This window comes from Miniopterus natalensis, chromosome 4, assembly GCF_054644295.1.
Source record: "Miniopterus natalensis isolate mMinNat1 chromosome 4, mMinNat1.hap1, whole genome shotgun sequence".
In the NCBI taxonomy this organism is placed as follows: Eukaryota; Metazoa; Chordata; class Mammalia; order Chiroptera; family Miniopteridae; genus Miniopterus; species Miniopterus natalensis.
Window position 1 is genome coordinate 58,075,169 of NC_142084.1, and position 62,148 is coordinate 58,137,316.

At 39.7% G+C, this 62,148-nt stretch overlaps 2 protein-coding genes across 2 annotated transcripts; both read right to left on the minus strand.

The window, feature by feature from the left end:
* Positions 1–12,998: 12,998 nt before the first annotated feature.
* LOC107535020 (L-threonine 3-dehydrogenase, mitochondrial-like) lies at positions 12,999–20,393 on the minus strand. Its single transcript, XM_016210313.2, is given in 9 exon segments — positions 12,999–13,138; positions 13,745–14,014; positions 15,555–15,623; positions 15,626–15,644; positions 16,596–16,768; positions 16,867–17,016; positions 18,456–18,526; positions 19,205–19,247; positions 20,210–20,393. Coding segments are annotated over 9 exon segments (1,119 nt in total).
* Positions 20,394–29,350: 8,957 nt separating this feature from the next.
* Positions 29,351–60,012, minus strand: MTMR9 (myotubularin related protein 9). Its single transcript, XM_016210304.2, has 10 exons — positions 59,717–60,012; positions 52,797–52,905; positions 48,742–48,867; positions 45,002–45,175; positions 42,839–43,056; positions 41,847–42,008; positions 38,795–38,936; positions 36,580–36,800; positions 34,876–35,027; positions 29,351–33,546 (listed from the first exon to the last, which is right to left on the minus strand). The coding sequence occupies exons 1-10, from the start codon at positions 59,896–59,898 to the stop codon at positions 33,383–33,385; spliced, it is 1,650 nt and encodes a 549-aa protein (XP_016065790.1). The 5' UTR covers positions 59,899–60,012; the 3' UTR covers positions 29,351–33,382.
* Between the last annotated feature and the right edge of the window lie 2,136 nt (positions 60,013–62,148).

Genomic DNA, 62,148 nt, shown 5'->3' on the forward strand with positions numbered 1-62,148 from the left:
CATGTCTGTCTAACTGCCTACCACAAGACCAAATGTCTGCGGGGACAAGATTTGAAAAATGATGGATCTTACTTGACAACAGATCCCAGAGAACCCTAGACAGGGAAGAGATGCTGCCCTTGGATCTACTGTCCCAAATTACCACTGTAAGGCCTTGGAGAAGGATGGCGAGGAGCAGAGTCAAGGGGCCTATGGAGATGAAGGCCCCAAACACCTGCTGAGCGCCTGTGGCACTCAACCCTCTCTCTAGGAGCTGCCGCCAACTTCACAGCCCCTGGCAGTGTTGACTCTGGCAAGAGGGGAGAATTCTATCAGCTCACAAGGTCTGAGCTTCAAGGCAAGGACAGAGCAGCTGATAAGCTAAGTGGAGCCTGGGAACTGCTCCAGGCGCAGCACACCACCTGCCTGTTTTCCTGGCTGATCGCAGCTGGGGCTGTGGAGTACTGCCCTGCTCAGGCCTAGTATCCTGGGCAGAGGGTGAAGAAGCCAGCCCATGCCCCCAAACATGAGCTGTCTGCATTTTCCTCCAAATGTTTGGTGAGGGTCTCCTAACACTATGGTTTGTTTTTTGGGGTAGAGGGGGACCCTTTGAGAATCTGATAAAAGCCAGAACCTTCTGCCCTGAAAAATGTAGCATCTAGTGTACAGCTTAGGCTTTGGTTTTATATCCATCTCAGACCTGTTTGATGCAGAGACAGGATCAGAGGATAGAAAAGCTACTTGGAGGATTGAATGAGAAGCTGGCCAAAAATCTTCTGGGACCCTAGAAGAAGGGAAATGGGACAGGGAGAAGTGTTAAGTAATGTTACACCCTGAGATGAAAGGGAAGATGGGAAACTCTCTCTCTCTCAGAGATGGCTGATGAAACAAAGGAAGAATGCCAGACTCCAGAATGGTGGAGTCAGGTGGTAGTGGAGCATTTCCAGGTATCCCTGACCTGGTCAGCTGGCTAAGGAAGAATCCAGCTGGGGATTCAGAATGTAATTCGTGAAAGGCTTTGGGAGTAAGACGGAAAGTGCCCCCTTTTCTGTTGGGGTCTTAGTAAATGATTTTAACACATCATGATGAGTTCTGTGCAAGGTCTTTAGAGTGCTGGACAATTGTCAGACTTGGACATTGTGACAGACAGACTCTAGTGTGGTCCCACTATCCCTGCCTCCTGATCTTAATTTCTTTGGGGAACACCCTCCCCTTGAGTGTAAGCAAGACCTTACTTCAAACCAATAGAATATGGCAAAGGTGATGGAATGTCACTTTCTTGATTAGGTGATGTTGTGTAAGATTCTATCTTGCCATGAGACTCACTGGCTGGATGGAATAAGTGACCATGTTAGGAAAACCTATGTGGCAAGAAACTTCTAGAAGCCTCAAGGAGCTGGGAGTAGCTTCTAGGAGCTGAGGGCAAATGCCAGCCAACAGCCCACAGAAAGCTAGGGCCCTTGGTGATATGAATTCTGCAAACAACCTGAGACAGAGCTTAGAAGCAGATTGTTCCCCAGTCAAGCTTCCAGATGAGACCCCAGCCCTGATGACACCTTGATTGCTGTCTGTGAGACCCTAAGCAGAGGACTGCTTAGAATCTCTTAGGACCTCTATCTAGATTCCTGATCCACAGAAACTATGAGACAATTAATGTGCATTGTTTTAAGTAGCTAAGCTTGTTATACATCAGTAGATAACTAATATAGCCATGGACCAAGAAAGTAGCTAAAGCAAGTACCTGTATTGCCATATAGTTAAGGGTGTTCGTATTGGTCAACAAAAGTAAAGAAACCAGGACATGGATAAATGCTCTCTCCATTGTGTCTCAAGAGTCACTGTATTTCCTCTGAGTTGGGCATTTAGAAAGTCCTGGACATTATGCTGGAAGAGGAATTCCTTTTATCCTGTGACTTCTTTCTCTATGTAAACCTTATGCCTGGGAACAGTTCCTGTGAGCCACCATCTAGATTTCAGAGGACTCAGCTTTGCTTCATCCTCAAAAGAACCCAATGTAGAGACATGAGACTTGCAGTTATTGCTGATGGTTGCAGAAGCCAGCCTGGCAAAACCTGTCCAGGTACTTCAGTGATGTCTGAGTTGTTCATGCCTAGTAACTACTCATTTGGAGAGCTTTTACATGATTTTGGATTACTTGTGTCAACTGATTTCTGATTACCAAATCTTTCTCTGATTTTGCAGGTTTCCCCTTACTTTTGATGCAAGTCTTATTAGTTGTTTCATAATGCTAACATTTGTATAATTCTCATGATACATTTCTACTCTTACATTCAACTACCATTCATTAGGCGGCAACTGTGGTAATGATGATGAAAAGCAGCTCAGGTTGCTTATGTGACTTGGTTGGTTATGTAGGTCACAAGTAACAGGGCTGAGGCTGCAACCCAGTCTTCTGGCTGCAGAAAGCTGTGGGCCACAACCTCATGCAGCCCAGGCTGTGTGCCATGCTAGATGCTATGGGAGTGGGGAGAGGGCTCCTCCACTTTTCTTAAGGGATCCTGGTATCTTGACTCCTTCAGCATTAAGTGCAAGTCAGCTGTTCGCAAGCAGTGCAGGCGGATAGAGTATCAGCTCAGGGCCAAGGACAAAAGCTCTCAGTGAACTGGTAACTGGATCGACTTGTTTCCAGGGAGCTGCACAGATAAGAGCCCAGCAGAGGCAACCTGTCACAGAGGTCAGGCAGAAACAAATGCCTCCAGTCTCTGCTGCCACTGGCCCCCTGGGCTCTGAGTTTGTTCTTTTCATCCTGGCCATATCAGGTTCCTTGAGAGACAAAAGTGAAATGCCACTTTTGGATCCTGGGAGGCTGGTGAGAGTCCAGACTTCAAAACAATAAACACGTGCCTCTGTTCTGCTCTGGGCACTGGGCTTTTTCATAACACTATTTCATTTCTTTCTTGCAGAAATTCTCAAACAAATACCATCCCACTCAATTTTCATTTACACACTTGTTTTTCTGGCACTTAGTTCAGTAGTGCATGCCTGTGTCTGGGATGGACTGAGCACGCTCAGCCAACAGAGAGCTCCTGGTCCAGCGATGAGGTGGGTGTCAGGACAGTAACCGTCCTTAGGAAGAAGGGCCCGTGGGGGTCTGGCCCATTCATTGCCAAGAGGGGATTAGATAAGTACCTGGGGAAATGCCTGTGGGGAAATGGGGGTTCCTGCTTTGTGGCCTGCAGAGCTCCCCAAAAGCCTGAGAATCACTGCTGTAGGGGAAAAATGGTTTTTCCTTGAAAAAACAAAAGCCCAAGCATGGTTGTATTTCTCTGTAATCTGTTCTCCTTGTATAGCTCCAAGCATAATATTTATTTTATGACTTTAACCCAAGTGTTTCTCTCTGTTTCACAGAGAAAACTGGGGTAGTGGGTAAGGGAGAGTGGTCTGTCTTACCCAGGCACTAGAGCAGAAGAGCAAAACTCGCGACCATGCATAACACAGCATTCTGCAACCACAGCCTCCTTTTCCACCTTAAAGTGGCAAAAATGAAGGCAGTCATTAATATGACCCCAAGATATTGCCTCTCTGTAGCATACAAATAAGAAGCAATAGTGTATAAACCTAAAATTATATTAATAATCAATGTTTTGGTATTTTACAGTGTTTAGACATCATCCAGGTATCCAAGGATTATCTACTAACACAGCAATATCAGCCCCAGGCTTAGATTACCTTAAAATCTTGAAACCTATCTTCCAGCTACAAAAACATAACTACCATTGAAAGAAAAAGTTCATCAAAATAATGACTGAACACAAATTTAGGTATTTAATACTACTAAATGTTATGTAACATTAAGTGTTAACTAATTTGATTACTAAACCTGTCTACCTTTGGGAAAGATAAAGTAAGTAAAATAAAATGTATGCTTATGTTATACACCAATAAATAAGGGAAGTGATGCTTATTAAAGTCGAAATGGTTAAACTAGTCTCATTTGCCTAAGATTAATTTTATTTATTCAAACTTAGATTGTAAAATGCTTCTGAATTGCTATTAAATATTAAATTTCCTTATTTTCTGGGATGGTAGGAATATTCAATTTATATAAGCACTTATTTATCTCTAAAGCCAATGAGAAGAGAGCTCCATTAAGTTAAGGAGCATTATAATCTAATGTGTTAATACCCTCTAGAGACAGACAAATATTTCACACTCATGCAGCAACAGACACAGAGAGAGTTTATAGTTTTTGTTTTCACAATTTCATCTATAGGTACAGAACAAATTGCAGAAACACAAGAGTCAAGAGTTAACCTTATACAGGATATTAAAGAGCTGTTTTTTCCGGTGGTCACAGAATTCTTATGGGATTTGAGCTAAAAAGACACAAATGGAAAAACAAAAAAGATAAACAAGCCAGATGCTCTGTTGTCTTTTCCTCAACAGAGACTAGATTTAAACAACCCATAACACCAAAGTCCCTCATTGCTGCTACCCTGGGGAAATTGCCCTGTGGGAACCAGAAATAAAACGAAACACAGAGCCCTGGCTGGTGTGGCTCAGTTGTTTGGAGCTTCGTCCCTTGCACAGGAAGGTCACGGGTTCGATTCCCAGTCAGGGCACATATCTAGGTTTTGGGTTCAATCCTTGGTCGGGGCACCTGTGGGAGGCAACTGTTTGGTGTGTCTCTCTCACTTTGATGTTCGTCTCTCTCTCACTCTCTCTTTCTCCCACTTCCTCCCTCTCTAGGGTCAATGAAAAAAAAATTTAATTAAAACACACACACAAAAACACCACACACAATCATTAGAGAGAGGAAAACAAAACTAGAGAAACAGAAATTCAGTAAAGTTAAAGTTTTATTGCTGCTTGGATTTCTTCTGGAAATTTAGAAGAGATGCAACTGGGCTTATGTCAGAAGCAAAGCGCCCTTCCCTGGCAACACAGTTTTCCTTGTTCTGTCGCATGGGCCCACTGGCCTTCTCAGAGGATGCCCTCCAACACTTAAAAGATTTTCTTTGAAATAGGTTAAATCATGACTCTATACAAATATAAAATAAACAAAGGTTGTGTTTAACTCATTAATGAGTGAGGGAATAAGTGAGATTTTACAGTTGACTCAAAGAATTCAAAGCACATCTTTCTCTCTCTGTCTCTCTCTCTTTGAAGAATGCCAAAATAAGTTTAATAGATGTAAAACTTGCTTCTTGAAAAGGGATCAATTGTACCTCCACCAAATAAAATACATTTGCATTTCTATGGACAAGAATTATTTGAATTACTTTCGGTTAACTTACAGAATTGTGAAATAACTCAATAATAAAGGCACAGATAACCCAGAAGAGCGTGCTAATAATCTTTTGTCCATTTCAAATTCTTTCACAAATTTTCCTCTAAGTAACAAGAGAGCTATTGTGGACAAGTCAAGTATGAGATGCCATCTGTATGTCCAACTGGAGATGTTAAAAATTCAGGTGGATATACAAAATCTGGAGAACAGAGGTAAGTGCTTAGGTTTCACCTCCTTAGGGAAATACTTCTGACCAACCCCCCCCCACACACACCACCTCACAAGACTATGAGCTCCTCCCCACAAATCATATGCTAACTTTTTAAAATTTAGCATCTATTAGTGTATTGCATTTGCCTTGTTACATTTTTCTACTTCTCCCTACTAGGCTCTTAGCCACTTAGAAGAGGGACTATTTCTTATTTAGTATAGGATCCCCAGCACCCAACAGAGGCCTTTGCCAAGGGAACAGTTAAGATAGATAGGGTTGCAAATACACTGTTCTACCATTCTGTGATCTACCTGAGTGTTTGATAAAGAACTTGATAATCTCATATTGGCATCATGGTCCTGAGCATGATATGGTGGAAGCCAGAGAAGCGGGTTGGAATGATTCAAGGCGGTAATGAACTGCTTGTACTTCCAGTCATGAATAAATTAGTTAATAAATAAATTCATTAATTTCTTGAAAAATCAATGAAGCATTGACCTAGAAGACTAAGCTGAAACTCATGGACGAAGTAGGAATGGCAATGTAGGAAAAGATGCTTCAAGGGGGAAAAAAAGTCAATATAAAGATTCTGAGGGGAAAAAAAACAGGAAATGTTTGGGAACCACAAATTGGTCAACATTACTCAAGCTGAGTGCAAGGGAGAGACTGGGAAGCAATGAGGCTGGATAGTAGACAGGAGCTGAAACATGGAGGCTCTCATAAGCAAACGATATTAGATTTTATGCTGCAGGCAACGAGAGGTTAACTGAAGATTTCTGATCAGAGGTGTGGCACAGACTTAGTATGTTTATCAGGACAACGCATTTATAAGAGGAAGATGAAACTAGGAGCTGAGTTCACATTGATGTTCTCACTCTCCTTCTCTTCCTCTCTCTCTAAAATCAATAAAAATATTTTAAAAAATAAATAAAGTTAATGGACAACCAGAGGAAACATTTTCAGTACAGGACAAAGAGCTAATATCCCAATATACATTGAGCTCTTATAAATTAAAATGAAGGATGTGAATAGCAAAATTGGCAACTGCCATGAGTAACAACTCAGAGAAGAAACACAATTCCTAGATAGATGAGAAAGCACCCAATCTCATTAATAAATGCATATAAAACAAAGTATTTCACACAGTAGATTGGCAAAAAAAAAAGTCTTTAATAGTACTGTGTTAGTAGGATAGAGGAAAACAAATATGCAGATATTATATCCTACTGGCACCTGATATAGTTATTTTAAAATTGTCTTTAGTGACAATTACATTGAAAACAGTTTCCGTACAATTATATGAAGTACCACACGATCAAAATTCAATATTAACAGAGACAGATTGTGAATCTTTTATTAAAACAGAAAGATTCTTAGAAGTTGTTCATTTCTTCCCTTCAAACAGGATCCCATCTGTTTCAAGACTGAATAAATATGTCAACACAGCAGTTCATTTCCAGAATGTAGTAAACATTGCAAAATTAGTTTCAAAGCATATGGCAACTTTCCCCCCAAACAACTTTATGTCTTGAGGAGAAAACTAGGAATTTTCAAACTGTTGCAATATAATAAGTTCTACTTATTTCACTGACTAGAAATCCAACATTCAGCTATTATATATTCCTCAGCAAGACAATTTTGCTTTAATATGAATGTGCTGAATACCTTTATGGAAAGTATTTTTCAAATGAAGGTATTAAACACTAGTTTATTTAAAAGAAAGGAAGGAGCCCAGCCGGGCGTGGCTCAGCGGTTGAGCGTCGACCTGGGATCCGGGCGATCAGGGTTCAGTTCCCGGTCAGGGCACATGCCCGGGTTGCGGGCTCATCAATGACTCTCTCATCATTGATGTTTCTCTCTCTCTCTCTCCCTCTCTTCCTCTCTGAAATCAATAAAGATATATTTAAAAAAGAAAAAAAAAGAAAAGAAAAGAAGGAATGAAAATACTGACTCACCTCCCATTGGAACCCTAATGTCTCACCAGGGAAGGGAGGAAATATGCGCTGATGTGCATGTACATCGATGTTATTCTAGGTATCTCTTTTCCAAAAAAATGTGGGTAAATATAACAGCGCTGTTTTAAGTGAGCTCTTTATATTCATTTGCTAAGTTTTTATTATGGTAGAAAAAAGGAATATTGGCCCCTTTAAGAACTTACAATTATTTGTATATAAAAACTCTGTCCTTCAAAAATCCCAGAAAGCGACTTTGGTTCTTTCAGCCAATAAAAGTTGACCACATTTGCAGTGCTGTTCGTTGCAGCATTATTTGTAACAGTGAAAGACTGGGAAGAATCTAAATGTCCATCATTAGGAAATCAGTTAAATATATTTGTGTACATCCATACAATGAAAAGTGATGCAACTTTTAAAATAAATGAGGTAGATCCAAATTAACGCATCCTGAGAAGTCTCCTAGGTTGCTAAATAAAAGGCACTGTACACCCGCACACAGAATATGCAAAATACGCACCCAGTCATCATTGCCTCTAAAGATGGCAACCAAGAGACATACCTTGCCCTGTACTCACCCATTCATGTTGCTTGAATTTTACCATGAGTGTAAATTTTTAAAATTGAGGTATAATTGACATACAGCGTTCATTATATTAGTTTCGGGTGTACAGCGTAATGATTCAATATTTGTATATTGCTAAGTGATTGTCATAATAAGTCTAGTTAACATCTGAAGATTTTAATTAATTAAAAACTAAAAGAAAAAGTAGGTAGATAGATGCCTAAAATGGAACCTCAACTTCTATGGGTGCCAACTAATATTAAAAAAACTAAGCAGTACATGTTTTTCTGTTTTGAAAATTTCTGGTTTTATGTTGATACATAATCTCGGATATATATTAAAGTATTAGTAGGTGACAATTGTATTGTGAGCAAATTATTCCAGAAATAATGAAAGCTCTTTCTCTCCTTATTCCAGCCTCTTACTTTCCTAATTCGGAAGGTGCTGGTATAATCAAGACACAGGGCTTGAAGCCTCCCACTGGCCACCTCCCATTCTACCCACGTCCTTAGAGCCATTCCCAGCCCTCTGTGGGAGCCCTTCCACTCCAAATATTGCAACTTCATTAATGGGAAATTAAAATTTTGCTTAAAATTTTATGGAATGAAGGGGATGACTCATATTAGGGACCCTGACCCTAATGCGACTTAACCCTCCCTGCCCCACATTGGACAACCTGTTCTTTCACCAAAGCGCGCTCTTGGCAGCTCAGATCTGATCTTCTCTCCTCCCCCGTAGGTTTACACATCCTGACATTTCGCTGCCATCCTTAGCAACTTCTCTGGTGCCCGCCTTATCTGTTAGCCCATCCAGCCATGAAAAAGGCAGGTAGTGAGCCCAACGGTGGCCAACTATTGCAGAGCTAACCCCTTCATCTCTTCAGCCTCCAAATGGCAGCCTGAGCAGGGCAGGGGCTGCCCTTGGGCTCCAGTGGGTACGAACGCAACCATTCGTAGCTTCCTGGGCGAAGACCACATGTCCCCCACCCTTTAACATCTTTGAAACCAGGCTGCATCTTATAATCGCTGTTGACCAGGTAGCGATCGTTACAATGTCGGCATCGCCTACACAGGCACCATCCAAAGCACAGCACCGAAACCTGCAGGGCGGGGGTCAGCTTTTTATTCTCTAGAAACCAGAGTTGTAGGTTTGGGGCGAATCTGATATATTTAGCCACGTTCCTGAGGCAGGTGTCAGAAGGAGATGAACTTGGTCCATTGTAAAGCTGGTTTATAGCACCAATGATTTTTAGTCTTTATGAATTCTTTTAAGAAACACACTGCCTGGCCAGCGAGGCTCAGCAGTTGAGCATCAACCTAGGATCCAGGGGATCACGGTTCGATTCCTGATCGGGGCACATGCCCACGTTGCGGGCTCGAACCCCAGTGGGGGGCACACAAGAGGCAGCCGATCAGTGACTCTCTCATCATTGATGTTTCTCTCTCTCTCCCCCTCTCCCTTCCTCTCTCTGAAATCAATAAAGATATATTAAAAAAAAAAAAAGAAGGAACACTCTATCCCCAACACAATAATTGAGAGAGTAACACTAGGTGGAAGAAAAAGATAACAACTGAGTGAAAAAGTGGCTCAGAAAAGTCAGATCTGAAGTTTTAGGTATTATACCAGACAAGCATTTGACTACTTCTCTTTTATGTATACTAAAGTGATAAAAATCTATGTCTAGCAAAGTCTAAATAAGTTCTTCAGTAAGATATAAAATATGCCCTGGCCGGTGTGGCTCAGTTAGTTGAGCACCAGTCCCATGCACTGAAAGGTCATCAGTTCTAAGTAAAGCAATTAAATAGTGGACTGATTACATAATTACAATCATCCATTCGATGGATTGTTATGCAGCTATTTAAAAATGATCCATATTAAAACTACATTTAAGTTACTTGTAACACATCTGAGAAGAATGGGTGGAAATATTAAAAAACAGCTAGTAATATGATAGGTGACAAAAATTGCAAATGATTCTTTTCCCAAACTTGACAATTTTGTTTTAGCACTACTTTTATAGTTAAAAAAAAAGTTTTGATTATCTGATACTGTGTTGTATAAGCATAGGGAGGAAATATAAATATATACTATACTGTTAAAATTAGTTGATTGGGTTTAAAGAAAAAGACAATTTTTTTCATTATACAGTATATTTTTTTAATTGTTTAAATTCTTAATAGAAACATTTTTAAATGAAAAAATTTTTAAATATTTTTTGAAAACACTCATGCCTTGCCCTGACCTGTATGGATCAGTTGGTTGGACATTGTCCTGTGCACCGAAAGGTTTCTGGTTCGATTCCCTGTCAGGGCACATACCTGGGTTGTGGGCTCAATACCCAGTAGGGGGCATGCAGGAGGCAGTTGATCAATGTTTCTCTCTCTCTCCTTTCCTCTCTAAAAATTAATTTTAAAAACATCTTAAAGAAAAAGAAAAGACACTCATGCTCTTACTATAAAATAAAATAACAATTTCAATCTGGCCTAATTGAGTCCAAAAATTCTGTTGGCATCCGCCCCCTTTACAGTAAGTGTCCAAAGTAGTGCAATAATATATGTTGCCCAGGGCCTGTTTGGATTTTAAAAAGTATAAGTTGCTGGCAGCCATTAGACTGTGCTGTTTGTGGGACGACACAAAGGTACAACATGCCAATGCCACACAGAAAACATGTGAGCACAAGTAATAACCACATTTAAGGTCTGTGTAAATCTTCAAATGAAAAACCAGAGCAAAGTCAACCTTTGTATTCTACCTTTTCTTATTTAAAATTCAAAAAAAAAAGTCTTTGTGGTTAAACCCACACTTTCCCCTTCTTCAGATTGTTCCTAAATTAGCCATAGGAAAGCTTTTTATGGTAAAACACAGAGGCATCTCCTGGGATCCCAAGATGTGCACCAGACAGAAAGTGTTTAGATAGAAAGGGAGACTCTAATTTTAGTCTTAATTAGAATGCAAAGATGTCAGTGAGTAAGAATGATCCATATAATTCAGAGCATTCATTTTCCTTTTATGCTTCTTTGAGGTTCTCCTGGAGGTGCATTTATAGATTTATAAAATCTATAGCCATTCTAGAACAAGTCCCTGCAAAGGGCCTGGATTACAAGGTCACCCAAGGACCCTGGTGGAAACATTGGAAGAGTAGAGTCTAAGGGAAAGGGTCCCTCAAGTCAGTTGCTTCTTCCCTTCTCATGGAAAGAAAAAATTAATTTCTGTTCCTTTCGGATAACTGAGAATAAACTAAGAGAGCTTAAGAATTGTTTTTCAAACTGTGAACAATGAGACATCAGTGAGCTTCAAAACCCAATTATCTACACAAATATTCATAACAGCATGATTCATAACAAAAAAGTGCAAACAGCTAAACGTCCCTCAACTGATGTACGGACACACAAAATGTGGTGAATGTCCATACAATGGAATGCCATTTAGCAATGAAGTGAATGGAGCACTGATACATGCTATGACGTGGATGAACCTTGAAAACATTATGTTAACTTTAAAAAGCCACTCACAAAAGACCAGGTATTGTATGATTCCACTTATGTAAAATGTCCAGAACAGACAAATCCACAGACACAGAAAGAAAATTAATGGTTACGTAGGGTGGGGAGGGCGAATAGGCTATTTCTTGGTGGGATATTGAAGTAGCTGAAAATTAGTTTATAGTGATGGCTGCACAACTCTGTGGACATGCTGAAAAATATGTACACTAAATTTTATGGCATGTGAAATAGACCTCAATAAAGTTGTGGGGAAAAGCCAACTCATTACTAGCTGTTTGGTTTTAGAAAATAAAGTGCACAAATATAAGCTTAATTATATTACATAGGAAAAATCCTACATCAACATAACTATTAAATAATTCAATTATCTATAAGTTCTCCAGTTAAAAGTTAAATAGGTTTTAAATCCAGTTATGCCTCCAAAAAATAATGTCTACCTAGCAGTTAAAAATTCCAAATATATAGCATTGTCATTAAGCATACCATACAAATGCCTTTTAATCCTCAACAGCTGTTGCAATTTCCTCATCTGTGCAATTTCACTTTCTAGCTTTCACATATAGCACATCCTGAGGTAGCTGGAAAAAAGTAAGACTGTATATATTTATACAGTAATGGCTTCAGAGGCTTGAGAGTAGCTCTTCTGAAGCCTCAGCTGAAGAGTGTATAAACAAAGGCTATAACAAGAAAGTTCTCTTTAGAAAATAGTGTTTGGAATTGGTCTAAACTAATGGGCCAGAGCTGCAATAGGACAACTGGTGGCACTTAGATCCCCATCCCCATTTATTGAGTCAACCTGAAGGGGTGAGCCCAGAAACCTGTATATTTAGACAAGCTCTGCTGGGAGACTGACATTGCCAGGTAAGGGAATTAGACTCTGGCTAATCACCACTTAGCTCACTAACAGGAAGGCAATCAAAATAAGAGAGGTGCTACCTTCCACTAGTACATTGCCTTTGTTATCCTTAATTCCCTACAGATACACCTTCTTACAGAAAAATAAATGAGAAGTGATGATTTCTGAAGTGTTAAAATCTCTTGAACACTATGAACATGGGATTAATAAGTATATAAAATGTTTTATGCTTTGATCAGATAGTAAAGAGTACTTTTAAATAGGAGATTCATCTTCGATATGGTCTCTAAAATATAATGTTTGGTCTCTAGTCAACAGAATAATAGAGGCTTAGAAGTGATATTTAAATTAAATTTAATTAAACACAAACTTCACATACTTCCTCCTCCCCAGAAATAGTCACTTCATCTTATTTAAGGAAATGGAAATCATTATGACTTAAGTCTTCATTCTATGATATGTGTGTTTGGACAAGTTTAGGCAAACAGCAAGGATTTGGAAGTTCTATCACCAGACCAACAGCATATTGAGCCAACTCGATTCTCCACCCGGCAGTTCAATATGAGCTGCTAAAATGTAGTCCAATTAGGCCTTGACTCTGGATACTCCAGGTCCCTTGGGGTCATTACTGTTTTCCCTTGAGAACTGTCCAGGATGCACTAGCTCTTCATTTTGAGTCCCTCAGTTAGCTCGAGCAACCCGACTGTTGGAACCATGGAAGTTCAACATTGTCGTCATCAGCTCTGGAAGGTCAAAATCATGTTTCTACCCCCAGTCCTTCCGAGCATTGCTGTCATCAAAGTTCATTGGCCAACTATCCGCTAGGAAGAAATACAGAAAAGTAGCTTAAGTTCTTCAGGCTTTAGAGTTGCAAAAAGGTCTAGAACACTTTGTATACAAAGGTCTATCATACAAGGTAGTACAGAAGAAATTCCCTCTTTGAAAGTCTTCCTTTGACCAGACCAGAGCAGCTGTTAGGCACATACACAGTGGCCCTCTTAGATTAGAAGCTTGCATCACACTGTCAGGCACTGTGAATTGTCACACACTTAAAATCTCATGCAGACTCTAAGGTAGGAGTCTTATATTCCAGGGTGCTTGGGGACACAGAGTGGTAGAGTCACAGCATTTGAAAACCCAGAGCTGCTTTCATACTATGTCTGCTTGTTTTATGTTGAAACTGTAAAATGGTGAAATGCTGACAAGTTGTTTATCTGGAATGAAACTATTCCACCCACTTTAGGTATCATTTCCAAAAATTGCAGCCACTGAGGACTGTGGCTCAACAGCTTCTTCTCCAGAATATGTCAGGACCCTCGGGAAAGCTCCATGCTCTACTTCTCCTCCACAGCTTATGTCCTTAAGGGACCCACAGTGCAGGATGAAGCTTAATTTTGGGTGTGAGGGGTTTGCAATTATGTACCAACCTATGTCCTGTCGAACAGAGTCCACGTTGTACGTGATCTGGAATTCCGGTATGTGCTTGAGAAGCTCCTGGGCCAGTTCCTCGGGGCAGAAGCTCATGGCATTGATGTTGTAGGTCCTCATGGAGAGGGACTCTGCCGGGGCCTCCATGACCTCCAGGGTGGCCCTGAGGCAGTCATCAATGTACATCATTGGCAGCCTCGTGCTGGGTTTCAGATAGCACTCGAATTTGCCATTCTTTACAGCATCATGGAAAATCTGGACTGCGTAGTCTGAAAGAGAATCCTTTCTGTGGATCTTCTTAGAACAAATCGTGAGTGAGCCTCTTGGATCAAGGCAGTGGGTCTCAAGCGTCTTAGTCTTAGAACTTCTCTATGCTTCTAAAACCACTGAGGGCCCCCCAATGAGGTGTTATTAATGTGAATTATATCAATATTTACTATATCAGAAATTAACTGAGAAATTTTTTTAAATATTATATTTTAAAATGGCAATAAGAAGCCATTATATATTCATATGTATTACATTTTATATGAAAAAGCATGTATTTTTCAAACAAAAGAAAATTTAGTGAGAAGACTGGCATGTTTTATGCTTTGAAAATCTCTGCTGTCTGGCTTAATAGGAGACACCTGAAGTCTCCTATCTGCTTCTGCATTCAGTCTGCTGTGCTGTCGCACATCATGCAGCCTCTGAAAAACTCCACAGGGCACTTGGAGAGTAGAAAAGGCAAATAATGGCTTAGTATTGATATGAAAGTAGTTTTGACCTCTTGGACCCCTTGAAAAGATCTCAGGGATGCCCAGGGGTTCCCAGTGTGGTACTTCGAGAAGCACCACACTAAGGCAAAAACTTTTTATTTTAATTGTTTTTATTTTATTTAATATGATTTTTTTAACATCAATTTGTAGTTCCACCTAGCCATGCATTCATTAGGTTGATTCCTGTATGTGCCCTGAGAATCAAACCCGCAACCTTGACATATCAGGATGATGCTCCAACCTAACTCGGCTACTCAGCCAGGGCGAGGCAAAAGCTTTTTTAAAGTAACAAAAACTAAAGCCTCTTTTTAAATCCCTCATATTTTTCAAGTATTTTTTTTTAATGTTTTTACTGATTTCAGAGAGGAAGGGAGAGGGAGAGAGAGATAGAAATATCAATGATGAGAGTCATTGATCAGCTGCCTCCTGCACGCCCCTGACTGGGGATCGAGCCTGACACTCGGGCATGTGCCCTGGCTGGGAATCAAATCGTGGTTCACAGGTCAGTGCTCAACCACTGAGCCATGCCGGCCAGACGGTCAAGTATCTTTTATACCGTATCTCAGAACCCCTCATATGGGGAGAATTTCTATTCTAATGTAGGAGTTAGGAAATACAGTGTGTGCTTGAGTCCAAATTAATAATAATAATGATGATGATAATGCTTATGTTCCCTTTAAATATGCAATGTGTAGAGTCCATTTTAATAGCGCCTTCTGTATTAAGAAATGAAGCCCGGGTTCAAAGAGAGAGGCTATTTCTAATTTGGGTGTCTTCCTACACTGTGGCTAATAAATTTGTTCTCGAATATTAACTGTTTGATTGCAGCACTGGGCACCCAGTGGCTGATCCTGAGCTGAATTTATAACACCGGCGTAAGCTGCCCTTAGCAGGTGTAAGTCAATAGGTTTCAAGGAGCTTCTCAGATGCACTTCCTGGAGATGATGTAGAAACTGCAGTAGGCATATGGCTAAAAAGACAGCCGATTCATCGCCACTCTTCCCTATCTCACAGACAAAAAGAAAATTAAAAAAATGGAAACAACACTTACCAGTTGTTCCTCCTCCAGGCTGGGAGTCAGCTGAAATGATGCCAGGATATCTCAGGCATCGGAAATCTAACCATACCGGTAATAATAATACTAAAAAAAAGAGAAAACTTACTTTAAAAAGAGTCTTTTAAATCAGATAGAGCACTACAAAGAAATAACAAAGAAAGCCTTTTTTCTGAAACAGTCATCCCATGCGGTGGTATTAAAATTCTCCTTAAGGAAAGAAACACTCTAGAATTTCTAAGAGACACTTATTTTTCTTTAATAAATAACTCTTCAGTTTTTATCTCAAAGAATCATCATTCTCGGGATACACCAACACAGTAAATAATAACTCAGCCCACAGGAGGGATTTCCGAACTTTCTTTGGGAGGGAGTCCTGCTCCTTGCCCTACACAATTCTCCACAAGCAGGTCCCTGCAGTGCAGCATTGGAAAGAGGACAGGGGAGGAAAGTGGTGACCAGGGAGCAATGACTATGACATATCAGCTGAAGGATCAGACACCAACTAAAATCTGCTATAGAGTTATAAAGACAAAGGGTATAAAAAAATATAACCAGCCCTGGGTGGCTCAGTTGGTTGGGGTGCTGTCCCGTACACCAAAAGGTTATAGGTTCAATCCCTGGTTGGGGCGCATACGACAGGCTACCAATGAATGTTTCCCTCTCACATCAATGTTTCTCTCTCTCTCCCTTCCTCTCTAAAATCAATAAAAACATATCCTCGGGTGAGGATTTAAAAGATAAAATTATTTAAAGCTACCACCAATAACTACCAATAATGGGAAAAGAATGGATCCAATAAAATGGGCAGCAAATGCCATTTGAGGGGCCTCAGGGAAGTGTTGAGTGGCACCTTGCTGAGGGCTGAGGCCTATTCTGGAGCCATCTGTGCCTGTCACTTGGCAGACAATCAGTTTATGAGCATTCCTGGGGGTTGGGGTGAGGGAAGGGGAAGTCCCCCCAAGGATAAATCAAAAAGTGTTTGAAGCAAAAGAATAGAAAAGGAGACACTGAGTCATCTGGCCAAGCCACGCGTACTTCTCCCATGAGCTCGGCGTGGACCTTGGATACCCCGTAGATGGTCCTGGGTCTCTGAGTGCAGAGATCCGGGGTCGGGTTCCGGGGAGAAGTGGGTCCAAAAGCTCCAATCGTGCTGGGCACAAACAATCGCAGATTGTGTTCCATGGCGACGTCCAGAACATTATGCAACCCTGAAACCAACAGACAGTACCACAGTCTGAAAAATGTCTCACTGAAGGGCTGGGAAAATTGACAAACAGGTCATTTGGGGCACGATCCAGAGACTTACCAGTGATATTTACGGCTCTTGCCAAGGACACGTTTACTTCTCCCACTGCACTGAGCAAAGCGCTATAATGAAACAGCCAGGTGATGCGGTGATTTACCACAATCTCTCGAAGATTCTTATAATCCAGAATGTCAGAATAAGTAAATGGGCCTACAAGGAACAAGGCGAAACCACAGAAGAGGAAAGTTTGGGGTTTGAAAAGCTAAATGGTCCTCTCCAACCCCTGACTTGTGAACTCCATTAATACCAGCTTTGTAAGGGAACCACCTGGGCATTATTCAGCATTTTCTTATGGAAGAGTCGCCAACTGTAACAGCATCACAGTTGATAATAGCTGCTCCTTATACAGGACAGGCTTGCAGGCACTGTTCTAAGAGCTTTCTGTACATTTAGCTCACACATGGCCTTCTACATTTTACTGATGAGGAAACAGGCATAGAGAGGTTAAGAACTTGCCAGGATCAAACAGAGAGTAAGTAGAAGAAATACAGTCAGACCCGGGCAGCTGGCTCCAGTCAGTGCTGCTTACACCAACCCTATAGGCAGAGTGATTATATACTCTGCTTAAAAACTACATATTTGGACAGGAAGAGAGAAATGGGTTTTAAAAAATAAAACAAAACACCATGGGATAGAATAGAAATTTTCAACTGGTATGCCACAAAAATTTTAAAAACATGCAATACCTGACTATTTAGCCAGGGGCACTGGCCTCTTTCCCCTTATATTGTCAAATAAAAAAAATGATAGCGGCCAATGCAATAGCCGTCCAGTGTGAATGAACCAAATTAGACCTTTTTTTTTGTCTGTCAGATCAGCAAAAAATAAATGTTTTGGTGTGTTGCAGAATTTTAGTAATTAGTTTATGTGCCATGAGATGAAAAAGGTTGAAAATTGCTGGTATAAAAGAACCACAAATCATGAGTTTATCATATCTGCTTAATTTAGAGGTAGAGCCGATTTTGTTCAATGCCAATTTTTCCCACTTATAGCAAATTACCACACTTCCCCAGCGTGATAAGCAGCAAAAGGATGATACTGAACCAAAAAGGACTAGAAGATGTTAGAAAATCATTTCTGAGTTAGGAGAAAACTTGACTAGGAGCTTGGGATTTGTGTGTGTGTGTGTGTGTGTGTGTGTGTACACAGTTTAAGAGCAAGTCTATATTGAAATATGAGGATTAATTTCTCCGCATTTTTGAAGTTCCTTTTAATCATTACAGGATTTGATTTTTGTTTGCTTGCTCTCTGAGACAAGAAGTTAACTAAAACCTCAAAAAGATAAGATCAAAGTTTTTATTCCAAAGATACTACTCCGCATGATAGCCAAAGATATTATTCCAAAATTTTACTTCACCCTCAGAAGAACTCTCCTGTCCGTGTCACACTTGAGCAAGCAGCATCGATACCATAGACCTCTTACAGAACTACCGAGGATGAAATATTTTTAAGTGACAGTCTGTGCTTCAAGAGCTTCTCCATTAATTCACAAGCCCGGTTATGAGCTGTTGCGCACACTGATTCCATGAGCTGCTCCTCGAACCCCACTTTGGAAACTAAAGATAAAAACAAAAGCAATGATCTCTCACCACTATGGAACACGTGATCAGAGGGTTTCCTTATGTCAGACAAAATCACATTGTCCTTCCCAAATCATTTCCTAAAGGGAAAAAATCAATGCCCATGAGTTGGTACAGGTAGGGTATAATTGGTTCTATGAAAACAATCTTTCAAATAGGAATTGTAACTTCTGGCCAGCCTCTGAATCCCTCCAAAACATGCCTTTTCTACTTCTTTTTCCCAAATACACATACGACCTTTGGTTCTGACCACACTCAGGCCTCCCTCTTCCTTTTCACTGCCCCAACTTCTGTTCCTGCTCTCACCCCATGATCATCTCTATATCTGCCACCAATGTCTCCCCTACACCCCTAAGTTTTTACCCCTCCCTTCTCATTTTTCTCTCCTGCTCTTACCCTTTCATCCCACTCTCTCCAAATCCCACACTATTCCTTGTCAGTTTCTACATGCGCATCCTCTGCCCCCAAACACCTAAAAATCAAGGGATTAATTTGGAGTTACATGTCTTATTCTGTCCAAATGAGAAAAGGGAGGGGGCAAAGGGCCAGTGTGGGAGATGTTGAGTCAAAGACCTGCCACAGTGTCTGTATTAAGAGGCAAAATGAAATGTATTCTAAACAGCCACTTTACACATAGTATCTTAAAACTAGGAAGGGGCAAGAGGGGAGAGAAAAGATTAAACGGTTAGATCGTATCAAAGACAAACTTCCCATACTGAAGAACTCAGATTTTAAATTGCAACTTTTAGGGCTCTTACCTCAACAAGTTAGCAAGCCCCACTCCAAGCTGGCCAAGACCCCCTAGATGAAAGGGGGAAAAGTAAAACTTTAATCCAAATCTAACCAATGCAATTATTCCCAGAATGTAATACTGGAATAAGATTATACTTATAATTTTATCTAATTAGGCAAAGCCCCAGGTTAGCCAGAGAGAATTGAATTACCTCCTCCAAGCGAGGACAGAAATCAATACAGGTAATATCAGTTTCAGAGACAAAGCTCTCTCCAGCATAGTGACGGAAGGGAAGAAAGGGCACAGCAAGAGAAAAATCACAAGAAAGCTGGACAACCTCCAAGCTCCTCGGGCCAGGAATTCTCTGCAAGCCTTGCCGTCGTTATTCAATGGGCTCCGAAGCTTGTCTGCTACAGATGCCAAAATACTCAAAGACAAATATAATAGTTTGTCTCAGCCTCTGGTGGGATTTTCCAGAACCCCATCCTCCATCACAATGGGAACGTGATGTGAAAGGAGAAAGAGGGGGGACAAAGCAAGAAGCCATCTGAAAAGAAGGGTAGATAACTGAATTGACAAGGAGGCATTAAAATCGACAACGCCTGGCCGGTGTGGCTCAGTTGGCTGGGTGTCGGCCCATGCACCAAGAGGTCACGGGTTCGATTCCCAGTCAGGTCACATGCTCGGGTTGTGGGCTCGATCCCCAGTGGGGGGCGTTCAGGAGGCAGCCGATCAATGACAACTCTCTCATCATTGATGTTTCTATCTCTCTCTCTCCCCCTCTCCCTTCCTCTCTCTGACATCAATAAAGATATATTTAAAAAAAAATTTTTTTTTAAATTATGGCAGGGAAACCAAGAGTTGGCAACAGTGATGAAATAAAGATTTGAGACTTGCAATAGTCTGGAGGAAGCCAAGAGTGGAAAAGGTGGTTTGTGACTAATAAATGTTAGCTGATAGCATGTCAGACATTCCAAAAACAAATACACAAGCTGCACAGAAAATAAAATAATCAAGCCACAAACTCAACCTGTAATTAAGACCCGTGGCAGGTCTGTTTCAGAGAAAGAGACAGAGTGGAAGTCGGCATCTGCTGGAATTTGCCAAGAGGAGGTGCCCAGGACCCGGCCAGGCAGAGCAGCCGTCCCACAGCCACAGGCGGGGCTCTGCAGCACCTGGCCCACAGCTTGCTGCAGCATCCTAATGCCTGGCATTTTCTCTTCAAATACCCTATAAGCAAAAAGGAGCAGAGTTCATTAGGTAACCTATATTCCCCAAACCCTCACAACAAAATTTTAACCCAAATTAACGTTAAGATTGTCAGCTCATGCCCAGCTTGGCGTGGCTCAGTGGTTGCGTGTAGGCCTAGGATCCAGGAGATCACAGTTCGATTCCCGGTCAGGGCACATGCCGGGTTGCGGGCTCAATCCCCAGTCGGCGGCATGCAGGAGGCAGCCGATCAATGACTCTCTCATCACTGATGTTTCTGTCTCTCTCTCTCCCTCTTCCTTCCTCTCTCTGAAATCAATAAAGACATATGTAAAAAAAAATAATAATAATAATAAATGAAAAAAAGAAAAAAAAAAGATTGTCAGCTCATGAGCAAAGCTGTGCTTTGAATTTATGAACTAAACTCAAGAGACTGCTGAGTGTGCCAGTCAAGAGCCTACCGGGAGCAAGACCCTGTGAAAAGAGGATAAACCATCCCTCATGCAAAGTGCAGGCAAACAAAGGCTGTACGGAGATTTGGAATTGGAATTGCACAATGTTGACATCAACTGGGCTCTAATGTCACCCCAAGGTTGCTCTATATAGAGCGAGCACACACACCAGAAGCACCAGGCCCGTGGATCCTAGAGAAAGCTTTAACGCGTAACAACTGTTACCAACCTGTCCATGCAGCATCAGAGAGCACAAACAGGCCCAGGTTAAACAACACAGCGCCCCGAAACACTCAGATGGTACCTTGGGAATGAACCAGACTAGAAAAGCAGACGATAAGAATAAAAAGGCTCCCAGGAATGTCCGGTAAGCTGCGGCTAATTCCTGTCTGAGTGCCATCCCTTTGGAAAGGATCATTCAGAAAAACCATTTTCTCCTTTCTTCCCAGATCATGTACATTTTATTCCAGTCTGGCTTCTTCTCCTCTTCCTCAGCTTCATCTCTGACTGACCATGAAATCAGCTCTAGGAGGTCAGGGTGGTCCAGTCACACATGGATTGAGGCTGGACAATGCACACAGGGCTTCCATTTCCCCCATTCCGCCCACCGCCCAGGCAAGCATGTCACCAGAGAAGATCAGAGTGCGCAGCTTGCTCTGCGGGCCCTGACAGCGAACTTCCCACCCGCTGGCGTCGGGCCTGTCGCACTCTGCACACAGCCCTGTGGCCCCCACCTCCCTCAGCTGTAAGACTTTCAGAACTGGCAGGTAAACCTTCAGAGCCGACTCTGGTGCCCCAGCGCCTCAAAAGAGACAACCCAGATCTCAACCTTCTTATACTGTACACCACAAAAGGAGGAGGTGACCACAGTTGGAGACATTTCCAGTTTAAGATCTGGATTTAGCCTATTGCCACACTCATCTCAGTGCCTTGAGTAGGTAACAGTAATTCTAAATTAAAGCGCCAGAGGTAGCAGCTTTCTTGTAATCCCTAAAGTCCAAATTATAGAAAAAATAATACAATCTTCAAAAAACACATGCTTTCACACCCTCTTCTGAGCTGTGGTGGTTTAGTTCTTTAGGATACCAAAATAAGGTGGGTAGGGCCCCAGGGACTTCTGCCAGATCCATGGCTTGGCCCACCAGGTCCCCAGTATCAGATATGGCCCTTCAGCCCAGCTACTTTCCCAAACAAGCAGGAGGGAACCCTCCGCGGGCACATCTCTGGCTCCATGCTCAGGGTCAGGCCTGGAAGGGAGACACCCAGGGTACGCCATGTTACAGGAAAGGCCCGAGCTTCTCCTCAAGCACCCCTCTGGAGACCTTTGGGAGATCCTCCCTGCGACCAGTGTTGACACCTGAGACCAGGTAAGAACTCTGATTCTCAAAGTCACTGATGTCAGCAAGTTCAAGGGGATCATGAGGAAGCCAAGAGGAGGCTAGATCTACCGGAACACTTGAAACTCCAAGACAATTCTCAATTCCAAAAACAAAATAAATGGCCAGAATTGAAAAGGTTTTTTTTGTTTGTTTGTTTTTTTGGAGGTTGAGGAGACTACAGTCAGGGAAAAGGCAAACCCTGAAGATATGAAATAGGTACAACTCCATTCATCTTTTCCTTCCCCATAAAGGGAAAGTACCAAGGAGACACAAGTTCCTAATTGAATATAAAGCAGTTTAGTGTAACAATGTGGACAACTCATAATGGATTTGCTTCTTCCTATTTCACTACTATTAATAGCTAACATTTGATGCCCACTATGTGCCTTAGGTACCGAGTGCTTTACTCCAGTATTGAATTTAACCACGGCAGCCACCCCCCTCCTGAACCCAAGCCTTAACCACCAAGTAGCACTATTGTCCATACTATGGGATTGCTTTGATTAACAGTGCATGGGCTTTAAAAACAAAAGCAAAGCAAAACACTTCCAACCATCTACAGCATAGAGCTTTTTTTTTTTTTTTTTTAATGGTTTTTAAAATTGATTTTATAGAGACAGAGGAAGGAAGAGAGAAACATCAATGTGAGAAACATCGATCAGTTGCCTCCCACACACACCCCAACTGGGGATCGGACCCACAACCCAGGTATGTGCCTTGATTGGGAATTGAACCTGCAAACTTTTGGTGCAGGGGATGAGGCTCCAACCAACTGAACCACCTTACCAGAGCTACAGCATATAGCTTTTCTACTGCCAAGTTCAAGTTAATACTCTTAAGGCATCAGTTCTCAAGTTTTCTGGCCTTAGGACTCCTTTGTACTCTTAAAAATTGAGGACAGCAAAGGGCTTTTGTTTATGTGGGTTATATCTAAGAATGTCTGCTGTATTAGAAAGCAAAACTAAGTAATGTTTGACACCTTAATTCATGTAAAACCAAATAATATGTTAACATAAGCATACTTTGTGAAAGTAACTAAATTTTCCAAAACAAAAAGAGTGCCACTGTTTACATTTGGCACATCTGACATCTGCCTTAACAGAAAACAGCTGGATTCTCACATCTGCTTTCGCACTCGATCTGTTTGTTGCTTTGATTGAAGTGTTTGAAGAAAATAAAAACACAACAAAGTAGTGGGGAAAGGGAGAGCTATTTTAAAAGCCTATACTAATTTTTTATATCTAAAACTCAATACATAGGAGTTTCTTAAAGGTTAGTTGCCATGCAGAACTTGAGGCCATATCAATGAACCTTTCGGGCCCTGTTACATTAAAACCCACTGGTCTGTCTAATGCTTTGAGTGGATTTTTTTTTTTTTACCCCTACATGGTTTTGTAATTTCATGCATGTGTCTTTTGGAAAATATTGGTTCCGTGATTTATGCAGAGCCCCCCAATGTGAACATACTGCACTAGACAGTATCAAAGTCATACTGGTTAATATTACCACTGATCTCATCAGAAAATTCCGAAGTGCTGAGAAGGGATCAGGCTCATGGTGGTGGATACAAGTTTTTTCGTTAAGTTACAGGTTCACTTGATTCATTTTTTTAAGAAAATGTATCCCAGTTATCCAGGTATGAATAACCATAGTTTATTTGTTATCCTTTAAAGCACAAAGAGGTCTCTATGGAAAAAAAGTGGCCAGTTCAGTTCACGACCCAATCACAAATGCTTTACCTCAAGACAGCCATGGCCCTCTAATACGGAACAAGTGCACCCATTTATCACGTGGCATACTAAAAGGATGTGCCCTCCAGGGTCAAGGTTTAACAAAATTCATCATTTTTACTGTTTCATAAAGGGCGTTCTTAAGTAAAGCTGGCAATTTTTCCTCTTTTATTGAAAGCACGTGAAGAAGAGCACGTCTACTGGTAGTTCGATACCGTGGCCTTGATTTGCGCCAAGACGCCAGTAGTTTAGTCAGCTCTGCTTTTGCACCATCAGTGCCAGTTCAACACTGTGTTCCAGAATAAACCATGACATTTGCGTTATTCTACACTGACAGCTCCGGCCTTACTCGTGCTTGCTGCCGAGCATGCGTTACAAAGATACTCTCTAATGATTGGTTTGGTGCTGCTAAGAGATGACTAAAAACGAAGTGGCCAATCCAGCCATGACTACAAACTCTTCCTTTGTGTCGTTGTTAATCCTCCCCCGAGGATACTTCTTCCATTGATTTTTTTTAGAGAGAGTGGAAGGGAGGGGGGAGAGAGAGAGAGAGAGAGAGAGAGAGAGAGAGAGAGAGAGAGAGAAACATGATGTGAGAGAGACACATCGATTGGCTGCTTCCTGCACGAATCCCGGCCAGGGACTGAGACTGCACCCGTGTGTGCCCTTAACTGGAATGGAACCCGAGACCCTTTAGTCCTCGGGTGAACACACCAACCACTGAACTAGGCTAGGGCACAGATCCTTCCAACTGTAAGGCAAAAATACCCTTCTGCTGTTAAAATACTAACTCAGTCTTCACGTTCACGGATAATGTTTTTTAAATCTGCACCTGAGGACATGTTTATTGATTTTAGGGAGAGGGAGAAACATTGACATGAGAAACACCAATCAGTTGCCTCCCCCATGCGCCCCAAGTGGGGATCGAACCTGCAACCTAGGTATGTGCTCTGATCTGGATATTGAGCCTGAAACCTTTTGGTGGACTGGCCGATGCTCCAACCAACCGAGCCACACTGGCCAGGGCCGCCTTTATTTCTCCGCCAGTCTCAGGTGTCCCCAGCAATGGTCAGCTTTTCCAGACTCCATTCCCTGCCCCTCGGTCAGGCTTCCTGCTGGGCACTCAACCAAATGGCTTTCACAAAAGCCTGCGCCTGCCTCCTGGACCACTTCCCGGCCCCAGCGCCCTCTCCCAGGCCTAGAGGACACCCCCGACCAGGCTCGCCTTCTTTCTCCTGGGTTCTCCCACCTCTTATTCTGTTTGAAGGACCAATCGTGCTTATAAAACACATTTGCAAGGCAGTCTCAGCCTTAATACCCGTGTCTTCTGAACAGTCATATCCCAAGGCAAAGCCAGGCACTTCCTAACTCCTGAGCGCCTCCTTTCCTAAACTCTCACTTAACCTTCACAGTAACCCTGACGCTGGGGTCTCTTCTCCATTTCACAGGACGAAGCGGCCTGCCCCAGATCAGGAAGATACTGATTACCAAGGGGAGGGGGGACCCCTCCTTCCACCACCCACGCTCTTCTCTCTCTAGCGAAGAGATGCGATCAGGTACCTGAGACAAGACAGAGGGGACCCGCTCACGGGTCTCCAGGGGCGTCTCCCCGCCGCCCTCCTCCGGCTCCCCGCACGCGGAGCCCCGGACCCGCCCCCGCCCCGGGGTTCACGCGCGGGCCCCGCGCCCCCGGCCCCTGCGAGCCTGCTCTCCCACGCCAAACCCCAAGTCTGTCCATCCTTGGAAAGGCGACAGCGATAGCACCACCAAATTAGATTGCTGAAGGAATTGAACGATTCCGCTGTCCTGAAAAGTCTGGATTTAGGTGGGTGGGGATGGTTCGAAAAGATCCGGGAGCTCTGAGAGCGAGCTACTAAGTTTCAGAAGGCGGCCTGGCTCCGCGGAGCGGGGTCCCCTCCGCCCACGCACACCCGCCGGGCGCAGCGAACCCAGGAAGGCGCGGGGACCCGAGCCTCAGCCCGGCAGCCGCCAGCGGGAGGGCGGCCGGATGCCCCTCTCCCGGGAGATGACTGGATCAACCGGTTTTAGGAGAATAGCCGCGCCAGTCCCTGTCCCCCGGAGAGGGGGCGGGGGAGGGGGAGAAGGGGTGCCTGTCTAAAAGTGGAAGGGGCTGAGTGTCGCACCCTGCGGACCCCAGCAGAGCCCCGGCGCTCCACCAGGCCGGGCGCTGACCCGCCCAGTGCCCCCCCAGCCCCCCCCCCCCCAGCTCCGCGGGGACGGCTGGGGACCTGCGCAAAGTCTGCTGCGCCGAGCTCGGGTCACACGATCCGACCTGCCGGGGCTACGGGTCCGTCCCCAGCGATGTCGGTCTCCGCTCCCCAAAGGGGCTCAGCTCCCCAGGGCAGCCACCGGGGGGACCTCCGGCCACCTCCGCACTGACCTTCATATGAAGTCGCCCAGAGATGCTGCGGGGCGGCGTCGGAGCTGCGGCCGCACGTGGCACCCAGCGGAGCACCGCGAGCAGAGCCGCAGCCCGAGCCCCGCGCGCCGCACCTTTATCTCCTCCGCGCTCCAACCCGCCCCCAGCGCACCAATCCCTTTCTGCAGCCACAGACACCCGATTTCCGCGCCGGGTCGCCTGGGGCTTGGGGAGGTGGGACGCGCCGGTGGAGACGGCTACCCTCCCGCTGCGGGCCCCCGCTGGTTCCCGGCCGCGCGCGCCCCACGCCGGCCTCTGCCTGGGACCCACCTCCTGGAGAATTTAGGGACCGTGAGCCGTGCGGTCGAGTCCCGCGCGCAGCGGCCCCGCAGCGGCGCTGCCAGCCTGCCCGTGGGCCCCGTGAGGGTGGGGGCAGCTTTGAGAGCGCCTTCCCCTCAACGGAAACCCGCCCTCCGCAGCCCGCGGAGCCCCCGCGCGGGCTGGCACTTAGTGGCTCCGCGGTGGACCTGGAAAGATTGCGGACTCAGAAGAGAAAGCTGGAAAAATGACAGAGGAAACAGCCCGGGACGGGAGTCAGAGGGCCGGGCACGGAGAGAACCTGAGCGAGCGACTTCTTAGTTCCCCACGTCGGGAAGGTCGCTGTCAAATCGCCCTCCAAAGCCACGGAGCAGCCGAGTGCGCAGCGCCGGGGAGCCGGTTAGAAACGCAGATTTGAGGCCCCGCCCCAGGCCCGTGAGTCGGAGGCTCCCGGGCGAGGCCCAGCGCGGGGTTTGCACAAGCCCCGCAGGCGACGCTGACACGCGTGAAGTTTGGGGAGCCCGAGCTAGGCTCCCAAACTTGTTTCTCAGAGTGTTTGAACCTCCCAACACCCAGGCTGCACTTAAGACCTAATAAATCAGAATGTAGTTGCGGGGGGAAGGGGACATGGGGGAGCCCAGGCAGAGGAATATTTTAATGCTCCTCAAGGGGTCCCAATGTGCTGTTAAGGCTGAGAACCACCCATCTCCCCTGGGGGCCTGGTCCCTGAACAAAGCAGCCCTCACTCAGATCTACTGAAGACTCTCGCAAGAGTCCCATTTGTTTAGTTACTTTCCCAAACTACTTTCTGCAAAGATTGTATTCTTTGTCATGTGTAGTCACTGAGATCTTTATTCTTTCAGCTTATGTTCTCCTAATGTTTTGGCAGAGATTTTTTTTTTTTTTGAATGCCAGGAGCTTACAAAAATAACTAAAAAAAAGCAAGCACTTTTTCTCTTCCAACCTTTGAAGGTCAGTTCTGTGTTGGGGCCTTCCTTCAGCACCTCCTTGCACCGAATCTAGGGATCATTCGTAAGTGAAAATTCGGGTTTTCTCAACTTTTCTACACAAGCATCTTAACCTACGCATGTATGTGGCCTTCTAAATTACTTAATACAATTTTTTTTTTAATGTCCTAATTTCCCCAAGAATCTCCCTCAGCTTTTCCTCCCAGGCTTTAGCTATCTTGACTATACTATTTTTGTCCCAGGTATTTATAATTTGTTAGTTCTCCACACAGAATTTTTGATCAAAACACTGTCTTTCCAGCCTGAGCTCTGAGTTAGGCAAAACAGAGATGAACACCTTCCGTCAGTCCTTTAGGTAGCTCCTAGACAGTTTACAACAGACATAAGTAATAATTTTTTACTGTTTATTTCACTCCCCTCAGAACCAGACCCCAGGATCCCACAATGGTAACAGGCTGACACTGTTTCAAGACTGGCACTCTGCTGGAGGGAGGGCATAGGACAGAAGCAGGTAAAAATCCCACAAAAAGTTTTCTTTTATTTAGCATTTGCTTCATTGCTGTAAACCTTTGACTATTTTCCAGAATTCTGACAAACTTGCTTCTGAAGTTTGGTTTTTCAGTTTCTGTGTGGGGATAAGAGACTGAATCTGCCTACTACATCAATTTGCTGTTGTTACCCTATATGCTTTTCAAATGGCTTACTTTTTCCTGAACTTTACAGTTTAAAAATTTAAAAGGAAGTGTATTAATCTCACATTGTTTTATTTTAAATTTTTAAGTGATGAAAATATAATAAAATTTACCATCTTAATTATTTTTAAGTGTACAGTTGAGTATTGTTATGTTCCCATTGTTGTGAACATGTTTAACAATACTGAAATTTTTCATCTTGTAAAATTGAAACTCTATACCCATTTTACAACTCCCTATTTTTCTTTACCCTAAGCCTCTGGCAACCACCATTTTACTTTTTGTTCCTACAAATTTGACTGCTTTTGATATTTTGTATAAATGAAATCCTATAGTGTTTGTCTTTTGTGACTGGCTTAGTTCACTTAGCACAATTTCTTCAAAGTTCATCCATGTTGTAGCAGGAATTCCTTCTTTTTTAAGATTGAATAATATACTAAAGCAGAGGCAGAGGGAGAACACTACACACCAGTCTGACTCACTAAGATGACAGTGCCGTGTTCAACAAGAGTGTTTCTGGGTTCAGTAAACCAAGATTGACAAAGCAGCCAACTCAAGATGAATGATTCCAGTTTTAGGATATAAGTGAACTTATCACTTAGGGAAGGGACATTATACATAATATTAAAATGTTACACAGACTTATGAGAGTTCAGTATTTTCCCCGAAGACTATATATAGATAGGTTCACAATATAGAAACCTGTACATAACAGCACTCTGGGGTTTTTATCAAAGCACACATTATAGACACATTTGCCATATAGTGCAATTTTATTGTGAGACATGAATAGTGCACTTAATTCCAAGAGTCACATTCAAATATATCAAGAGTACAATTCAAATACCCGCTATTGAAGAAATACATATACTTTTTTAAAATAACTAAGTTGTGCAAGTACATCTTTAGTATAGATGGTGATAGAGTTATAAGGATTCTAAATAACAGAACTCAGGGTATATTTTGTAGAATAATCCACCTCTCCAAAGATATGTGCATTTTAAAAGCGAAACAAATGTCTTGGGCAGACAGACAGACACAGGCAGTGTTGCACAACTTGTTTTTATTACAAATCACAAATACAGTTAATCTGTATACTCACAGGGTGGTTAACCAGAATAGCTCTACAAGTCAGTAAGCTCTCATCAGGAATTATGTTTTCAGGACAAAGTAGTGTCTACAGTGAGCCCCACTATCTTTCACTAAATTAAGCACAAACTAGAGTTCCACACTGTCGTTTAAAAATAGGACATTGGGTTTCTTAGAGGGAATTTAGATAACAAGTCCAAGATTTTCTAAAACCTAGTCATACGAGTTTCAGAGGTTCTCTTCTGGGCTGTTGGCTTAAAGGAAGAAGATGCTGTGGACACTAGGTTATAAAGACTGAATAAAGGTAAAAGCAGCTTTATTCAGTAAAATAAAAATTAGAAAACTGATATTGTAAGACAATTAGCATTTCTTATCATCTGAGAATAAATAATAATGGTGAAATCAGTCTTTTAATGTTCTTTGTTAAGATGGTGATTTACATAAAAACACTACCTGGTAATAACTTAGGATATCAGCTCTGGGAGGGAGGAAAGATCGAACATGTTAAAGAATAAGAAATAGCTCATCTATATTGTCTTGAGGTATAACATGAACCTATATCAGCTATACTGAATGACTTCATTCTCTGGTAAATTTCATAGCTGCCAGAACAGAGGATCAACTGTTCTAAAAATTGCTTGTTTTTGGTCCAAGAAATAAGTTTCTGATCAAGAGTGCTCATAACACCTCATACACTTTTCATTCATTAAATCTGGATATGGGTAAATACCGAAACTTTTGTTTCAGGTTATAACAAGTGAACCTGATAACCCAGTTAATACTGACAATTGAAACAGCTAATCCAGACACCAGATTAACTACATGAGTGATATCTTTAAGCAGGTTTTTAAAACGCAGCAAAATGTCCTATTTTTCATGTCAAGAGACAACTACTGTTCAAATCTTTTCCATGATATTGATTTTTTATTTAATATAAACACTAACTGAATCAAAGACTGAAATCTCACTAAATTTCATCCTTTAAAATAAAAAGTGATGACATATCACTTCTGTCAATCAGCCTTCAGGGTTCAAAGGAAAGTTTTAAAATTCCCCAATGGGATCTGAGATGACTGTCTACAGTCTCCTCAAGCTTTTCTAAAAATCACTTCAAAACCTTGCTTCAAAGGCCTAATTTTTCTTAGAAATAAAAACTATTTGTAGGTTTAAACCTGTTAGATTTTACAATTTCTGCTTTTCTTCCCATTAAATAAAATCAAAATAAAAAATTTTGACCAGACAATTACCGAAAAGTCTCACCACTGAAAGTTTCGGTATTTTTATATTATCAACCATGTTCTTCTGATTTTTAAAAAAATCATTAATTTAAATCTAAAAATCTTTGTATTGCTGATAAGAGGATTATAGCAATCCTTTGTATTTTTAAGATATTCTTTGTGGGACATACGTTTTGCATCCCCAAAATGTAAACCAGCAGCCTTCACTATAAATGAATATGGAAGATGCCTAGTATACAAGAACTTGAATTATCTCCCTTGATTGATGTTACTGACTCCTATGAGGCAATTTGCTTGCTCACTAATTCTGTCACCATTCTCTTAAAGATTTTAAAGCCACATTTATCAAAGACAATTGTCCAAACTTAATGTTTAACAAGTATCTTCTCAGGAGTATATCCACTGTATGTATTCTTCTCATCCAACAGATGGGTAACTTATAGTATTACTAAAAACCCTCTCGCTATATTGACAATGCACTTGCTTTTGACAGAGTTCTCGAGTTTGGGAAACCTAAATATCGACATGATTAGATGACCCCTCTGAAAGTGCATTGACACCAAAGTTTGTTTTTACAGGCTGTAGTCAGAAGTGTGGTCTGGACAATCTGTAATTACAAATTAATACTACAATGCAAACTTGTCCAAACAGCCTAAGATTTCTGTCTCAATAAAAGAAATAAAAAGAAACTGAAACACTATGCTACTGTACTCTGGCTCACACATAAAATGTGCATCAGGAAGACAGGTATAAATTGATGGCATACAATTTCTCCATGACCAAACCTGATAAAAATTCCCTCCAAAGTTTAAACCCACAGAAGTTCTATGGCCAATCAATATCACTAGTGGGGGCGTCACTTTTAAAGAATTACTAAAAAATAAATAAATCTCTAGAGGTTTTCCTTATGGGTCCATTAACAGAGAAGAAAAGGGTTCCTTATTCATATCTAGTCTTGAGACAAAATTAAGAAAACAGAAAGGTCAGCTGCCTGGACAAAGCAGCAAGCAATTCTGAGGGGCCATGAAAAAGCTAGTGTGTTTCCTCTTTTTAAAAATATAAAGGTTTCACACAACACAGAGATATCCATTGCAGGATAGTACATCTCCTTCACGCCTTGCCTTAGCCTTCTGGTGAGGGCTTTCATGCCCCGAGATTCATAACTATAGCCAAGAAAATAAGTCGAGAATAAAACTGAGCTTATAGGAGAAGGCAGGCACATTTACCAGAGAGAGTTCTATGAACTGTTGTCCAGCCTTTTGCTACAAGTCTGAGGAGACAGAAAAAAGATAACTGGAGATAGAAAGAACTTGCCACTTTCTAAAGTTTCTGAATGTGGCCAGAGATTTTGAGAGTCGATTTTTAAAAATTATACTTTTAGCTCAATACATAGCTATAGAGCAGGGTTCAGTTTTGGTATGTTTTATACTGCAATGGTTATATACAGATGGGGTAGAAATGGTATTAATGATTACTTTTCAACTATCCTTTTAAAGGATAATTGGAATTGATAGCATTTGTTAAAATAAGCAATTCCACAAAACAGAAATGTACATGAAAAGCACTGAACTGCAAACTTTTAGAGTTGTAGGCATGAACTAGCATTGCATAAATAGTCATCACTGTTTCTATAACATTGAAACATTTCAAATCTGAAGTTTAAATCATAGCTGTATCATGTTCATAAACTTTTACCTCCACTGAAATTATATTTGCCTAACATATAATGGAAAAATCAGCAGAGTCCAGGTAAATTTTCAAAAGGCTCAAACCACCATGAACATTGTAACCTCAGTATTAGTAAACTCCTAGAATACTTAAAAATAAAACAAAACACAATAAAACATACACATACATACATAAACCAGTGCAATAAGAATGTCAGACAAGGGCAGTGCATCTCTGGTTTAAGGAAACCATATTTGTAGCTTAATCATAACAAATTAATATCTATTATAAATGATGGTTTAATGTTACATCTAGCATCTGATACATATTTAATATGTATGGTAAAAAACCTGAAAAACCAATTCAACAGTAACAATACCATATCAGTAACAAATTCCTACTTTCTATATTGCACATACTTTTACTGTCTACTGTTAAGTTTACTTCTTAAGGTAAATATCAGAGGGCTATACCTGTTGCCCTTATAAAAATAATTTACCTTGAATAAATATTCAGAATTTCCTTTCTTGACAAACCAGAGTGAGACGGAATTCAGCTTTTGTTAGTCCAAAACTATTTTAAAGAGAATGGCAAAGGTATTGGAAATGGCATATTAAACATAAAATTCTTGGTTTATCCACCATTTCAGTTTTGAAAAATATTTCTATATTCAAAGTGTTTAAACATCTGATCTTTTTTTTTAAACTAACATCCCCTAAAGAGATTAATCATATCCTTGACTGGTCTGAAGCATTGTTTGAAAGTGGACACAGAAAAAATTATAATGAAATGGCATATAACACAAATGGCATTACAGAGGTCACCTGGTTCATATAAAATAAAATGACTAGCACCTCCTTCCTGCTCCCAAAGTAAAGAGGCCTAAGAGGCCATGTGAAACATAAATAATTATAGTGAGTTTCATTCATAAAGTACTGAGAAATCCATTAGATCAGAGGGTTCTCACATTTAAAGCCTGAAGTTCAAGGCTACTGTGTAAAAGTGAGCTGAAGGGCACAAAAGGAGAGAGAGGTGGGATACGGGTGCGGGAAGGTTCATACACAGGTGTGGGGACATCTTTCAGGGACTCTCCTGCATCCCATCCTCAGTCTCCAGTTCCGCCAACTGCCTCCTAAGGAGATTTACTTTTGCTTGTAAGTTCTTATTATATTCAATGATGTTAACCATTTCTTCATATGCTTCATCCAAATACTTGGAGGATCTGTTCCAACGTAGGAAAATACCTATCGAATCCAGGAAAGGAAAACAGAAAGGGGAAAGATATATACAATGGATTAACATTAAAGGTGTGGGTAATATATAATTCCATGTATCTTTTTTTACAATTCACATCTGTTTTATTATCTCTAGAATTATTGAATTTCGAGTTCCACCTGTGGTTGCCTTAGCAGGGCCAGATGTTCCCCATCCCTAGTCTACAACAATCGAGAGTAAAGCAAGCAAAGAGAAGTTCTGAGCAGCTCCAAATTCCCAAAGTACTAATGCTCAGAATCAGAGAACCCTGAGACTATCTGAGGCCATTTTCCCACAATTCTGACCAGGTGACACCTCAAAAGATAAGATGAGAGGCATAGACTGAGGGTGAAAGCAGCAGCTATTGACAGATGTGCCAAGAGCAACAAGCTGAGAGAGCAAAGCAATCTGAGATCCTTTTACACATAAAGGGCAAACAGCTTTCCACACATGAATTTTCCTTGAGGGCATAACATATCAGAACACAGTAAGATAACTGACATTTATAAAATTCAGTTCAATTTACCAAACAGCTACCATCAATGTGTGTAAGCAGGATGCTGTTTACTACAAAGATGAATAAAGATGTACTTACTACCTTCAAAATGATTAAAAAGAAATTAAATGGTACTTTATAGTCTTTCTTTAATGGCTAATGTATTTTAGATAAATTTTGGCTATTTTTTAAAAAAAGCAGGCTTTGTTATTTAAGGAGATGAGCCTCAGGAGTCTGAAAAATTAATGTAGGTGAAACACTTTCTTCAGAATAGATTTGAAAATTAAGCATGGGTTACTGTTCCACATGATATGCAGATCCCTGCATTACTGCATTGATGGGTGGCATCTGTGTACATCTGTAGACCATAATTAGAATGGCTAGCTCATTAACCCTTCAGTATCACTTAACAAAAGAACTATCCTAATGACTGCTTAATAAAGGAAACAGAAACCATCTCCTAGGAGCTTACAATCTAGTCCTGTCCCAACTACCTACCAACTTTCTTACACAAAAAGTAACGTGTAAGGATAGCCACTACCAAAGGCCGGGGGAGGGAACTCAACAAGAAAATAACTCTTGGCAAGGATGTGAAGAAATCGGAACCTTGTGCACTGTTGGTGGGATTGTAAAAAGGTGCAACTATATGAAATACAGTGTGAAGGTTCCTCAAAAAATATTGAGAGAAAAAACAGTTACACACAGGTCTGAGAGTCAGGTCTACCTTCCCATCTTCAAATATCAAAAACAGCATGGACTCACAGGCAGCTGAAAGAGCATCCTTGACTAATGATAAAATGTTTGTAAAGGACGCACGGCTTACCTTCCCAGAGCTGAAGACTCTGTGGAGCAACCGAAGGCCAGATGACAAGATTGTTGGCTTCAAAGAGAGGATTGGTGAATCTGCTCAGTTCACTGGGCCGATTGACCCAAGACCACAGAGACATCGTTTTCTGCTGTAGCTTCAACTTACATCTGACCAAGAAAAAAAATGCCATTAGAGCAGTTAATTTATAACACCCATTATCAATTGCTCTTCCTTATTAGGACAGTTTCTTCTCTCTGTATTTCAGAAGGCAGAATACAAGACTTTTAGTAGAGGAATAAAATGTTGTAAAATAAAAATATCTGTCAGAAAATTCAGCATTATAACTCTCAATAACAACAAAGAACTGTTTTACGGGCTTCCAAAACCAGCAAGAAGGGAAAAACTAGAATTTGGTCATGTCATACATGTCTTTTATTGTATCTGGGACTGTATTTTAACTTAAAATCACTAAATAGATTAAAAATAAATATGTATCTTGATATAAATCAGATTTAATCTACATTCATATACAATGAACAGTTTTCATGATAATCCCGAAATTCTTTAACGCTCTTTATCATGGAATAAACTTTTAGGGATGGAAAGTAAACTGGAACATTTTAGAAAAAATAAATTTTAACAAGAGTTGAAAGATAATTTGTGGTGAACCTTACATTAACCAAAAAGATAATACATTCAATTTTCATAGGATTCTGTTCAAGCTGAAGTTTTACTATAAAATTGGCTTTGTCTCTGAAACTACTTCATTACTTACACGTTTCATGAAAGTTAATTATGTGAATGCAAATATGTTAGTAATAAAAAGAATCCACATAATCACAGAACCCATGTGCTATTAGCATTTCATTGCTAGGATAGCAAGACCCATACCACGTCACCAGGAACCAGGCATGGTGAGGACAGGAAACCATTCACCCACTGCTCCCTCCAGCCCCTGCCCTCAAGCCCATGGCTAACTAATCACTGAACTTTGTTAGGCTGAGCCGGCCCCACACAGTTCCAGAATCCTCCTCAATCTGCACCACTGGTAATCTCTACCAAATGGGAAACAGAATATGAGATAAAGTCTACTTGTCATCCTTTTATTGAATGTAGGTCTGAGGGATACTAATAGGTACAAAACCAAAAAGAATCCATAGTCAAATGCATTATCTAAATGCTGAGTTACAGTTACATACAATGCTTTAACAGAGAAAGGCTGGAACAGGAGTAGGAAGAACTGTACTATAACCCTACTTTTGCTGACCAGCTGGCTGTGTGCCCCTGGACAAGTAATTCAATTTATCTGCATATTATTTTCCTAAATCTATAAAACTGGATGGAGGGTGCAGTTAGATTATATGTTAAGGCTTATTGCAGACAAAAGATACTATAATCCTATGTAATGAAATTATAATTTAAAATGGTTGCCCGATTTACTCAAAGCTTTTTAATCATTATGTGGACTAACTTTAATCTAACAGAACCAAGTCGTAGGATATGCTCTCACCTAGCATGTGACAGGCTCATAATAAAAATACACTTCATATAATTTATATAATTATAATTATAAATATAATTATAATATATAATTATAACTATAATTTACAAAATTTACCACCTTATAAATAACATTCATGCAGAACCAAATCCTGCTCTTTTAGGAAGCAGCCAAAACAAGTTAAAATGAAATGGCCCGCATGTGAGCAGTGTACCCACCTTTCACTTTCATTGTTGCCCAGAAATGTTCCAAATTGTGAGGCATAAGCGTGCTCAAAGAGCATGATGAGGAAATTCTCATTAAATTCAAAAGAACAAGGGAACTGACGAAGTATCTGCCACACACAATCCAAGAAGAGAAGAAACACAGGCGACTCCCACTTCTGCTTACTATTACAATAGGCTGACTGTGCACAGCGCTGCTGGAACGGGTGGCCAGCCTACAAGAAAAGAGGGAACCGTGACAGATCCTATTGAGATCCCACATTCTATTAACAGTATTTCACATAGGTGCAATGAAACTTTTTTTTGATCAATTTTTTTTAAAATTCTCGCCTGAGGATATTTTTCCATTGGTTTTCAGAGAGAGTGGAAGGGAGAAAGAGAAACACTGATGTGAGAGAGACACATCAATTGGTTGCCTTCCACATGCACCCCGACCGGGCCGGGGACTGAGCCTGCAACAGAGGTATGTGCCCTTGGCCAGAATCGAACCCAGGACCCTTCAGTCCGTGGGCTGATGATCTATCCACTGAGCCAAATTGGCTAGGGCTGAAACTCTTTTTAAATGGAACATCATATAATTTTGATGACTGCTGCTTAGATGAATGATTTCTTGGTTTAAAACAATTTCCAAACACTTAACAAGACTGTGCAGTGAAGACATAAGCATAAGAATTGCAACTGTCTTTGGAATGTCAAATGGAAGAATACTGAACTTCGGTAATGATAAACTTATAAATCGTTCTACATCTGTGTAATTTGGAGCAAAATCAAAGAAAAGAAGTTCTTCGGGTACAAAACAAAGGTCAGCTTTCACCTTCTATCTATCCAAAGCATTGTAGGCTATTGTAAGCTACATAAGCCTCACCACTAAATGGAGATAAATAAGGGGCTCTAATAGAGAGACTTTATAAGATCACTCCTGAGAGTAAGTCTTTAGTTACATATGGAAAAAAAGTTACTGTCATGAAGAGATCTTTAAGAACATCTTTACATTAGAGATAATGCTCTCCTTAGTTTCCCTCTTCTCCCAAAAAGAGATGGAAGAGTCTGCCATCTAATAACCAAAGGAAATTTAAGAATCATTGGGTTCTCTGGCCCACCCAGAACCTGAGTACCGACCTTATCCCAAATCATACCCTTCTAGGTATTTCACAGACCTGAATATCTTTGGGTCCTTTTGTGTGACAAAGATAATTTCGATACCCATTAAGATGCTAATATATAAAGTACATCTTACTCATTTGTTTGCTCTGTATCATAAGGAATGTAGCTGAATAGATTTCCACCAGATATTTAGGATGGTCTGACTTAAAAAGAGATAAAACGTCACTTGTCAGGCAGGTACACGAAATAGCATTAACACATAATAAATCCAAATTGTAACTAGAAGAGCCAGAAATTTTCTCCTGAGATGCTTCCATTTCCAAGGTGTATCTAAACATTTATTTTTAGTCACAATTGTTTACTAAGTTACACACTGTATATATATCATGAATTAATCTGACTTGGAGGATTTCAATCTATTTTGCGAGGCCTTTATTTTAGTTGTCATTCAGCCTTATGTGACGGCAGTGTTGTATATAAGGATAAACAGATAAATTGGGCAAGGTTCTCTGACCTCAAAGAAGTCACTTTATTTTGGTCTAGTTCAGGAAGCAAGGCACAAAGAAAATGGACCACTTTTATCTGTGGCGGTTAAGGTTCCAAAGACTTCATGAAAGCAGTGACAGCTGCATCTCAGAGGACAAGGATTCCACCTGCCTGGGGAAGACAGGATGGAGCCGAACTAGAGCAAAGGCAGAAAATCCTAAAAAGTACACACCTTGGAATTACAAACCCATACTCCCCCTTCCCCCTTGTTTATGTCTTTTTATCTCTAACAAGACTAAGCTCTGGAAGACAAGACTGTTTTACATTCTTTGTATTTCCTCTGTAGTTAACAAAGTACCATTAATAAGAGTTTAAGGGAATGAAGTGCCAAATGAGCAACATAAGCAGAGACATACAGAAATCCACAGGCAGTAAAGATTACAAACATCTATTGAGATGAAGATACTGTACGTGTAAATTCACTGACCCCCAGAAAATTAAACATAAAATTGAAACATTTTAATTAATCAAAATTTCAAACACTATAACTGCTCCCACAAACCAGGATCACAACATCGATAATTAGCTGTTTCTTTGCACACAAAATAGCTTTTCTCACCTGCAGCCACTCTCTTTCTATCAGGGCCTCAAAACCACGGATGGTCCTGCTTCTTGGTTCCAAGATGATCTGGGCCAGGGAGGTCACCTGAAGTGTGGAATCAGTTCCTTCTGTTCCATGAATCAATATGGATGCTCCTTCCCTGATAAGAAAATTCAGAGTACAAATGGGATACTCCCAACATGGTCAATCAAGTCTGCTAATGATAAACATTTACTGAGTACAAAGTCTTATGTATTCTGCACTATCCCATGGGGTTCAGAGTCTAAGGCACATTGAAGAGAATTTACCTTGGGAAAAAAGTAAAACTATACTGAGTCCCAAATTTCACATGGCAAGAATCCCTTTAAGTTATAATAAATTTCACTGACCCTTTTAGTGAAAAATGTCTCCCTTTACAAAAACAAAAAGCAGTCCTTACACACAGTAGGCACGGCTTCTGCTTTAATACTTGATTAAAGACTTTTCTCATCAAACCTAGAAACATACACTTAAAATTATTTTTCTGTATCTTTCTGATGGTAATTCTACCTTTTCACCATCAGCTGTAATGGATCTGGGAAACAAGTCTTGAACCACATTTTGAGAAACATGAAACAGGAAGAAACATTTAAAAAAATAAAACTGTCAATCTAGAAAGTCAGTGGCAATGATACCACGACACTTAGGAGGTGTCTGGGACCCCATTATTCTAAAGAGAGTGGGAAGAGCACCAAAATCTAAATTAACTACATCTTCCCTCTCTTTCTTCTACCTCTTATATTGAAATGACAGTGAAGAAAATTTTTGGGGAAAAAAAGAAAAAAGAATATAAGCTCACCACTTTCTCATAAAAAGTTTCATGCTTGGTTATCACTGTTAATTATCTTCCTATGTACAAATATACTTTACATAGCTATAAGGAAAAGTAATTTCTTATTATTTCCACATTTATTATAAATACTTTCCCATGTACTTATATATAAATTCCATGTAAATACCATCTTTAGAAGTACTGTATTAATGGTTATTAAATATTCTATTAAGTGATCAACTACAATTTACTTAATCCTATGGTTGGACTTAAGGCTACTGCCAATTTCTGTTACACTGTAGATGATGGACTTAGCTTTTTGTCTTTTGTTGAATTGAGTTCTTAATTTGAAAATAAGACTCCCTGATGTTCACTTATGGTTAACAACCTCATTCCTAGCATGAAATCTAATGTGTAGGCTGAAAAGGGTATGAGCAAATATTTTAAGGCTTCTGATATATATTGAATATATATCTTAGCTATCTGTGGGCATATTCTGAATTTAATTCAATTAATTTAAGGTCAATTTTTACATTTTCAGTAATTAATTATAAGGGTAGATTTTTATACAGGTACAAGCAATAAGCTAATATGTATCAGTAAAGGGAAACCACACATTGCAAAATAACCAAAACCTTCAACTTTCCTAGGGGTGTGGAGGTTCCTGTTTGTTTAAGGCGGCAGCTCAAACTAAACAAAGGTGGAGAGGACAAATACTGTTCTGCACCTAGACCTGCATCATCTCATTATTATGGCTGAAAACTTGGACAACATGGTGATAACTGTCTATTACAATGCATGTTTCATAAGAAAACAGGAGCCTCTGCACTTATGTGAAAAAGGGTTAAAAAGGTTAAAAAGAAACTTAGGTTAAAAAGAAAGAAAGCCCTTAGCATTAGCATCTCACCATTGTTATTATTCATTTCCCTGCCATATAACCTTGGCCTTTAACTCTCATATTTTATTAGATAAATGAACTTCACCTAAAATTATGAACAGTGACAGCCTGGGAATCCTGACTTCAAGAGTCTCTGCCCATTCTTGGCTCTGTGGATAACTTACCACATGATTTTTAGCAATCCATTCTATGATCAATTTCTCACTAACGATAAGAATTACATATATATATAATTCCCTAATTTGGAAGCATCAGTAAAACAAATTAAGCTCTCAAAGAAAAGTGGCATCCACCTACGAGGTGGCAATACTTATACCTACCTATTGTTTCAGTGGGAATCCCCTTCTTAAAAAGGGCATGCTAAGCTTCTGCAACAACTTATACCAATCCTTCTGCCTCTGTTCAAGTCTTCTGCCTCAAGTCATTAGCAACCTTCAACTGAGTGAATAAACTAAAATCACTTCATATACTTTACATCACTATCGTCAGCTTCTCTCAACTTGAGATCCTGACATCACTGCACATATCAAGTAGTTTGTAATAAGATATCTGAGAGATTAGAAAGGATCATTTTACTGTGTAACAAAATTACATGCTTCCTTTTATTGACATTTCAAAAGTAAGAAGGCAAGCTTGGCCCTCTGAGAGGATATAAGAAAATTTTTCTTTCTCACCGTTTAAGAAAAGGAAAATAGGTAGATTAATAATTTAAGGGTTGTATAGAAAAAAATAGGTCTTTGTTACTTAAGAAACTTGTGTCATGAAAGACATGTATATGTACGATTCACAATTCATTCAACAAACATTAATCATCAATTAAATGCCAAACTCTATGCACAAACTTCATCAATAACTGAATGCTGTTGACTATCTTATATAGTAGTTTATGTGATCTGAACATAAGATACAGAATAGGCCCCACCTTTAATGTGGAGGCATACTTTGTTTTACTGAGCTTCACTTTACTGCACTTTGCAGATATTGCATTTTTTTAGAAATTGAAGGTAAGACCCTCTCCCAGCAAAAAGATTACAACTCACTGAAGGCTCAGACGATGGTTAGCTTTTTTAAAGAATGAAGTATTTTTTAATAAAGGTATATACATTGTGGGTTTTTTAAAAGAATGCTATTACACAGTTAACAGACTACAGTAGAGATAAACATAACTTTTAAATGCATTGGGAAACCAAAAAATTCATGTGACTTGCTTTACTGAGATAGTATCTGCTTTACTGCAGTGCTTTGAAACCAAACCCATAATATCTCTGAGGTATATGTTAATATATAAACATACGTCTGGATAAAAGCAAAGTCTAGATAGCAGTGTGTGTCCCATTCTGGAGCACTGAAATGTACTTTACCTGTCGATACACTGCGCCACTAGACAGGCAGTTGTCAGAATCTCTTTGATGTGCGTCAGCCAGTTTGAAGACTCCAATTTACTGAGCCATCGGTCCATGTTATGTGTTTGGTCATTACAAGCTTCCACAAGTTTGATTAAGCTCTCCTGAAGAACGTGATACCTTCCAAACACAAGGAAAAGAAACAAGAACAAAAAAAGACAATGGAGGAAGAAACCAAATCAAAACAGCCTCCAATCAATCCAAGAGCAGAAGTACCTTAAAACTATAAAAATATTTACCCTGTTATGCAATAAAACTTGAGGATTAAATATTGAAAAACTAATACTTAAACATGTTTGCAAAGATGCTTAAAATGCCTGTCATGGTAAACTGTTCTTCATCTGAAGAGACTAAGCCCCAGTCGAAGAGCTGAATTATCTGACTGGGGAGAGAGGCAGAGCAGTGCATTTTGAGGTAGGTCAGAGACAGCCCCACTGACATCTGCAGTCCTACTCCCATGGACCACCTGGTACTTCAGCAGGGGTGCCCAAAGCCAGCTCTACTCCCACCCACATACCCAGAAGCACTTACAAACCACTAAATGCAAGCATAAAGAAGGGATGATCTAGGTGGACGAAATGGTATGAGAATAGGTGGGTATGGGGGAAGTTAAATGTCTTGTCTTCTGACTTAGGAAAATATAGTTATCCATAGCCTATCTGTTTAAGTTTGGTGACCACTGATCTACAAGTAGAGGAGCAGACCTCGTGGTGATGAAATTTCAGAGCTGACTTGGAGAAACAGTGTTATTTGACTAAAGCTCACCTGTGGGCATCCAAGGTAAGTTTTCTGTTTATCTTACAAAACACAATGACAGGATAGTCAGTCAAGTTTGGGCTCTAAGTTGATGTTTAGATTCCTTTGAAAACTTGTGATTTTTGAACAGCTAAGGGATCACCCACTCTATTTAGCTTCAAATAAGAGTCCATCACTGTCTCCAGATCTTTTACCTCTCAATGGACTTATGAATCCGCCTCCACTGGGGATAATGAGCTTCTTGTTCAAAGCCACCTCCTTTGGCTCTAGCTTGCTGAGCTACATTTAGAGATCGAGTATCAATGATGTAGCCACGCTTTCCTGCTCGGAGGGTAGCATTTATCAGCTTCTCATCTTCTTTGCACCGTCTCCCATTTGTGCCAGTCAGTGGCTGACCGCTTCGCATAATTACCTAGAATCACAATACAATTTAAAACGTAAGCCCTGGTTGGGTAACTCAGATGGTTAGAGCATCTTTCCAATACACCAAGATGGAGGGGTTGATCCCCAGGGCACATATAAGAATCGGCGTGGCTCAGAGGTTGAGCATCAACCTATGATCCAGGAGATAGAGATTTGATTCCCAGTCAGGGCACATGACTGGGTTGCGGGCTTGATCCCCAGTAGAGGGTGTGTAAGAGGCAGACGATCAGTGACTCTCTCATCACTGATGTTTCTATCTCTCTCTCTCCCTCTCCCTTCCTCTCTCTGAAACCAATAAAGATATATTAAAAAAAGAATCAACTAATGAATGCAAAAGTGGAATAAATCAATGATATTTTTCTCTCTCCCCTCTTCCTCTCTCTAAAATAAAAACAACAAAAACAACACCCACAAAACTTAATAGTAGCTACTTTTACAGTTTTTGGGGAAAAAAAATAAATTAGCTAGATTAAGACTATTTCAAAAACAACTATGTGGCACTTTGGAGATGGATCTGATCCTAAAACAAAGACATATTTCTATTTATTGACAAAGTTAATAACTGTAAGACAAAAATAAGCCTTACACTTTCAAATGATTTTTCTTCCCACTATCTCAAAATACTTTCACATAATAAATTATAGTTCCTCTTTAAGATCAGATATTACAATTCATTTAGCCAGTGAATAATTATCCAGTTGGTCTAGCCCAGTCATGAAGATAATAATAATGGCCTACGTACCAGTAAAGTTTTGCTTCAACTACATAAACTTAGGGTTGGCAAGAATTATAAAGAAAAAGGCACTAATGGCAAAATAAAAAAAAAGTTTATCCATTATTCTTGTTCTGGGAATCATTTTCAACATCTTAAAAGCTGCTTGTTACTATTTATTCCTTTGTAGCCCTCTTCCGTCCTTTTCAGTATTCCAGGACTTAACTGCTTGTCTCCAAAAACTACCAACTACGTATTTTGAAAGGTTTGCTTTTGAAACTTTTCTCAAGAAGTCAATAATTATTATACCGACCTCTTCCTGATGAATGGCTTAGAGTTATTTCAACTTCACCCCATAGTATATAATGTTATCTTAACCACTTTGAAATTTAACATGATCAAGAAAGGTCATCCAGATGATGACACCAGCTAACTCTCAGAAGGCACCCACCATGTAAATGGACACAATTATTAAAATACTTTATAATGGACCCTAGTAAAAAGATATACTATTGAGCAAACAGATTAGGTGGTCTGGCGCCAAAGTAGCAGATTTTTAGAAATCTTTTTATCCTAAATATCCATGTTTGACTTAATATCAGGGGAAAAGAAAAATGGAAGAGTCTCTAAGTCCATCCATTAATTTACTACTGGTCTCAAAATGAAGCAGAGTTTATTGACTGAGAGAAAATAAGAGAAGAGAAACAGATTTAGAAAATATTTAGGAAACAAATACACAGCGAACACTTGCCTATTCAATGCCTGACTCCTGTGTTTACTTAAGTTGTGACTAATGACATTTGTGTCACTCTTTTCCCTTTTGAAAATAAAAACACCTGCTCAATTTACCTTTCAAGGGGAAATTTGGTGAGAATAATTAAAATAAAGTATCTTACTATTATTTTGGGCAGAGAAATTAATTTTTCTGCCTCAGAGTGTTATTTTAAACAGCACATGAACATTAGTTCCCTTTGTACTGAGTCCTGAGGATTAACCCATCTGGGCTTGTCTAAGGCTGAGCAGCATCATGGAAAAAATTCGAAGTCAAATGCTGACCACAGAAAACACTATTTCTGATTCCCTAAATTTAAATGAATGAAGTCCTAGCAGGACAGGCTAACCACTACAGCGGACAGGTACACAGAAAACGGAAACATTTCTAAGAAAAAATATCCTCAAACCAAGTCTTTCAGTAGTCTAAGCAACAATACTTTTCACTTACCATTCCATTTTTTTTATGATAATAGCTGAGTACTGGGAAGCGTCCTCCATGTCGAAACATAGCTACCTTCCGAAGAGCTTCATCATCAATGGATTTGGGTACTATGACAATTGGTGGGTAAGAAGGGCAGACTGCAAATTCCTTATTGACATAGCTTAATCTCCATTCACTGGTCTGAAAAACACAAAATACTTCAAAGCTAAGCAAGTATCTCAATGTCACAAAATAATCTGAAAAAATTTAAAGGACCTTAGAGATCAACTTTCATACAATGAAGAAACCATCTCAGGAATTTAATAGGATACCTAATCCCATACTTAAATACTTCCAGAGAAGACAAGCTCCATTCTTTAGTCAGCTTTCTGCAATGCTATGTATCCCCAGTTCCTAGAAAGTTTGTCCTCATATTTAGCAACATTTGTTGCTCTTTAGCTTCCTCTATTGGTTTTTAGCATGATTTCAGTACAAGTTCCCTATTTCACATGGCATGCTATCAAATATGTGAAAGACAGTTGTTTCTCCCTTACTCTTCTATTCTCCAGGATAAATGTATTAAGTATATCTATGACTATCAAGGTCAACATCATCTCATCCATCCTTTTCTGGGCACCGTTTACTTTGTTAATGGTATTCTTAAAGTATAGCAACAGAAAGACTGTAATACTTCAGATAATGCTGCACCAGAACAGATGAGAATAGAACTACTACTTACTTCAAATCCTTTGTTCCTTTCTATTATTTAAAAAAGAAGAAAGCCCTGGCCAGTGTGGCTCAGTTGATTGAGTGTTGTCCCATGCACCAAATGGTCATAGGTTCTATCTCTGGTGAGTGCAAATGCCTAGGTTGTGGACTCGATCCCCAGTAGGGGGCGTACAGGAGGCAGCCGATTGATGGTTCTCTTTCTCTCCCTCTCCCTTCTTCTCTCTCTCTAAAAAAAATCAATAAAAATAAAAAAGGAGAAAAATGTAGAAAGATTGATAACATCTTTCTTAAAAGAATAATGGCAATACTAAAAAAGGTTATACTTGGAAGTCAGTGAAATGATTTGTGTGGTGCAGCAGTTGAGCATCAGCCTAGGATCCAGGAGATCAGGGTTCGATTCCGGTCAGTGCACAAGCTGGGGTTGTGGGCTCATGTAGGAGGCAGCAGCCAATCAATGACTCATCACTGATGTTTCTATCTTTCCCTTCCTCTCTCTGAGATCAATAAAGATATATTTTTTAAAAAACCTAAAAGTGTAAAATATAAAGCTATCAAATGACAACTTATTTTACAAATGAAAACCACTTGAAGACTGTAAAAAGTTTTTACACTAAAATAAATAAAATTATGTATATGTAAATTTCAGTGTGTTCCTGTACATCAGAGTTGGCCTGACATGCTGGCCATGGGCTGCAGTGCCAGGGGGATAAAAATGAAGTTTATTGGATCTACTGTAGGACAGGAGTATTTTAAATCACGTTTACAAGATACAACATATTATTATTTTTATCTATTGATTCTAGAAAGAAAGAGGAAGGGGGAAGGCAGGGAGAAAGAGAGGGAGGGGGAGAGAGAGAGAGAGAGGAAAAAAAACATCGATTTGTTGTTCCACTTACTTATGCGGTTAGTGGCTGATTTTTGTATGTGCCCTCACCAGGGATCACACCTGCTACCTTAGAGTATCAGGATGATGCTCTAGCCAACTGAGCTACAAGGCCAGGGCCATGTTACCAATTTTAAAAAGACAGTTTCTAAAGGATTCATGATATAAAAGAAAGAAATGACCTATTCCGTTTACCCAATCTCCTAATTCCCTTCCAAAGAGTCAACAATTTTCAATTCTTATAGCTTTTGTGTGTGCGTATTTACCTCCAAATTTAAATAACGTGACTATACTGCTACTTCCTGAATTTTCGCTATTATATACTACTTACTGTTTTACTACTCGGGAGAATAATATGATTCTCCATTGATCCACAACGCCACTTCTGTCATATATCAAGTTTCCATACATATAGACTCTATTCTGCCCCACTGGTCTACTTGAAGTCCCACAGCTTTTAGAAGAAGCTTGATATTTAGTAGGCTAAGTCTCCTCCTCCCTTCTTTCTGTTCTTCAAGAGTATCTTGGCTCCTCTTGGTCCTTTGCCCTTTCATGAAACTATTATCAAATTGCATGTAAAAACTCATTGGGGTTTTAATAAGATTGTATTGACTTTATAGATGGATTTGAAGATGGTTACACCTTTTCAATATTCAATCTCCTTGTCCATGATCATAGTGCCCCCCACTTTTTAAAATTTTCTTCATTTTTTCAATAAAGTTTTATAAACTTCTCAATAAAGACCTTGCATATCTTTTCTTAGATATATTCCTAGGACCCTTACAGTTTTCTTCCATTTATGTTTTCAGAATTGAATTTGTTGTAGACAAATGCCTATAATCTCAAGATTCTTTCAGTTTCTTATGCAGATAAGTACATAATCAACACAGAATGGCAATTTTGCTTTCATTTCAATCCTTATACCTTATACTTTTCTTTCTTGACTTACTGAGCTGGCTGTAGTGATGGTGGGGCATTCTTGTCTCTTTAACTTAAAGGGAATGATACGAGATTTCCTTTTTGTATGTTTTTGGTTTCGGTAGTTACTCTGTATCAGATTAGACAAATTCCCTTCAAATCCAACTCTGCTAAAAGTTTTTATTATGAATAAATGTTTAATTTTATCAAAAATGTTTTCTCTTCTAATTTTGTTATACCACGTATGTAATTTGTCCTCTCTCTGGCTAATTTTTATATTCTCTTTGTCTTACTATTTGATAGCTGGACTCAACCCATCTAAGTAAAGATTACTTTTTTATTATCTTGCATGGTGTTTGCTGGGATACCTTAACCTAAGGGTTTGTGACTTTCATTAATTCTGGAAAATTCTCAACTATTTTCTATTTGAATGCTGCATTTCTTCCATTTTCTCTATTAAATCTTCTCTTGATTTCCCATTTAATAAATATTGGATCTTCTCCCTTCATCATCCATGAAAGTATCTAACTTCTCAATCATTTTTCTATTTTCCTTGTTTCTCTGTTCTGTATTCTGAGTATATGTATTCAGATATAAATTCCAGATCACTAATTCTTTCTTTGGTTGTTTCTAATCAGCTACTTAACCTTTACATTAAGTTATTTTATAGAGATTTTATTATTTATATGAAAAGATCCATTTCAAATCAAGACATTAAAAATGTCCTCATTAAATCTGGATTACAAAATTTGCAGGACAATATAACAAAAATTCAAATGTACAAATTGCTTAAATAAATAGCCAACCCAAAAAGGAGATGCCTATGAGTAAAAGTGTTGAATCTAAGCAAAAACAGATAAATAAATCAAACCACAAAAACATAGGGAGGATCCCTTAATAACACATGTGAAGAGATGGAGGAATTTTAGTTTATTTCATTAGTAATTTAATTCTCCAAAAGTCAGTGCAACTTTAGGCCACCTTAAAGTATTTGTAATAGTTCCAATCTATACTAAGTAAAATGGGTACCCTATTTTAAGAGATTCAGTGACAAACTGACTACCCTGCTAAGAAGAGAAACCAGGACAGGGTGGGCACTGAGTTCAGTGTTATGAGAAAAGGCATGCATAAGTCAAATGTACCTTATTACTCATTAAAAGGAAGTGATCATTTTCACAAGTAAATTAAGGTGTTGGGTTATCTTTCATTACCTATAGTTCTCTCAAAAGTTACTCACAGCTGAAGAGTAGAGTTCAAATTCTTGTTCAGGAAGGAAAGAATGCCAGCCATCTTCCATCACTTCAAACATGGGCCGATAAAAGAAAGGGTACATCAGGGTGATGGAGTCCAGGGTAGACAATGCCTAGGGGGTAAAAAGGAAATGAGGAAAGGAAAAAGGAACATACCACAATTTGATACACTTTCTAACTGCAAAATTGGTATTAAACAAATATGACCTACTAATGATGGGTGTATTTATCTAACATTGTGTTTATCACTAGATACAATTATAGCTTATTGAAGCTAATTTCCATGCTTCTGGCATCTAAGAAGGTATCTGGCACATAACATACACTCAATTAACATTTGCTGAATAAACAGAATTTAAAAATGTCCATATCTATTTTAGGAGAAAAATGAAATAACTCCTTCTTGACATCATGTAATAAAGCCTAATAAAACAGTTGAAATATTTTTGGGGGTCAGCGAACAAACAGGTTTTGGGAGTCAGTAAAGCCTTGGCTTAAAATCTAGTTATCAACTATATAAACATTTTTAAATTATTTAGGATCAGCACCTGTTAGTAACTGTAAAATAAGGTGATACAGCTTAGTAGCCAAAGAGTCAGACAGGAGTCAGACTGCTGGACTCAAATTCCAGACCCCAGTGCAACAGTAATTAAGTTTTATAACCACTCTATGCCTCAGTTTCCTCAGCTATAAAATTGGAGAAATAACAGTGCCTGCCTCAATGGACGGTTAGGGGCATTGAGAGAATGTGTGTAATAGGCCTAGAGCAGTGCCTGGCCCATAATAAACTCTAAAATAATTTTAGCTATTACATGGTCCATATATGTCCCATATATGCTTCATCAATGTCCAATCCCTACCTAGAGTGATATGCCATTTGGTCACATATCAGCATATCTTTATGCTACACTGACCCATTTTCAAACCAGGACAATAACTCTGCGGTCCCACAATGAGCCTATATTCATCTGCAGCACTTGAATTCTGGGTGACAAGACCAGAAAACCTGACTAGAGATGAGGAACAGGCAGACAGAACATCCTCCATCATGTGGCAGTTTCATCTTTCAGACAGGGGAATTATGGAAAGCACTTCTATGGCTGAACAAAAAAAGCACCAAAATCAATTAGCATAATTTAAACTGCAATAATTATGGAGACACACACCTGGAAGAAGGAAGAAGGCCCAACATTATGCTAATACCCCCAAACTCTAGGAATGAAGCTACTTCCTTTTAGGTCATAGAAAGATCCAACACAAAAGAATGGGCACATGACTCATTAAAAAATAGACTAAACATGTTGTTCAGCAGTTTAACAAAAACACCACCATCCAAAGTTATTCTTCTATCTGTCCATAAATCACAAAGCTTCTCTCCAAAGCTCATAAAACAGAAAATATGGAGAAGCATCGCTCACTAGTCCATTATCTACTTCTATATTGTCTTTGGCTGCCAGTCACACCAGAGAAGCCAGTGTCCACATCTGATGTACGACACAGCTGTCATCAGTCAGTTCTAGCATTAATTAATTAATTTTTTAAGATATTCCTTGCAAAATTTTGAAAAAAAATTCAGCTTTACTGAGATACAATTGATAAATAAAACTGGAAAATAAAGTGTAACATAATACATACACACTGTAAAAGGATCCCTCTCCCCAATTGAGTTGACAACACTATCACCTCACATCACCTTTTGTTGTTGTCTTTGAGACCATTTAAGTTTGACTCTCTTAGCAAATTTCAGTTGAACAATACAGTGTCATCAACTACAGTCTCCATGTTATACATTAGGTCCACAGAACTTATTCATCTTATAGCTGAAGTTTGTAACTTTTACCGTCTCCCTATTTTCTGCACACCCCAGCCCCTGGCAACTACTTTTCTACTCTATTTCTATGAGTCTGCCTTTACTTTTTAAGATTCCACATATATAAGTGATACCATGCCATATTTGTCTTTCTCTGTCTGGCTTATTTCACTTAGCATAATACCCTCCAGGTTCATCCATGTTGTCGCAAACAGCAGGATTACTTTATTTTTTAAGGCTGAATAATATTTCTCCCTCTCTCTCAATTTCTTTATCCATTCACCCATCAACACTTAGGCTGTTTCCATACCTTGGCTATTATGAATAATACTGCTATGAACATGGAAGTACAGGTATCTCTTTGATTTTGTTTCCTTTAGTATATACTCAGAAATGGAATTGCTGGATCATATGGGTAGTTCTATTTTTAATTTCTTGAGGAACCTCCATACTGTTTTCCATTGTAGGTGGTACAACTATTATTTTAAATGTAAGTCAGCACCACTCTGGCAGGCAATAAGCACTTGTCATGATTACATTTTATGTCACGAGAGGTAGGACTTTTCCTTTAAATACATTAATGCTGGAAGCACTAAAAACATTTCAACCCTGAAAGCCAGTTGAAAGTACACAGAAAAAAGGTGCATCAGATTTCCTGCTACAATTTAGAAAACTGAGCATTTGCCAGTTATCCTTCCAATGGGATTCTATTTGTGGCAACAGGATATATTTGGGTATATGGACCCTTGATTACAAAGATAACTCAACTAGGCTCCATAAGAATTTCCCTTACTACTCCCAAGTTATGCCAAAATGTAATGGGGGAAGGGGAAGGAGAAGACAGTAAAAGGCCAGAGGACAAGTTCACTATGAGTATTTACTAAACGGTAAAAACAATAGAGCATTCACATTCTGACATCAAATTATGAGAGTGGCTCATAATTTATGGCTTCTTTTCAGCCCTAAGGGCTTCTATATAATCCGTCATTTTCTATAGAGTATTAGGTAGTATCTATAGCCAAGGAAACAACTGGTTAGTGTCAGATGCTAAGAGAGCTAAGTAAATGCAATCAGAAAGGGGAATAATGAGCCCCACCCTGTTTCTTCACCACTATGCTTCACCCTGGGCAACTTTACTAACACCCCCAAGCAGCTATCTTATAAGTTAGAAAAGGGGTAAGGAAAATGCAGACAGGTCAGTGGAAACCCAACCCCACAACTAAAAAACAACAAACAAACCACATGCTTAACTGCAGTGGGTCAGTAGCATTCCCCTGCCCAAATAACAGGACTATATTTCAGTTTAACAGCCTAGAAACCACTTGCATTTCTTAGTCATGTGAGGGAATTCAGCCAAATCAACATCACTGTGTTACTTCCAAATGACAGATACATAAGACAGTTTGGCTCATCTTCTCATTTCCTTAAGTAAACTTTAGCAAAGAAGAAAAATGTTGCATACCAATTTTCGCAGTACCACAACAGTTGTTCCTTTATTTCTCTATTCTTGTTTAAAACAACAAAATCCTAGTTATAGATTTTTAAGCCTTTCTGCCCCCTTTTAATAGCTAAGGCAATAGCATTTGCTTTAGACACAAAGCCCAGAATAGTCACTTAAGGACAGGAAAAAAAATCAGCATGTCTCTACAGTTATAGAGAAAATATTGTAAACATAAAGTTAATTGCTATAATTTAGTGGCAGTGATTCAAAATAATGCAATGTAAAATTTGAGTGTATTTAAATATCAAATTATCCAAGTACAAGTTCTATTATATATTATCTGAACAGATATTTAATATTGTTTATATAAATCTAAAACACACATCCTATCTTAAGCAATTCTGATATATGGAAATTCAGATTTACTCAAAACACACAAAAGACAATAATCATTAGTGATAATTACTTGCTTTATAAAAGAAATAATTAAAAAAAAAAGTCTCACCATATATATACATACAATGGAATATTATTCAGCCTTAAAAGGTAAGGAAATTCTGTTGTATGCTAAATATGGACGAACCTGGAAGAATAACCCTAAAAACTACTATGCGTCAATAAAATCCCACCAGATTCCTGTAACAATGAATCAGGGCGAAGCTTTTCCTATAAGTCTTCAATATCTGAGTCACAAACCATGACCAAATAGCTAATGAAGAAACATAAGAGCTACAATGAGTCAGAATATAAGGCTCCTTTTTACTTCTGTTATTTTCATCCAAAATACTTACCTCAATGGAACTGGCTATATTCAAACATTCCTCCATTCCAGGAATATCCAACTGAATTATTCGAAAATCTTTGCATTTTATGATGATGGTACCCAGTGGTCCCACAAATCTGTAAAAAATTATAAATTATGCTTAGGAACATATATGTTTCTAACTTTAAGCATATGATTATTTCTGTGAAAAAAGAAAGTAGTTATAATCACCATCTATATTCAACTTTCTCCTCCCTAATTAGTCTAATTAAGAGAAAGTCAAGCCTGCATCATAAAAATGTGAGCCACAAAGTATTTAAAATATATATATTGAAAAATTTTCAAATATAAAGTAATTTATACTAGGCCAAATCATTTAACAAAGATTATTTGGGGCCTTCAAAGAATAGCAAAAAAAAATCTGTATTAATATATTAAGTGTTTGTCATAGACAGACAACAGTATAGTGGTTACTAGAGGGAAGGGTGGGGAGTAGTAAAGGGTAAAGGTCGTCAAATATATGGTGATGGGAGAAGATACAACTTTAGGTGGTGGGCACACAATGCAATATACAGATAATGTATCATAGAATTGTACACTTAAAACCTATACAATTTTATTAACTAATGTTGCCCCTATAAATTTTATTTAAAAAAATATATTGTTTGTACAGAGCTATTTCTGAAGCATAGGAAAAGTTCATTTGAGATTTTACTTACTTTCAAGCTTGCAGCAGTTGATTTTAAATATAAGTATCTCTCTTTTTCAGTCTTTAAAAACGTAATTTGCAAACTCTATTCTAAATCAATGCCATATCCAATTATAAATTCTGTATCAGTAAATTCACAAATTTTGTACAAATTTAATCTTACCTTAGTTGGGCTTTTTATAAAAGCTAGTATTACTGTAACAGTGGTGTGTAACTGCACTTTTTGTTTTCTACATGATTTAACAGATTAATATGCTTAAATGAAAAACAATTAATGTAAAAGCTAATATTACTGTATTACTGTACCTTTGGTTTGTAACTTCAATTTTGTTTTCTACATAATTTAAGAGACTATTGCATTACATGGATTATTAGTTTATGTTTTGAGGTACACAATGTATAAAAATGTATTTTTGTAACATTAACAATGAAAAAGGGTGGGGACAGAGCTGTAAAGGAGTAGAGTTTTGCATGTTATAGAAGTTAAGCTGGTATAATTTCATATTAAAGTGTTATAACTTTAGGATGTTAAATGTAATCCCCATTGTAGTCACAAAGACAACAGCTACAGAATATACCCAAAAGTAAATGAGAAAGGAATTTAAACATTTCACTACAAAAAATCAACTATATACAAAAGACAGTAATTCAGGCAATGAGGGACAAAAAAGCTATAAGGCATACAGAAAACAACACATTAACAGAAGTCCCTCCTTATCAATACAGTACGTCCTCACTTAATGTCATCAATAGGTTCTGTGACTTTAAGTAAAACAATGTGTAACAAAACCAATTTTACCATAGGCTAATTGATATAAACCAGAGCTGTGTTCCTATGGCATCTCATCAATGTTATAACAAAATGACACTGATCAAAATTATGTTATTCAAGGACTTGTGATAGGTACTTCAAATGTAAATGGGTTAAACTCTACAATTAAAACACAAAGATTGGTAGAATGGTTAAGCACACATGATCCAACTATATGCTGTCTTACAAGAGTCTCAGATGAGATCCAAAGACACAGACAGGTTGAAAGTGAAAGGATAGCATAAGATACTACATGTAAATAGTAACCAAAAGATGGCAGGGGAGGCTATACTAATATCAGACAAAACAAACTTTAAATAAAAAATGGTAACAAGAGACAAAGAAGGGCATTATATGTTAATAAAATGTTCAACACAGTAAGAAGATATAACAGTTATAAACATTTACACACCTAATGACAATCAAAATATATGAAGCAAAAATGGACAGGATTGAAGGGAGAAATAGAAAGTTCTATAATAATAGTTGGAAACTTTAATATCCCACTCACAATAATGGACAGAACCACCAGACAGAAGATAAGTAAGGAAATAGAGGACTTAAACAACACTATATGAAATACATAGACATATACACGCTACCCAACATCAACAGTATGCACATTCTTAACTGTACATGGGACATCTTCCAAGATATGGACCATATGTTACGGCTCAAATCAAGTCTAATAGATTTAAAAAGACATATCATACAAGGTACAGGCATACCTTGGAGATATTGTGGGTGTGGTTCCAAACCACCATAATAAAGTGAGCACAGGCATACCTCGGAGATATTTCAATTTTGGTTCCAGGCCAAATAATAAAGCAAGTATTGCAATAAAGGAAGTTGTAATCCAACTGTGAAGCACAATAAAACAAGGTTTGCCTGTATCTTCTGTGACCACAATGGGATAAAGTTAGAAATCAGTAACAAAAGGAAGACTGGGAAATTCACAAAATTGTGAATACACTTTTAAACAACCAATAAATTGAAGAAGTCGCAAGGGAAATCAGGAAATACTTGGAGACAAATGAATGAAAACAAAAACATATTACAAAACTTATGGGACACAGTGAAAGCTGTATATACTACATATACATATATATAAAACTACCTGATATATGATAAATCAGTCAAGGATGGGTTGTTAGATGATGGTTTAGGAAAACAGACTTGCTACATGCAGAAAAATAAAGTTGGATTCTTATTACAATCGAAACAAATGTAGAATCCAAACAATTTAAAGTTCTAAAAGTGAAGGCTAAAACTGTAAAGTTAATATGGAAGAAAAGGTAGGAGAATATCTAGTGACTTTGGGATAAGGAAGGGCTTCTTAATTAAGACTTAAAAAACAATCCATAAAGTAAAAGATTGACAAATTTTGCATTAAAATTAAAAACTTCTGTTCAACAAAGGATACCACAAGAAAGTTAACAAACGGGTGAGACTAAGAGAAGACATTTACAATATCTAAGTGAAGAATTACTATCTAGAGAGTATGCCAGGAACTGGCACAAATCAACACAAGAAACTGTTAACCCAGTTTCTCACAGAAAGGAAAAAATGTAACTGAATTACTAACAAGTATATAAAGAAATACTTAAACTCACCAGTAATTAGAGAAATACAAATTAAAACAAAGAGATATATTTCACAATCATCAGAGTGGCAAAAATTAGAAAGACAATAATACCAGACATTGGTAAGAATGTGGGAGGGCAAAGTAGAATAGTAATTTTGGAGAGCTACCTAGCATTACTTTGTGAAATGAATTATGCATCTACTTTCTGGCTCCATCCCATTCTAGGCACAATCTAGGAGAAACTCTTGCACAAGACTACATTGGGATCCGAATGAGTACGTTTATCAGAGATGTTTGTGATAACAGGGAACTGGAGGTTATCTAAAGGGTCACACAAGTGTTAGGGACACTTTGGAATTTTATGCTACAGCGAAAAGCAGTGAAATGGATGTCCATAGAGCAATATGAAGAAATCTTGAAAAAGAGTACTGAGTTAAAATTTTGAGAAATATAACAAGATCTACAACATGATCCTACTCAGTAAATTAAACTCACACGTGCATGTGTGCACACACCCACACACAACAGTGCTATATATTTTATAGGGATATGCATATATCCAAGGACAAGCAGCAACACTTAACATAGCTACCCATAGAGATTGAGGATGACATGAAAAATGTGAGTAAAAATTAGGGCTAAAGAAGAATAAAGCAGAGAAAAACTTGTAATGAATCAATCATGGAAATGATGAGTCATCAACTGAGTAGGATGAACTCAACTCTGTATCTGAGGTCCATAAAAAGAAAAAACAAGAACAACTGTAAAACCTGTGTACAGCCTTGTCTACTGAAAGGATCAAACAAAATTATGCATGTAGTGTGCATGAAAGTCTTTTATAAGCTTGGAAAGCATTACTCAAATGTAAATTTCTACTGGATTTGAGAGGGGTTGTCTTTCTCTTATGTGAGAGAACTCAGGTTCACAGAGGTGAAGTAGCTTGTCCAAGGGCACCTATCTAATAAGAGGCAAACTGAGTCACCCTTAATACTGCTCTTCCTCTCACACCCCACTTACAATCACCAGCAAGGCATGGCAGCTCAGTCTTTGAAATACATCCCACATCTGACTCCTCCTCCACTACTTCCACTCTAAGTCACCATCACCTTTTACCTTAACTACTCAACAGTCTCCTAACTAGGCCTGCTGCTTACATTCCTGCTTCTCTAGAATCCATTTTCTGCCGGCAGCCAGAATCATCTTCTGCTACTTCCTTGCTTTCAGCTCTTTAAGGGCTTCCTATGAAAACCATAACAATGACATATAATGCCCTACACAATCTGGCCCCTGCTTATCCCTCCAACCACAGTTTCTGCTGTCCCCCTAGTCTCTACCCCTTGCTCACTGCCCTCCAGCCACACTGGCCTCTGTTTTTCTTGTACATGCCGGCTTGTTCCTGTCTCAGGTCTTTGTAGTCACTGTTCCCTGGCTGAAATGCTCTTTCCTCTGATATTCACGTTGCTAACTTCCTCCCTTCGTTCAGATGTCATTCATTCAAAAGTCACTCATCTTCCTTTATTTTCCCTCCTGGCACTTATTACCTGACATTGTTATATATTTACTTGTTGTCTTATCTGAATGTCCATCTCCTCCACTAGTACATAAGCTCCTCATCCGTCTTAGTCACCACTGCATCTGCAGAGCCTGACAGTGCTCAGTACATAGAAGACACATGGAAGCGAATATTTCTTGAAAGCATCAATCAACCTCTGATCTGACCACGTAGCTCATGCTTTTTCCATTACATCATGTTGCTCCCCAGGAAAAGGACAAACGTGTGTAGTTTGTCATTTATCCCCTAACATGTTAAAAGGCCCATGTCCTATATATTTACCTTAAGCCCTACCAGACCCAGCATATAGTAAATGCTAGGTAAATATGAAATGAAGGCGTGAAAAACAACCATAAAAGGAGGTAAATCCAGAAAGAAAAGAGAGTTGATGGCACGGAGAAACTAACTTTTATTCAATGGCACTACTGGCCATTCCTTTTTTTATTTCCTATGTGCCTATCTGCCCAAGCCATAGTTAGGAATTCTGAAGGAGATAAAAATTAATGAAATGGGAATCCTGGCTTCAAGGGACTAACATGTGTAACTATCCAAATACAAATTTTAATATACACTTATGAAAGAGGTATAATTAAAGAGCTATAGGATTTCAAGGTGAGGGGAATTACTTGTAGTTGTGGGACTAACAGCAGAATCTGTGAAAAATATGGCAGTTGAAATGGTTAAACTGAATACCGATAATGGGTAACAATTGGATGATAGCCTATGAACTCCAGAAAGAACTGTATTTTATTCACCTTGGTGTCCTTAATGCCTCACAAATATCTGCAATATAATGACACTCAAAAAATGTTTTTAAGAAACTTGGGAGAAGGAGGGCACTCCCCCTACTTTCTTCAGTGTCAGTGTAATATAGACATGAGCCCTGGCCAGTGTGGCCCAGTTGGTTGGAGCATCATCCTGTACACTGAAAGGCTGTGGGTTCAATTCCCGGTCAGGGCAAATATCTTGGTTTCAGGTTCGATCCCTGGTTGGGGCATGTACGGGAGGCAACTGATCGATGTTTCACTCTCACATCAATGTTTCTCTCTCTCTCTCCCTCCCCACCTCTCTAAAATCAATAAACATATCCTTGGGTGAGGATTAAATATGCATACACATACACACACACACACACACACACACACACACACGAGAGAGAATGCAGGACGTGGATGAGCAACAATAAAGAGTAAGGACTAGCTAGTAAAAAAAGCTTATGAAAGGGAATGACAAGAACTAAGGTGGGAAAAGTAGGTTGGTGAGAGAACAACATGGAGCACCATGAATGACAGACTAAAGGGTTTAGACTTCATTGTGCAGGCAAGGAGAGAACACTGAAAACTCTTACCCAGGATGTGATGTGGAGTCTAACAGAAGCCCTCTGTTTGAAAAAATAAATCTATTACCACTTCACCCATACTGTTTCAAATTCTACCATTAGAAATTATTTTCTTTTAAGGCATAACTTCTCTAGGAATTTTCTTAATATCCAAATTCTCTTGAGAGGTAATAAAAAAAGCTATTGTCATTCATTTATATTTTAGTGTAAACTGGATAATCAATTTACTTTCTCCTGGCTAGAGTAAGTACATAGCCATTGGGGAAATGGGAGTTTTGACTGCAGATGGAAGTATAACTTTTTTGACCCTGAGACACTACCTTGGAAAGACAGAGTCCAGGTGCAAAAAAAAAGAGAATGAATTAATGCCTTTGCTTAAGTGCCAACTCTGTCCTTTCCAAAAGCCAAACTGAGTAACGAGAAATAAAAGACATTATAATCTCTCATAGTGGGAAGTATTAAATGGATGACACAAAAGGTAGGAAATAAGGAGAAGTGTGATCAACTGGACATTTTTGAAGGGAGGGGGTAAGGTTTTGAGGAATTTAGACACTACAGACTGAGTTGAGTTGGCAAATTAAAGACTTTACCTAAATAACATTGAATCACAACTTCATGAACTGTGATGCACAGTTATTACTCAAGGTCTCTGATGGTGCAAGGCTAAGAAACTTAAAAAGAAAAATCCACTGAACTAGTGTTATCTACCAAAAATGATAATCAGGATGATAAACAACCATGGGATAAGCTTGGGAATTCCATCCAGATTTCACAGAAACCAGGGATCTCAAATAGATGGTTTTCTGCTAAAACTCAAATCCTCAATCTAGGCCAGATAGGGCTCATTCTGCCGGCCGGTTTGGATGCAAGGAAAACACCGGGACGCGTTTCCTTAGAGGTCCACCTCAGGACCCCAGGTTCCCTGCGGAATAGGGGTGGGGTGAGCACTCACCGCTTGTCGATGGCGTCGATGTTTGAATGGAGGAGCCACAACTCCTCCGTGTTGTCCTGCCGGGAGGACAGGATCAGATGGTGGCCAGTCAGACACAAGGTCCCCTCAACGGCCGGATAGAAAGGCCGGTGAAGCATCACATTGTCCACTCGTGGGGTCTTAATCAGCTCTGCAAACTCCATGGTCCCCAGCGGCCGCGGCCAGAGGACCGCAGCGTCCAGGAGCTGGAAGGCGGTTACAGCACCGCAGGGCTGAAGACAATGACCCCGCGCAGGGCTGGCCCGAGGGGCGGGGTCCGGGGCGGGGAGACCGGGCCCCGCCCCAGGCCAGGGTGGGCTCGGCGAGGCCTGCGGCCACTGGCACTGGCTGCAGGAGGTCCTGGATCGGCCAGGCCGGGGCGGTTCTCTTCACCTCCCGGTCCTCCGCAGACGCCGGACGAGGCCAGAGAGAGCGCTCCGAGACAGACCCAGCAGCCGCCGCCGCAACCTGGGGATCTGGCCTGGACGAGCCAGCTGAGGGGAGAAGGAGGAAGCGGTTTTAGGGCCAGTTTCCAAGTCCCAGCCACTAGGGAGTCCTGGCGGAAGTAGCTGCTCCCAGCCGGACCTAGAGCAGCTTCGGGCGGAAGCGACCGAGCTCGAAACTCTGAAGACAGGAAGTCAGAGCCGGAAGTTGGTCCACCTGGGTCCAATGAGAATGCCTCCGGAAGCACAGCCCAAGTCGAAGATTTGCGTTCCTACCGGGAGAAGTCTCCTGTTTACCTTCATAGCCACTCGTGTATCCCTCACACCCTTGAAATATTCCGTGTCTGAAAAGGCCGGAGAAGACGGGAGGACGAGAAGAGGTCCTTGACCTCCCTCCCTCAACCTGAGGAGTAAGCCCTCCAAGGCTCTTCAGAGCGTGGGGCTGCCATCGACTGTGGCGATTTTCATCCACTTGCCGTGAAGAGATTACAAGTGTGCGATCGAATCAGTGGCTGTGGCCCGGGAGAGGACGCTGCAGGTCCCAGCGAGCGCCGCGCCAAGGTGCTGTGACCTTGAACAAGAAAAGCACCCAAAGACCTATGGGAGGGACCTAGGTATAAATACATACAATGCGCAGAAGAGGAGGTAGTCCTATCTTGTGAGGACTTGCTAAAACAGTTAATTTGTAGCACAGGCTGGACTTCCATTTAGATCTGTGAGACCCAAGGCATTGGGGCTCTGGTCACCGCCGCACAGCTTCCCCATTCGATACAATCCTACCGAACTACTCCCAGACACCTAAATTATGCCGTAAAGTTACTTAAATAATGTTTCCTTTCTTGGTGCTTCCCTCCCCTTTTAAACTGGCACTTTTCATTCTAAAATAGGGAATTAGAGGTGAACTATGCAAGGATTTGAGTCCTGATCTACTGTCACTTCATTAACTTTTGAAAGTCTCGCAGCAAAGACAAATTGCCTCACATCTCATCAGATTATCCAACCCGTGTTTCTGCTTCTGTCCTTGCCCTTCTGAAAATGTTCAGTTGTTGGAACACTTACAAGATTGTTACAGCTGAGAGTCCAGTTTTATTTTATTTGTCTGCAAAAGAAAGACTGTAACCGACAGAGAAGGGGGAATAAGGGAAAATGACTTATAAAGTTATTTTCTTAATTGGAATTTTTGTTGTCCTTCCACTATATGGTTCATTATAACAATTACCAATTGTGGGAGGAAAAATTTATTCCAGAATGAAGAATCAGGGAAAGTTTTATGGAAAAGTTATCATTTGAAAGGAGGACCTTGAAGGATGAGTAAGATTTGTACCCTAAATGGAGTGTAACCAAGATAGATGTCCAGTTTAATGATATCTACTAGAGGTAAGGAAAAATTCTTCAGAAATTACTACATTTTTCTTTTAGTTATTTTTGGGGGGGAGGGGGAGAGCCTATGAAAAGACCATTGTGCCATTAAATTTTAAAATGTTTTTAATATTCCATAAAGGCATAAATTCTTTTTACCTGTGAGAGAAGACTGTCAATATCATGCTGTATTGTTATTAAAACTATTAGAAAATTACATTTACTCTGGATTGAAGCTTAAAGCATAGAAAGCCCTTAAGGTTTGAAGAAAACAAACATTGAATAGTAAATAGAGGTAGTGGGGCGCACAATATGTTAACTTACTGCATGAACAGTAGATGGCAGTAAAGTTTGCCAGTAATGAGACAGGCTTCCATTCTATTAAAAATTATTCAATGAAACTATAGCCAAACAAGTTATTATACAAACTGCCTGGATATAAGGGTCTCAGAGGACTCTGATGAACCAAAGAAGATGATGGCATTTATAATGCATGTAAAACACTCAACACCTTACCGATGTTAATATTTTTATCATTTTATGAGATAATAAGTGACATTGATATGTAATCATCTAGATGTTATTCTATCAAATAGTCAATTAGCATGTATT

Coding starts and splice junctions, on each gene's coding strand:
- MTMR9 (XM_016210304.2), bottom strand. CDS start 59,898: ATGGAGTTTGCAGAGCTGATTAAGACCCCACGAGTGGACAATGTGATG. Junction 38,937..41,846: donor GTGGCGCAGTGTATCGACAG/GTAAAGTACATT, acceptor TTTTCTTATCAG/GGAAGGAGCATCCATATTGA. Junction 35,028..36,579: donor GGCAACAATGAAAGTGAAAG/GTGGGTACACTG, acceptor TTTCTTGGTCAG/ATGTAAGTTGAAGCTACAGC.